This window comes from Monodelphis domestica, chromosome 8 (assembly GCF_027887165.1).
Source record: "Monodelphis domestica isolate mMonDom1 chromosome 8, mMonDom1.pri, whole genome shotgun sequence".
Taxonomy (NCBI): domain Eukaryota; kingdom Metazoa; phylum Chordata; class Mammalia; order Didelphimorphia; family Didelphidae; genus Monodelphis; species Monodelphis domestica.
Genome location: NC_077234.1, coordinates 99,534,068 through 99,606,156, shown reverse-complemented (window position 1 = coordinate 99,606,156; position 72,089 = coordinate 99,534,068). Strand labels below are relative to the sequence as shown.

At 37.5% G+C, this 72,089-nt stretch overlaps 1 protein-coding gene across 1 annotated transcript; it reads right to left on the bottom strand.

Moving 5' to 3' along the window:
• Positions 1-27,168: 27,168 nt before the first annotated feature.
• OLFM4 (olfactomedin 4) lies at positions 27,169-64,932 on the bottom strand. Its single transcript, XM_001368068.3, has 5 exons — positions 64,758-64,932; positions 55,281-55,433; positions 45,040-45,252; positions 42,256-42,409; positions 27,169-30,275 (listed from the first exon to the last, which is right to left on the bottom strand). The coding sequence occupies exons 1-5, from the start codon at positions 64,836-64,838 to the stop codon at positions 29,467-29,469; spliced, it is 1,410 nt and encodes a 469-aa protein (XP_001368105.2). The 5' UTR covers positions 64,839-64,932; the 3' UTR covers positions 27,169-29,466.
• Positions 64,933-72,089: the final 7,157 nt, after the last annotated feature.

The window sequence follows — 72,089 nt, the reverse complement described above, 5'->3', positions numbered from 1 at the left end:
ATTCCATGTCCCCATGCTGCCAGAACTTCTTCTCACTGCCATGGTTCCAACTTTCATCCATCAACTTCTGAGCTCCTACCAAGAAACAAGTGCTCTCTTCCACTATAAAAAGGGCAACATATTTCAGTAGGATAAATCACTCATCCATGTTCATAGCTCTCCCTTAAAACATGACCCAGTGTGATCTGTGAGTTACCAAAATATGTATGAAAGCCAACTGTCTTGCCTGAAACTTTCTTATTCCTATAAAAAGGGAATCATCATGGCAAAGTGAAAAATGTGATGACTGTGTACTCAGAGGACCTCAGATCAAATCCCACCTCTAATACTAGCTGCTTAACTTTTCTTGATTCTTTTCTCCTCATCTGTAAAATGGGGAAATTGGACTCTTTGGCCTCCAAGCTCTTTCCTATATTTATGACCTCTCCATTTAGCCCAAATCTAGATTGGATATAAAATAGCATCCATATTACAGAATCACCCATCAAGAAAAGACCTCCAGAGTTCAAGTAATCTATCTCATTGCCTTCCAAAAGAACTGCAAATGATTTATCCTGGTAGAATTGGCTTCAGAGAGGAGGACAATGGAAACATGTTCATTATGAGAAGGTTGGTCAAGAGAACAAGATCATAAAGGAGCTGCATCCCACAGAAGGCGAGTAATGCAACTAATTTTAGAAATAGCTGTTTGGTGGTGGAACAAAAGAGCAAATTTAATGTGAGCCTTGTGGAGTTCACAGTCCCCTTCCCTGGTGCCAGGATGTATATTAGTAGCACTCTAATAACAGGCCCCTTTTTTGGACTGCTGTAAAACAGCTGTTTTGTTACCCTGATTCTGAAGTCTGTTCATACTAAACCCATTGCCAAAGCAGATGCAGGTCTCAGAAACAAGTGGCAGGTCCAGGGTCACAGATGTGGGACCTGGCAAATGAACTGACAACTGAAATAATATCTTGCATCAGTGAGCCAAACCAGTTGGTATATTCCACTGTATAGGGGTTTTAGAAAAGCGGCTGCATTTCAGTTTCTGACAGGTCAGATTTTGCCTTTTTCCTCTTCAAAGGAACTGCCTGAATGTCGATCACCTTTTTTGTAGTGATGTCTTTCTCTGTTAAGCTATTGCTCTTGCCCGGAATCCCTCCAAGCCTCTTCTGGGAATGACTTAATGACTAGCGGATCATCCTCGTGCCCTTATATTTTCTTGTACCAAGATTTCTCTTCCAGCAGCACACATGAAAATCAAGAAGATAACCAAGAAAAGCACAATGTTTAAGGGCAGTAGGGAGAAAGAATCTGAGCAAATGGGCATATAGGTATGAAAGGGAAACAAAGACACAACCTAGAGACCAATCTTTGAGGGTCTGATGCCTTTAGAGCCCAAAACAGAGTACACGGAAAAATGTCCATTTTAGACAAATTTAGAGGATGGGATGTAATCTTCATTCCATCTTTCACTAGACCAGAAGAAAGGGAATCAGCCTCAATTTTGGCTGCAATAATATTGAAGTCAGAAAAAAAAAGGAACTGGAAGTAAGGACAAGAATTAAACATGAGGCTTGTGACAAACCCTTTGATCTCTTTTATACCCAAATTGTACCTGTTTCAAAGAACCACTGTTATCAGTTATTGATTTAAACCCTTGCCTTGGCTTGCCGTGTGTCAAAAAGCCAACCTATTACTTTCTCCAAACCTAAGGTTCCTCACTAACAAAAATGGGAAGATTCCAAAAGGATAAAGAAGGAAATAGTACAATTTATCCCCCATTCAAAAAAAGTCATTGGAGAAGATAACAGAAACTACTGATCTATATGCTTATTTTGCTGCCTCTATAAAACCTTTATGATAATAAAGGTCCTATCTACAAATCTGTCCTATATTCAAATTGAAGGTATCCTTGATGAAAATGTGAGAGGGGTGCATGTAGAATTTTAATGACAATTTTCCATCGTCAGGCTTCATAGATAAAAACCTGACTGAGATGTGGGGTTCAGGTCATCTGTCTTTATTAGCTGGTCTAGATCCTTAATGCTATGACCTACTAATGTCTAGGTCTCCCTCTTTCCTTTTTTTAGACCCTTACCTTCCATCTTAGATTCAATACTATGTATTGGTTCCAAAGCATAAGAGTGGTAAGGACTAGGCAATGGGGATTGTGGCTTTCCAAGGGCCATACATCTAGGAAGTTTCTAAGGTCAAATTTGAACCCAGAATCTCTCATCTCTGGGCCTGGTTCTCAATCCACTGAGCCATCTAGCTGTCCCTTCTCCTTCCATTTTCATAAATTTTCTTACCTTGTTTTATGGTCTTCTTCTTCCACTATAACCCTTGCTCTTGAGCATGATATCCCTTTAAACATGCTAAACTTTCAATTCATCAGTCTTTTTTGCTTTTGTGACTCATATCTTCACTCTAGTTCTAACATCCAGATGGAAAATCATACCTGGTATCTCAGCCTTACCCATTGCTGTGCCATCTCTGAAAATTTCCATCTGTAATTATTATAATTTACTGTTCTCTTTCTTTCTCTCTCCCTCCTCCCCCATCTTTATCTCTGTCTCTGTCTCTGTTTCTTTTTCTCTTTCTCTCTGTCTGTGTGTGTGTCTCTTTCTGTCTCTGTCCCTGTCTTTGTCTCTTTCTTATTTTCTCTTTCTCATCCTAATTCTATTCTTTCTTTCACTATATTCTCTGGTTACTCCATTCTTTCCTGTTCTTCCAATTCAACATTCAGTTCTGGCCTCACTTTCTTCCTTTCATAGTCTCAAACCTATTATTAGCAATTCATCCACCCATTATCCCACCATCTTGGACTTTCTTGATCACTTGTACTAAGAGCCTAGCTCTCAAATCTGAATCATTCCCATTCTCTTTCTTCTCTGCTCATACTTCCAAGTTGCTGTATATTATGATATAGGAAATCACACCACCATGACAACTGTGTCCACTAGAAATTCATGATATCAAATGTCCATTGGGCTCTTACTGCTTCATAGAAATTCTATTATTCCATGATTGAATCTCTATGCCATTTCCTGCAGTAGCTCTTCCAAATATTTTCTTCTCTTCTCAAGCCTCCAACACCATCCCTAATGCCTCTCTCTCAGGAGAATTCCTTTCCTCCTGCTTTACTCAGATTGATGTCACACATTCTAAGCTCACTTATCTTTCCTATTCCACATCTACCTGCCAACTCCTCTACCAACAACAAATATTCCCATTAAAAAAACTCCCACCCTTATTTAAAAATACATATATGCATATACATATATATATATACACACATACTACTCATTCCTGCCATCATTTCATTATCATCTCTTCTCTCTACTCTCTTTCATTGCCATAATCCTCAAAGGAATATTCTATACTTACTGCCACACTTCCTCCTCATCCTCAATACATGTCAATCCTAACTGCTCAAATAATCCCATTCTTCCAAGGTAGTGATTCAACTGATGACCTTTTAAGTACTGAATCCACCTGACCTTTTTCTCATTCATCATTTTCCTTTGCAGCTTTTGATATTGCCAATCCTTCAATCCTCCTAGACAATGTCTTCCTTCCTTGGCTTCTGTGACATTGTTGTCTTTTAGTGGTTTCCATTGCTGGATCATATTCCAGCCACCAACTCTTAACTATATGTATTATCTAGGATTCTATTCTGGAACTTATATATATATATATATATATATATATATATGTGTGTGTGTGTGTGTGTATATCTAGATATACATATATATGATAATCTCATCTGAAGTTACAGATTCAAGGATCATCTCTAAATGTATTACTCTCAAATCTATCTCTCATTATTACTCTCAAATTACTCTCATTACTCAAATTACTCAAATATCTCTTAAATTACTCTCAAATTTATCTAGTCTGAATCTTTCTTCCCAACTCCAGTCTCTATATCATTAATTGCCTGCTGGATATCTCCTGGATTCCCCACAGGTACTCAGTATGTGATCCCATTGGCATAGGGAAGATATTCCCTTTATAATGTAGGTTGGCACTGTTTTTGCAACCTATGATCTTAGAGAATTGCCTAGAATACTTAGAGATGCAATAACTTGCCTAGTCACACAGCCAGTAAATGTCAGAGGGAGAATCTGAAGCTAAGTCTTCTTAATTTCAAGATCCACCCTCTATCCACTAAGCCTCTCCCTCCCATAAGGGATTCAAATTCACCTTGTCTAAAAAGGCTGCTATTTCTGCCTCTATGTCTATCCTATTCCCAAACTTATATATATATATATATATATATATATATATATATATATATATATATATATAAGATATTGCCATCTCTATTTTTATTGGTTATTAAAAAAATGAAGGTTCTCTTTCTAAAAAATGTTTCCCAGCATATATTGACATTATAGAAGATTTATTAGAATCCTTGATCAAGGCAACTACTTATTTCTATTGAGGTCACCACCATTCTTTCAATCATTTAATTTCACCATCTTGGAGTCCATAAACTTGATGCTTTCCCTCTCTCTCACCATCCATATCCAAACTTGTCCCATCTCTATAACATCTCCAACACTGATCCCCTCATTGTGTCCCATTTGGGCATCTTAAGAGCATCTTAATCCACTTTCATATTTCCACTTTCTCTTCTCCCCAGGCCATCCTCCAAAAGCTACCAAAATAATCTCCCTAAACTATAACTCTGACCACAATGCCAAGACACTTCCCTGGTCAAACAGCTTCAGGACACCTTATCTTTTTTAAAATCCCCTTTTATCCCTCAAGGATAAAGTAGAAACTCCTTAGCCTGGCATTTACAAACCTCTAAAACGTGTTTCCAATTTATCTTTTCTAGCCTTATTTCATACTGCTCACCTTCACAAATTCAACATTCAAAAGAAACTGACCTACTGGCTATTCCCTAAATGTGACTGTATCTTTCCCAAAGCTCTAATACTCAGATATGCTGACCCTTATGCCTGGAATACACTGCCTCCTCATTTCTGCCTCTCATAACCCTTCTTTTTTCTTCAAAGCTTAGCTAAGGGGCTATTATTAAGCCTTTCTGTGATGCCCTCTCCACTCCACAATTGTTAGTGTTCTCTCCCTCTTCAATTTATTTCATATGATATTAATTCCATTATGGTGAGCTCCCTGCCAGAATGTAAACTTTTTCCTTTATATCCTCTGCTTTGCACAAAATAGGTGATTAGTAAATATGCATTGAATTGAATTTAATATAAGATATTGCTGTTTCTGTTTTTTTGCTGGTTATTAAAAAAGAAGCTTCTCTTTCTAAAAATTGTTTCTTGGCATATATTGACATTATAGAAGATTTACAAGAATCCTTGATCAAGGCAACTACAAAAATAACTTTGTTTAACAATCCTGTGATTATCTATTTAATTGCTGATATTTATGAATCATTTTAATGTTTACAAAATGATTTACATATATTATCTCATTTGATCAAGTATGTCTTAAAATAGGGATAAGTTTCTTATCCAAGGCTTTGCCTACTTCCATAGAATAATCTTTCCTATGCAGAGTCCAAATAGAATGGGGATTCCCTGCATATGATTAAAGCGCCACATTTTTATTTGCTGATGACCATGTGCTGGCTAGAGGGTCTACTCAGTAGCTTTCACTGTCCCTCAAAAGACATCATCCTAGAAATTTACACAAGTCAAGAAAATGAAGAATATAATGTTCCAGAGATGACAAACCACTGGAGGAGTAGCCCATTGAGTTATATTTGGGCACACACTTCAGATGGACAGTAAGTGATCTCATACTTGAATGAGAGGAGTGTTGGGGAGACTAGATTACATTTGGGAAATTGCCCCTAACTTTCAATTATTCCATGTAACTCACGGGCTGTTTCCTGATACCAAAAAAAAATCTATCTTCTCAAAACTAATATTCTCCCAGTGATGCCACAAAGCTGTAAATCATGGAACTCTTTGATAAAAATTGTAGATGATTCAAACTGCATCAAAGAATCAAGACTGCTACTTTAATAGCCTCTTTGAAAACAACAATAGCAGTAACTTCCATCTTAGAATCAATACTGTGAAGTGGTTCCAAAGCAGAAGAACAGTAAGTATTAGGAAATGGGGGTTAAGTGAATTGCTTAAGGTTACAAAGCTAGGAAGTGTCTGAGGCCAAATTTGAACCTAAAACCTCCCAAGCCTAGATCTTGCTCTCCATTCACTGATACACCTAGCTATCTCATTGAATAGCCTCTTAATTGAATTCAAAAGGCTCCCTGCCTTTCATCTCTTCATTCCATCCTTCATCACATTACCAGCAATAGTTTGTTCCCAGCAAGTTATGTAAAAAGTAGTAAGGATGTGTCTGACCAGAGAGATAGATGACTAGTCATACCAGAAGAGCTAGAAACAATACATAAACAGACTAAATAAATACCATAAAATATTAAAATGTTTAAAGAAAGATCTCTAGGTTGTCCTTGGGAGGTAGCTCTTCTAGGGAGCTAATTAATCAATTAAGCCATTCAAAAATGTATTTGCTAAGTAACTGTTGTGTTTTAAACATTCTACCAGTAACTATGGATATAACCACAAAAATGAAGTAATATCCGCCTTTGATGAGCTTATATCCTTGGCGGCAGGGAGAGAGAAAATGCACACAGAGGAATAAATAAAAATACATACAAAATAAATATAATTTCATGGATTATGAAACACTAGCAGGTACAAAAATTAGGAAAGACTTCCTTATGAGGTAGCTAAGCTTCAGCTGAGCTTTGGGATTCCAAAAGACAAGGGAAAGGATGGAGAGCATTTTAAGCCTGGGAACAGGTTGTAGAAAGACATAAAGATAAGGTGATGGACTGGCTGGTGAGAAAAAGCAAATAGAAGCTGCCTGGACCATAGAATATATGGCGAGGAGTATGGAGTCAGAAGACAATTTGGAGTAGGAAAAAGCAATGGTTCAGATATTCATTTACTACCTTCGGGGAAGAAACTTGAGGCATGGAGACTAATTAGAAAACTATTGCACAGTCCAGACAAGAGACAATTGAGGGACTAGAATAGACTGATGGTCTGTTGGAGAAAAGAGAATAGCTATAAGAGATGTTACAGAGAGAAAATAAACTGGGCTTGGTAAGTAATTAATTCCATAAGCTGTAGGAAAGTGGAAAGTAGAGGATAACTGAGTTTGAGAAATTGGATAACTGAAGTGATAATGAGGACTTCAGCAGAATTACAGAAGTTAGAAATAGGAGAAGCTTTGGGGAGAATGATTGTGTTTTGGACATGTTGAGTTAAAAAAAAAAAACTTTCGAAGGACTTCCGGTCAAGATGGCGGCATAGAAGCAGCGAAAGTTCAGACCTTGGAAACCCTTCCTTACCGATCACAGAGTGCTCCTAGGACACCGAAATTCAAGCTGAACAACAGGATAGACCTGGGGAACCCTCCTCCTGGACCTGGATCAAAAGGTACCGCACCCCAAAAGCCAGAACCCTAGATCACTCGGATCTAAAGCATAGGCAGAAGGAAGGTCCCAGGACCCATCCCCCCCAACCCAGAGTGCTGAGCCCGCAGCAGCAGTGGGAACCTCAGGGCTCTGAGGACTCACCTTGAAAGCAACCTGAGCCAGTCTCCGGAGCGCCCAACACAGACGGCAGGGAAACATAGAGAGGAGGGGGAAGCCTGTAGCCCCCTGGCTGGGTCCTTCCATCTAAGTCTCAAGGGAGGTCCCAGCTTTAGGGCACCAGCTGAACCCAATCCCATCAGGAGCCCTCAGAGCTACTTAAAGGACAGAAAACTCAGGGCTGGCAAAGGGGTTGCTCCAAAGAACTTACCTTGAAAGTAACCCAAGCCAGTCTCCGGGCATTCAACACAGACTGTGGAGGAGGAGGTTGTTTCTTTTTCTTCCTTTATTTTGGCTCGGGGATCATTCAGCGCACACCAGCTGAACCTAATCCCATCAGGAACCCTTAGAGCTTCTGAAAGAACAAAAACCTCAGGGCCAGTGAAGGGCTTACCTTGAAAGTAACCCGGGCCAGTCTCCAGGCATTCAACACAGATTGTGGAGGAGGAGGTTTTTTGCTTCAGGGCTCATTTGGCCCAAACCAGGTGAACCTAATCCCATCAGGAGCCCTCAGAGCCCAGGGAGGCCAGCACCTCCCCCCTTAGAGAGCAGAGTCTTATGAAAAAACAGAAACCTAGAGGCAAAGTCAAGATGGCAGCCTAGAAGGAGCATAGACCTGGCAGCCTGGCCAGAGCTTTGGAGAGCCTCCATATTTGCTCCAGCCATCCAGGAAGTTTAAAACTCAGAGTAAGCCTAGGCCAACCAAGCTGAACTCAATCCCATCAAAAGTCTCCAGAACACAGGGAAGCCCAGGCTCCCCACCCATCCTCATCAACTGCTGGACTTTAAGCCAATCAAAAGTCTCCAGAGGACAGAAAAGCTCAAACCCCCAACAACCCTCCCCCAGAGACTACACCAAGAGATCTTCTGTTAAAGCTCCAAGAGGGGAGACCGATAGAAGTCCCCAAAAACAAAAAACAAAAACAAAAAAGAGAGGAACAAGAGCACAGACAAATATGGGGAGTAAAGAAGGGATGAATTTGGACAAACAACAGAAACAGAAGAAAGAAACTACAATAGACAGCTACTACTCAGCAAGTGGAACAGAGGAGGAGAGATCAGCAAACGATAAACCAGAAATCCCAGCGAATTGGATAGAGGCTGTGGAAAAACTCAAAACACAACTAAGAGAGGCAGAAGACAATTGGGAAAAGAACTTAAAAATTAAGATCTGGAAACAGAGGCACTTGAACTAAAACAAGAAAATAGTGTCCTGAAAGCCAAAATCATCCAGCTGGAAAATGAGGCAAAGGAGATGATAGATGAGGCAAAGGAGATGAAAGACGAGGCAAAGAGGATGAAAGATGATCTTCAAAGAAAATCAGACCAGAAGGAAAAAGATGACCAAAAAGCCATGAAAAAGAGATGAAATCCAATCTTTAATAACCAGACTAAAACAACTAGAATCAAGTGACCTCACAAGGCAGCAGGACACTATAAAACAAAACAAAAAGAATGAAAAAATTGAGGAAAATGTGAAGCATCTCATTCACAAAAAAAGATGATTTAGAAAATCATTCAAGAAGAGACAATTTAAGAATAAATGGACTACCAGAAGACCACGATAAAAGAAAAAGCCTGGACATAATACTAGAGGAAATTATCCAGGAAAACTGTCCCAAGATCCTAGAAAAAGAGGGGAAAGTGGAGATTGAAAGAATCCACAGATCACCGCCTGTATTTAATCCCCAACTGACAACACCAAGAAATGTTATGGCCAAATTCAAAAACAATCAGATGAAAGAATAGATATAACAAGCTGCCAAGAAGAAGCCATTCAGATACCATGGAAATACAGTGAGGATAACACAGGATCTGACTGCATCCACACTGAAGGACTGAAAGGCATGGAATACGATATTCCAGAAAGTAAGGGAACTAGGTCTACAGCCAAGAATAAAATACCCATCAAAACTGACTATATTCTTACAGGGGAAAGTATGGTCATTTAACACAACAGAAGAGTTCCAAGCATTCATAACTAAAAGACCAGACCTGAACAGAAAAGTTGAAGTCCAACCACAGAACTCAAGAGAATCATCAAAAGGTAATTAAAAAAGAGGGGAAAAAACAACAACAACAACAACAAAAATTTTTAAGAGAATCAATAAGTTAAAATGATAGGTAACCCTATAAAAAAAGAGGTCATTGGCAACTCTTAAAAACTGTTGCTATCACCTGAGCAGCTAGAAGAACTACACTCAGAGGGAACAGTGACAAACTGTATAGGATGAAAGGACAAGACATAAATAGGTTTATAGATATATGCATGCATAAATACATATACATGTGTATGTATATATATGTATATATACATATATATATATATACATGACTAAAGCTAAAAAAGAAAAGAGGTTATGACTAAAAGAAATGGGAAAAGAAACAAATGGGGGTAAATTTATATGTCACAAAGAAGCTCATGGCGGGAGGGGGGAGAACATCGATACACGTGAAGGGTAAAGAGGTTGGAGATAGGAAATAATCAACTCTTACGTACTTTGAAACTGACCCAAAGGGGGAAGAACAATCCAATCCATTGGGGAAGAGAATAGATTTGCACCCTATAGGGGAGTACAAGGGTAAAAAACAGACTGGTGGGGAGGGAAGCAGTACAAGGGAGGGAGAGGGTGGGGGGAAATTTTAAAAAGATTACAGGGGAAAAGAAGGGAGGGGGTAGAAAGGGAAGTACAAGGGGGATTGAATTAAAGTAAATCACTGGACTAAAAGGTAGAGCTGAAGAAGAAAGGTTAGAATTAGGGAAGGATATCAAAATGCCAGGGAGTCTACAAGTGACAGTCATAACTTTGAACGTGAATGGGATGAACTCACCCATAAAACATAGACGAATAGCAGAATGGATTAAAATCCAAAACTCTACCATATGTTGTCTTCAAGAAACACACATGAGGCGGGTTGACACCCACAAGGTCAGAATTAAAGGATGGAGTAAGACCTTCTGGGCCTCAACTGACAGAAAGAAGGCAGGAGTGGTAATCATGATATCTGACAAAGCCAAAGCAAAAATAGACCTGATCAAAAGGGATAGGGAAGGGTTTGTTTGTTAAAAGAGACTTTAGATAATGAGGAAATATCACTAATCAACATGTATGCACCAAATAATATAGCACCCAAATTTCTAATGGAGAAACTAGGAGAATTGAAGGAAGAAATAGACAGTAAAACCATATTAGTGGGAGACTTGAACCAACCATTATCAAATTTAGATAAGTCAAATAAAAAAATAAATAAGAAAGAGGTAAAAGAAGTGAATGAAATCTTAGAAAAATTAGAATTATTAGACATATGGAGAAAAATAAATAGGGATAAAAAGGAATACACCTTCTTCTCAGCACCACATGGCACATTCACAAAGATTGACCATACATTAGGTCACAGAAACATGGCACACAAATGCAGAACAGCAGAAATAATAAAATGCAGCCTTCTCAGATCACAAGGCAATAAAAATAATGATCAGTAATGGTACATGGAAAACCAAATCAAAAACTAATTGGAAATTAAACAATATGATACTCCAAAATCGTTTAGTTAGAGAAGAAATCATAGAAACAATTAATAATTTCATCGAGGAAAATGACAATGGTGAGACATCCTTTCAAACCTTTTGGGATGCAGCCAAAGTGGTAATCAGAGGTAAATTCATATCCCTGAGTGCATATATTAACAAACTAGGGAGAGCAGAGATCAATCAATTGGAAATGCAAATAAAAAAAAAACTCGAAAGCAACCAAATTAAAACCCCCCAGCAGAAAACCAAACTAGAAATCCTAAAAATTAAGGGAGAAATTAATAAAATCAAAAGTGATAGAACTATTGATTTAATAAATAAGATAAGAAGCTGGTACTTTGAAAAAGACAAACAAAATAGACAAAGTACTGGTCAATCTAATTTAAAAAAGGAAGGAAGAAAAGCAAATTAACAGCATCAAAGATGAAAAGGGGGACATCACCTCTGATGAAGAGGAAATTAAGGCAATCATTAAAAATTACTTTGCCCAATTATATGGTAATAAATACACCAATTTAGGTGATATGGAGAATATATACAAAAATACAAACTGCCTAGACTAACAGAAGAAGAAATAGAATTCTTAAATAATCCCATATCAGAAAATGAAATTCAACAGGCCATCAAAGAACTTCCTAAGAAAAAATCCCCAGGGCCTGATGGATTCACCAGTGAATTCTATCAAACATTCAGAGAACAGTTAATCCCAATACTGTACAAACTATTTGACATAATAAGCAAAGAGGGAGTTCTACCAAACTCCTTTTATGACACAAACATGGTACTGATTCCAAAACCAGGCAGGTCAAAAACAGAAAGAAAACTATAGGCCAATCTCCCTAATGAATATAGATGCAAAAATCTTAAATAGGATACTAGCAAAAAGACTCCAGCAAGTGATCAGAAGGATCATCCACCATGATCAAGTAGGATTTATACCAGGGATGCAGGGCTGGTTCAACATTAGGAAAACCATCCACATAATTGACCACATCAACAAGCAAACCAGCAAGAACCACATGATTATCTCAATAGACGCAGAAAAAGCCTTTGATAAAATACAACACCCATTCCTATTAAAAATACTAGAAAGCATAGGAATAGAAGGGTCGTTCCTAAAAATAATAAACAGTATATATCTAAAACCATCAGCTAATATCATGCAATGGGGATAAACTACGTGCATTCCCAATAAGATCAGGAGTGAAACAAGGATGCCCATTATCACCTCTACTATTTGACATTGTACTAGAAACACTAGCAGTAGCAATTAGAGAAGAAAAAGAAATTGAAGGCATCAAAATAGGCAAGGAGGAGACCAAGTTATCACTCTTTGCAGATGACATGATGGTCTACTTAAAGAATCCTAGAGATTCAACCAAAAAGCTAATTGAAATAATCAACAACTTTAGCAAAGTTGCAGGATACAAAATAAACCCACATAAGTCATCAGCTTTTCTATATATATCCAACACAGCTCAGCAGCAAAAACTATAAAGAGAAATCCCATTCAAAATCACCTTAGACAAAATAAAATACCTAGGAATCTATCTCCCGAGACAAACACAGGAACTATATGAACACAACTACAAAACACTCGCCACACAACTAAAACTAGACTTGAACAAATGGAAAAATATTAACTGCTCATGGATAGGACGAGCCAATATAATAAAAATGACCATCCTACCCAAACTTATTTATCTATTTAGTGCCATGCCCATGGAACTCCCAAAAAATTTCTTTACTGATTTAGAAAAAACCATAACAAAGTTCATTTGGAATAATAAAAGATCAAGGATATCCAGGGAAATAATGAAAAAAAACACAAATGAGGGGGGCCTTGCAGTCCCAGACCTCAAACTATATTACAAAGCAGCAGTCATCAAAACAATTTGGTACTGGCTAAGAGACAGAAAGGAGGATCAGTGGAATAGACTGGGGGCAAGACACCGCAGCAAGACAGTATACGATAAACCCAAAGATCCCAGCTTTGGGGACAAAAATCCACTATTTGATAAAAACTGCTGGGAAAATTGGAAGACAGTGTGGGAGAGATTAGGAATTGATCAACACCTCATACCCTACACCAAGATAAATTCAAAGTGGGTGAATGACTTAAACATAAAGAAGGAAACCATAAGTAAATTGGGTAAATACAGAACAGTATACATGTCAGACCTTTGGGAGGGGAAAGGCTTTAAAACCAAGCAAGACATAGAAAGATTCACAAAATGTAAAATAAATAATGTAAAATAAATAAAAAAAATAAAAAAAAATACATCAAATTAAAAAGCTTTTGTATAAACAAAACCAATGTAACTAAAATCAGAAGGAAAACAACAAGTTGGGAAAAAATCTTCATAAAAACCTCTGACAAAGGTTTAATTACTCAAATTTATAAAGAGCTAAATCAATTGTACAAAAAATCAAGCCATTCTCCAATTGATAAATGGGCAAGGGACATGGATAGGCAGTTTTCAGATAAAGAAATCAAAACTATTAATAAGCACATGAAGAAGTGTTCTAAATCTCTTATATAATCAGAGAGATGCAAATCAAAACATCAAAACATCTCTGAGGTATCACCTCACACCTAGAAGATTGGCTAACATGATAGCAAAGGAAAGTAATGAATGCTGGAGGGGATATGGCAAAGTAGGCACATTAATGCATTGCTGGTGTATTTGTGAATTGATCCAACCATTCTGGAGGGCAATTTGGAACTATGCCCAAAGGGCGATAAAAGAATGTCTACCCTTTGATCCAGCCATAGCACTGCTGGGTCTGTACCCCAAAGAGATAATGGAGAAAAAGACTTGTACAAGAATATTCATAGCTGCACTCTTTGTGGTGGCAAAAAATTGGAAAACGAGGGGATGCGCTTCAATTGGGGAATGGCGGAACAAATTGTGGTATATGTTGGTGATGGAATACTATTGTGCTCAAAGGAATAATAAAGTGGAGGAATTCCATGGAGACTGGAATGACCTCCAGGAAGTGATGCAGAGCGAGAGGAGCAGAACCAGGAGAACATTGTACACAGAGACTAATACACTGTGGTATAATCGAACGTAATGGACTTCTCCATTAGTGGCGGTGTAATGTCCCTGAACAATCTGCAGGGATCTAGGAGAAAAAACACTATTCATAAGCAGAGGACAAACTGTGGGAGTAGAAACACCGAGGAAAAGCAACTGCCTGACTACAGTGGTTGAGGGGACATGACAGAGGAGAGACTCTAAACGAACACTCTAATGCAAATATTAACAACATGGCAATGGGTTTGAATCAAGAACATATGTGATACCCAGTGGAATCACGCTTCGGCTACGGGGGTTGAGGGGGAGGAAAAGAAAATGATCTTTGTCTTTAATGAATAATGCATGGAAATAATAAAATAAAATATTATAAAATTAAAAGAAAAGAAAGTCAATTAAGAGTTGTAGAGGAAAAATCAGGAAAAGAAATTAAAGTTTTGCAATGAAGTATTATCAATAAAAAAAACTTTTCAAATATATTCTAAATAAAGTATTCAGTATATAGGAATATCAATAACCATCACATAATATGAGAAGATATAGATATGCCAAAATCTGAGTGGGAGAAAGGGTGGGATACAGGCAAGAGAAGGGAAGGGAAGGCAAGAGAAGGGAAGGGAAGGGAAGGGAAGGGAAGGGAAGGGAAGGGAAGGGAAGGGAAGGGAAGGGAAGGGAAGGGAAGGGAAGGGAAGGGAAAGAGGCAGTATTCTCTTCTCTGGAGTACAGAGTCCATAACTAGACAAAACTTCTCCAGAGGCAAATTTTATAATTCAATTGATGGAGGAAAGAAAGGATATTGTTGGATTACAGAAGGCAAGGGGCTACTAGAACCAAGGGAACTAAAGATCTAATTTGTGCAGGGGAAGGAAGGGAGTCTTTACTCATCTCTAAAAGACTAGGAGGTAAGACAGGCTAGGGGGCTCAGGGTAACACACACACACACACACACACACACACACACACACAAACATGCTTGCATCCTGGAGCAGAATGCCTTTAGCCCCTTGTTTGTTATAGCTCTGTCAGAGTGAAAGATTGGAGTACATGTTACCTGGGGAACCACAGGTCTCACTCAGCAGAGGCAGAGGATCTCTAGAATAATTCAAACCTAATGGTTCCTTCTAAAATGATATTAAGCTAACCTTACACTCTTGCTTCCAAAAGTTCAACTGCAATGCAATAAAATAACATATGAGAGGCATCTAGAGGCAACATGGCAGATCTGGAATGCTGGACTTGGAATGAGGAAGACTTGAATTCAAATTACATCTCATATATTTACTAGTTGAGTAATCCTGGGCAAGTTACTTGAGCTCCCATGTCTTCATCTATAAAATGAACATGTAAAATGAGCTGCTGTCTCAGGAAGGATCAAATGAGGTAATCTATGCAAAAATATTTCACATGCCTTAAATTAGAATACTATCAACTATCATGACAATTATACAACTAGAGATGGAGATCTCTTGGTCAGCAAGCTTTATTTAAGTGCCTACTATATGGCAAACATGTTGCTAAGCATTAAGGATAAAAAGAAAGACAGAAAATAGTCTTTGCTCTCAAGGAGCTTGCAACATAATGGAGGAGAGAAAAGCAAACGGCCTTGTACATAGAAGAGGGAAGTTAAATGATACAATGGATAGTGTGCCAGGACTAGAATCAGGAAAAATAATCTTCCCGAGTTCAAAGCTGGCCTCAGACACAATGGCTGTGTGACTCCAGGCAATTCATCTAACCCTGTTTGCCTCAGTTTCTTCATCTGTAAAATGACCTGGAGAAAGACATAGAAAGCCACTCCAGTGTCTTTGCCAAGAAAACCCCATATGGGATCATGAAGGGTTGGACATGACTGAAAAACAACTGAATTACAACAAAGTGCACACAAAATATAGGCAGAATAGATTGAAGCGAGTCTGAGAGAGAAGATATTAGCATTAAAGTGGACCTTTCTGGCCAAGGAACTTCCTGCAAAAGCAGCAAGCTAGTGCTCTAAGCCCAACCTCTGAAAGACATGGCTACTGCTGCAGTTCCTATGCAAGGCTAATTTTGTGTAGATGTGTGGGTAAACATATGAGGGGGTAGAATTTATCATCACTCATTGTCACCATTTGCCTACTCTTCTTAGGTCAAATTGAATTCTAGGTGGGAAATTGTTTTAATTTCAGATTCAAACCAGCATCACTGTTTGTTTGTTTTTTTTACCTTCAGTATCATGAAATATGTCTTTATCTTATTCACATCTTGATGACCTTTGAATCCAGTCCTCCATGCATCTATTCTCATCACTGGAAAACTAGAGGCAAACTTCGCTTCCCATTATTAAATGCTCTGGTTAACGTTTGCCTCAAAGTCCTTGGCACAGATACAGAAGGAAGTTGAGATAAGAATATTGGGTCATTACTTTTTCAGCATTTCCCTCTAGCTTTTTCTTATCTCTCCAGCTATATGTCATCTGTTTCTTTTGTATATTATCTATTGTAAATTCGTGTCTTCCCTTCTTGCTTATGACCTCTTGGAATCCCTTGTCCTTACATCCTGCCTTCTGTTTAGGGAAAAGTCACCTGGCTTCTGACCCATGTTAATAGTTCTAATTGGAAGAAGATCAAAAGTCAAACAAATACAACAGAGGTTTGAAATAACTAATCTACTCATGCAAATGAGGACACATGGCCATATTCTAAAAGAATAAAAACAGCTCCATAAGATATTCAGCTGCAAGAAAATGAAAATATTACTGAAAAATTAAAATAAATATTTGATGATAAGCATTAAGTCATTGAAATTGCCTAATACTGAATACAAGTTCAATCAATTAATTAGCAAACTTTTATAGAGAGCCTACTCTACACAAGGCATTGTGCTAGGGGCTAGGAATACAAGAACCAAAATGAATGGCTCAGTTTCCCCATTTGTAAAAATGGGCATAATAATGGCACCCTCCTCCCAGGGTTGTCATGAGGACTAAATGAGACAAAGTTTACAAAAGTGCTAAAAAAAAAAAGGAATACAAAGACAAAAATGAAAGGTCTTGTGGATGAGTAAATTGAAGAAAACCTGCAAACAGAAGCAATGGGTGAAGATTTGCAGAAGCTGTCAATCAAGGAGCAGACAAGAAGAGAATGTGACCAGAAAGAGACTGTTAAAAAGGAAACACCCAAATTGTTGGAGGTCTCTCTTTCTCCTGAGACAGGAAGGAGTAAGGACTGAGAAGATCCTCTTCTTACTGATTTCTCTCTATTGTATCAGAAAGTGACTCAAAGATCGTCATCCCTGTTAGCCACATCCCTCATTTAAGACTCTACACTATTATTCTCAATATAGGACTATTTTAGATCAGGGAAACCCTATACCCTCTCTCCCCTCCAGTTTCCTCCCCCTTTCCTTAAATAAACTCCTTGTTCCAACCATTCAAAGAGTGAGTTATCTATTAGATATATCAGGAAACTTACTCAGAAATGACTTCCAGTTTGTCACCAACTGAAGAGACTAACTAAAGGAGGAGGGAGAAGGGAGGAGGGTGACAAAGGGAGGAGTGTGGCAGATCTGATTCCTCATTACCATAATCCTTAAAGATCAACAACCTGCCCTCAAAGAGATTACATTCTATTGGTAGAGACAGCATGTACATAAATAAATAGATAAATATATAAAATTTATGCAAAATAGGTAGATGGTGATTTGAGGAAAGAGTGGTACAGTGACCAGCATACCAGCCTGGAGTCAGGAAGATTCATCTTCCTTGGTTCAAACCTGGCCTCAGACACTTACATGCTAGGTGACCCTAGACAAGTCATTTAACCTTTTGCCTCAGTTTCCTCATATGTCAAATGATCTGGAGAAGGAAATGGCAAACGACTCTAATATCTTTGCAAGAAAACACCAAATAGAGTCAGAAGAATTAGACATGACTGAGAAATTTAACAACAATTGGGGGGAAGGTTTTATTCATTTAAAATATTTATCTTACCACATACAAAGGAGATGTAAAATTTAAAGATATTATTTCTGCCCTTAGGAAACTTCAGTTGAGTAGAGGAAAAATTTGGAGGGCAGCAGTTATATATGACATATAATATATATATATATATATATATTTGAACATTGCAAAATAAGATGCTAAGCAAAGCCCAAAAATCTTTGCAAAGGAATATGAAGGAAGAGACATTTGATTTAAGCATTAACATAATGTAATAATTTGATATAAAGTAATAATTTAATGATAAGAAAATTCTCAACAGGAAAAGAGAGAATAGAGAGGAATAGAGAAGAATCTGGGCAAAGACATAGAAGATTTTTTACATGCTTTGGAAATGAGGTAGGACAGTTTAGAATGCAGTAGAGGCCACATGGAGGATAGGTGATAGGGATAGAAACACAGGAGGAGGATGGGTTGCTACAGGCTTGATAATGCTAGGCAAGAGATTTTGAACTGCATTTGGAAAGCAAAAAGGTAGCCATAAAGATTTTTGAGCAGAATCATTGCATGAACATATCTATGTATAAGAAAGATGCTGGAAGGAGTTTGGAAAAGAAATTGGAGTAGGGAGTGAGAAGAAGTATCAAGATCTTTCAGAAGGCTATATTATAGTTTAGGGATTGATAATAAAGGACTGTTCTAGAGGACAGGTAATGCAAACAGAAAGGAAGGGACAGTTCATTCTAGACCTTCTTTCTCTCCACTCTTCTCTAGCTGATCTCATTAGCTCCTATGGATTAAATTACAATTTCTGTGCAAGAAGACTAACGAATCCAACCAGCTATATTCTTTCTCTCCAGCATTTAACACACTACCTGACACATAGTAGGCACTTAATAAATGTTTACTGACTTACTGGAAGTCCTATATTACCAATTGTTGATTAGAGATCTTCAATTGAATGGTCTGTAGACATCCCAAAACCACACATATAAAATGGAATTAATTCTCATCTTCTCCCAAATGAATCCTCCCAAACTGTCAGATACTCACTGAAAGAACTACCATCTTTCTAGTCTCAGGTTCATAAATATGCAATAATTCATGACTCTTCCTTTATTCCCTCATCTAGCTTCTCTATCCATGAGTTGCCAAGATTTGTCAATTCCATTACATATAAATATTTTACATCTATCCCTCTTTATGGTTTCTCATATGACTACATCCCTAGTTCAGGTCCTTACCATTTCACACCTAAATTAAATAGATTGTCTTTGAGATTACCTTTCATCTCTTAAATATCCACTACATGACAGGCACTGTACTAAGCATGCTATAAATATTATCTCATTTGGCCTCATGACAACCCTTGGAGGTAGGTGCTATTATTATCTAAATTTTACAGTTGAGTAAACTGAGACAGGCAGTAGTTAAGTGACTTTACTGGAATCAAAAAGCTAGCAAAACATCTAAAACTGTCCTTTTCAGGGCTTTCAAGTTGTTGCTGTGTTCTCACTCCTTAAAATACCTTGAATTTACACATGTAGGTTCATGTACTAACCTTCTAATAACATGTAAGCTCTTTGAGGGCAGGGAATGTTTTTTTTCCTATTTATTTTTTATTCCCAGTCCTCCTAAACAGAAAGCATTCAATAAATATTTGTTGGATCAAACATTGAAAAGCTGGACTCAACAGGACTTAGTAATTGATTATATCTGAGAAATAATTGGACAAGTAGTCAAAGGGTATAAAAGAGTAATTCTCAGAAGATGAAATGAAAACTCTTAAGAATCATATGAAAGATTGCTCCAAGACATTTAAAAAAGAGAAATTCAAATTAAAACAACTCTGAGGTTTTGCCTCACACCTAGAAAACTGAGGAGGGGGGGCAGTAAAAGGTAAAAAATAAAGAATTCATGTAGCATAGGCTACAAAAAGTCAGGTACACAAATATGGTACCAGTGGAACTGGGAATCTGTCAAATCATTCTGAAAAGCAATTTGAAATTCTGCATAGAATGGTGATTAAGATAGCTATACCCACTAATCTCCACTATATATACTCATGCAGGTCAAAAACAAAAAGAACTATCCCATATATACCAAAATATTCATTGCAGCACATTTCGTGGTAACAAAGAACTCTAAGCAAAGTGCTTGTTTAGTATTTAGGAAATGTGAAAACAAGCTGTGGTACATGAATATAATAGATTACTAAATTGCAAAAAAAGGTGGATATTGAGAAATCAGAGAAACATAGAAATATGTGTATAAGTATGTCTATATGTACATATATGTACATATAGTACATATATACATACAGTAAAATGACTATAACAATAAAATTAAAAAATTAAACTGAGTGCTACATAACTATAATGACCAAGATGGATCCCCCAAAAGAGAAAAAATGTGTTTTCTTCCCTTCATTGTAAAAGTGAAGACTATAATGTGGAACATCACATAAGATATTTTGTTGAACTGGTTTCTTTAAATTGTTCTTTTTTAATCTTTGAAATGAATCACTGGGTAGGATGGAGAGGTATATTCAGATAAAAAATGCAATGCACAAATGAAAGGCAACCATAAAAAATTTTTTAAACAAAGAGAGATAATTGGGTGCATGTCTATGCTACCATTATATTTTGCTAAGCAGAGACTCAATGCACCTAACAATAAGGCTGAATTATATACATCAAATTCTGGGTTGAAATTTTTCCATGGAAATTTAATGATAAAACTTAAGAAAACTGTGACAATATGATCCTGTTCAATTAGGGCTGGAAAAGAATTGAGTAAGAATAAATGATATAGTGCCACATGTCCCATTCAGTTTTGTTTGAATTCATTTTGTAAAGCATCTTGTCTGAGGGATCCAATCCAGAGGGAGAGCCTCAAGCATGAGCGTTATTAGTTACAGAAATGGTTGAAGTCAGTAACTAAGAATGAGAATAAATGTCTACTATATATTGGCTTTAGCTTTAGGTAAGCCAATAGGGGGCTGGGGTTTAGGACCAGAGTAGAAAATGAGTCCAGGCATAGCATAGGGGTGCAGGAAGTGAAGGGAACCTTAGTCTTAGAGTCCCCAGACCTACTATCTGATAATAGTTTAGTATCAGAGTTCTTAACCTTTTTGTGTGTTATGGACCTCTTTGGCAGTCTGTTGAAGCCCTTTTGAATGATATTTTTAAATGTATAAAAAGTGTAGAATTACAAAGGAAACCAAGTATATTGAAATACAGTAGTTTTCAAAATATTGAAATAGGAAAAGAAAGTTTATGAACCCTAAGTTATAAAATGGGGGAAATAATGACACTCAAGAGCAGAGGATAGAGATGGCATGGAATAAGGAAGATGTGCCATGTAATATATATTGCCTTTACAACTCTAGGTGATTCACCTAACTTCTCTGTGCCCCTAGACAACTTGCTAAGTCCATGTTGCCAGGGCAGGTGCCCATCTGCATTTACCTATAAAAATGAAAATCAGCAGTGTAGTACAAAAGGAAAATATTTATATTATTCACTTCAACTATTTTTGTGAGGTTCAAATGAGATGATGTATGTAAAGCACTTTGCAAACCTTAAGGCTAGACATAAAGGTTATCTTAGCATATCCAATGCATCGCCAACTCTTGTCATTTGTATCTTCATAGCATCTCTCCTGTATATTTTCTTCTTTTCATCTACAGCTTCTGCCCTGGTGTATATGCTAATCCCCTCACACCTGGATTCTTACAATAGCCTTCTGGTGGTGTCCTTACCCCAAGTCTCTGCTTAGCTTCCAAAATGATCTTCCTGAAGTTTACCTAAACATGTCACACCCTCCACTCAATATAATCTAGTAGTTCCCTATTATCTCCTCCATCAAATATTAAATTTTGTTTGGCAATGAAATATCTTTGCCACCTGGTTCTTTCCTACCTTTCCAGTCTTCTTATGCTTTCTTCTCCTCAACACAATCTATAATCCAAGGACACTAGCCTCCTTGCCATTCCTCCATCTTCTAATTTCATGCTTTTTTGCTGCCTATTTCTTGACTAGCATGCTCACCTTCTTCCTTCTCTTTCCTCCAAAACTCAGTTCATATCCTACTTTCTGTAAGATTTCCCCAGTTCTACCCCACCTCCATGCTAGTGCCTCCCCTCTGAAATTACTTGCCATTTATACTATCCATATCTTGTCCATTTACATTATCCATATTTTGTACGTACAATTTGGTTTTGTGTGGTGTCTACACCATTAGAAAGTAAGTCCCTTGAGGGCAACGAACAGTTTCCCCCCTTTCTTTGTATCCCTAGTACTAATAACAATGCTTGGCACATAATAAATGTTTGTAGGTTGACTGAATAATTATTAATTGAAAGATTGAAAACTAGAACTGAACTAACATCAAGAACGAGATATAGAGAAGAAAGTTAAAGAGAACCAAGAGAGAGTCCTAATTCTGTGAGGTTGGCATATTGAGTCATGGGTCACCTTCTAAGAATGTATAAATTATCAATCTTATACTTTTCAAAAGGAAAAGGGGAAGAAAGGAAGAGAGACTCAAAACTCTTCCTCTGAAGAGGAAGTATAACACCCAGTATAAAAAGGACATGAAAATATATTTTTTATATCGTTATCATTTATATATCATGGCTCTAGAGTAGAAAAAACCCAAATCTATTCCTATATATGTATAATTGGAAATCTGTTACCCTAAAAACTACTTTTCCCAGGAGACCACTAACTTCCTGTCATTATGTACTTCCTATAGACAGGGATTGCTGGTCCCCACCATTCTTGGCTTCCTATTGTCGACCATGGTGGTGGTAAGCAGGGCTTTTGAACAGGTTGATTAGCAATGGGCACTTAGTTTTTATTTTGTTACCCTCTTATTCCTTTACTTTTAATGATCATTAATAAGTCTCCTAAAAGATAATATTTTTATTATTGCACATTAATTTAAATTTTTACAAGATAATGACCAGAAGTTGGAGAAGGAATTCTCAATTTTTAAGATAGCCTAGATAAAATTTTTTGCCACATTTCTCCTGCCATGGCTCACCCCACCCCACCCCCAAACTCCAAGAGAACTTTCTTCGAAGCTGTTGCCCTGCTCCTGCTGGTTTTTATTACTTCTGCCATTTCCCCCCTACTTTTTGCTGGTCCCCTACCCTACCAGCCTGGCTACTCTGGTTTGAGGGACTTGGTGGAGAAGAGATAAGTTGCTTCTCTCCTCCATTTGCTTGAGCCAGCATTCCTCACTGCTGCCTCTAGCATTGCTGCTGTAAATCTCACTTGCTCCTGCTCCTGCTCCATTTCTGGTCCTGGCCCTATTCCCAGTTCTGGATGATGTTGCTGTTCCTTTTGGTGCTGCTGGTAGCTGCTGTCATGTCTTCAGAACTCACAAACTGGGACTCCTTGGAACTGCTCCCTGGGCAGCTGATACAATTGCTGTGTTTTCTGTAGGCAATAATTAGCCTTCAAACTTCCTGTCCACATGGCAGTGGAAGCAAACTGCTCCCTAGTGTTTTACCCCATGGGGAAGGGGTAAGGAAGTTTACTCTTTCAAACAGGAAGTAAAATTGTATGCATGGTGCACTCTATGAAAGAGCAGTGCATTACCTATCTCAAACAGCTCCCAGTTTTAGGATGCTTTTTCTTCCTACCATTCCTGGGTGCACTGGTCTTTTCAATTATCTTGCCTGAAATTCAGGGTAGAAATTCATCTCCCTACAACCCCTTGCCTAAAGGTCTGCCCAGTCTCTAAGTTTCATCTAATTTGGGAGACCTCCACACTATGTTCAGCAAGGAATTCTTCCCTCATTGTGACAAAAGGAATCTAAACTGATAGAGAAGTCTGGAGGTGAAATTTTTAAGACTTTTCTGACTCCATTGTTTTTATGAAAGTCTCAGTATGCTATCATATTTTGCTGACATTTTTAAAATGTCATACAGCAGACTCATGTGAATCCTAATGATAGTGAGTTTGCTTGCTTTTTTCATTAAATGGGCTATTATAACTTTCGGGATTTTGATATTTTTTGAATGTGCATTACTTGCTGCACTACTGTTCTTTATTAAAAAAAACTGTTACTTTGAAAAAAATCATTTGCACTCATACAACGGATCATGGCCAATTTTGAAAAGGAAATGGATTTCATTTTTGGTGAGGAATTTTTTAATTCTACCTTTTCTTGACTAATACAGTATGTCACTGATTGTAAGCTATATATTTTTATTTTAAATTTTTTTATTGTTTTTGCTTCCATGTGCAATATAGTATTTCAGTTTTATTTTTCTCTTCTTTTTGTATTTGAAGCACATGTCAACAGTATTGAAAATATTTTTCTTTAATTTTTTTGATCTTGCAGTAGTATAAGTTTAAAATATATTTTCTATTATATTAATGCATACCCAAAAAGCTTTAGACTATAAAAATGATGCCAATGATTGTTTAAAAATTATGGGACTTTGCTTAATGATTCTGTCTGATTACAGGAGAAAGGAATACAAAAAGAGCCCTTGCACAATGCCAAAAAAGCATAAAGATAAACTGAATATTGCCTATTGTGGAAGAGAGAAATTGAGAATGATTTTGCAGCAGCTGTCAGTCAAATGGAGATTCCATTTGGAATGTTACCAGGACAAACTGTTGAACTCAAAGCCAACTGGAAACTTTTCCTGGTTGCCTTGTATCAGGGAAGGAAGAAGCTGGTTTCTCTCTTGGACTTTGGAGAATCAAGCTGGAGATGGCCTGGTGACTTTGAAGGCAGAAAAAAGAAGGACAATAGTCCAGATATCTCTCTGACTTGCTCTGTTTATGATAGTGACTGAACTCTAGACCTATCAGACATTTCTCTCAACATCCTCCAACCTGTAGTATAGGGAATTCCTCAACCCTCTTACCTCCATTCTCTATCCTTTCCTGTCTTCCCCAAATAAACCCCTTACTTAAGATAAAGAAGAGAAAGACTATTTCATTTGAAACATCATAGCTTACCTTGAGTGGTTTAGAAAGAAGAAGAAAAGGAGGAGGAGAAACTGAAGAGATTGAAGAAGAGGGAGGCTGGGAGAAAGGGAGGAAATGGGAGTAAGGGAAGGTAGGTAAAAGAAAGAAGATAACTGCCCGATCTGTTACTTATCAATTAACAACCAAATATAGTCCATTATTATTATCTATTACACTATCAAGCACAAAGTCAAAGAGACCAATCCCAGTGGGAATGATGTAATTTTTTAACCAAGACAAGAGGACTTGAATTTGTTTGGGGTTGTAGGTTGCATCTGTTTTGACATATGTCAAAGACAGGACTTCCTTGTCCTACATTCTACCAAGTATCTCAATTTGACTTTTACCTGGCTCCCATAAATCTAGTCCCTTTTCTCTCTTTCATAGTGTGGCAAACTTTCTGTAGTCCTGGCTATTGATTGGGTAAGTGCATAATTACACAAATCACTTTAATTCGGCCCTGATTCAAGGCACCTATAGGTTTATTTTCCTTTACTTAGAATTTTTACACACAAGATTCTGATAGTTTATATTTCATCCACAAGTTAATTTTTCTCTTTTATTTGGATTTTTGATGTTTTTTATTTCTCTTGCTAATTGATTCATATACCTCATAACTCAGCCATGCATCCCTAAGTGATCCCTGTGTTTTTTCAATATCCTCCTGGGGGGCGGGGTGTATTATTATTATAAAATGCAAAATTTAAATTCTTTTGAGAGAAATTTCAGGGTAAGAAACATGCTACCTCTCCGAATCCAGAAAGTGAACTGTTTGGAGAAGGTGCCATGAAGATGCCTGCATAGACTACACACTGCACCAGAAGATCCAGAGTGAACTTTGGGATGTGGTGATTGGAATTGTGTGCGGTTCTTTTGTATATATACTCTTATGCCAAATGGGACTGCCCCCTAATTGGCCTTTTGTCAATATACCTAGCAATCATTGGTTTTGTTCTTTTCCCTTTTATCGCCAAATCATTGTAATTTAAAAGTTGATTATGTTTACAAGAGCCATTGAAGAAACCAGTTTTCTACTGGATCTCAGGGGGAATGTATAATTGGAAATCTGTTACCCTAAAAACTACATTTCCCAGGAGCCCACTGACTTCTGATTGTTAAGTTCTTCCTGTAGATAGGGGATATTAGACAATGGGATTGCTGGTCCAGGCCACTCCTGGCTTCCTGTCAGTGACCATGGTGGCGTTAAGCAGAGTTTTTACACAGGCTGATTAGCAATGGGCACGTGGTTTTTATTTTGTTACCCTCTTCTTTCTTTGATCTTTTTTGATTATTGATCTTTCTAATGATCATTAATAAATCTCCTAAAATATAACATTTTTATTATTTGAGATTAATTTTAAATTTTACATATATTAGAGAGAATTACTGTGCCCATGGTCTGGGTTAGAGATTCCATCCAGTGTATTGCTTTTCACATTTTCTTTGTCCTTAAGAATTCCAAAGAATGTCTTCCTTTATAAAAGAATTTGGTTAATAAATGAAAGAGAGATGAGGTAAGTGACAAATCACTTACCTGTTCATTTGTGGGGAAAGGAGAGGTGAATGGTTTGATAGACCACTTTTTAATTAACTATCCACCAATTAGAAATGACTTAAGATGTTCCAAGGAGGAGCTGAATAATGAGTTCATATTACTCTATTCAGCTGCCTAGTTGTTGATCATTCAAGAGGGCAATAGACCTATATGTCACTTTCTTGGTTATGATGCTGGCCTAGCTGATAAACACACACACACACACACTCAATTAACTGATCTTTCTTACTCAAAATCAGACTCTCAAGTTCATTTTCATCCTAACAAGGGGAAGTAATCAATGATAGGAAACCTGAAAGGGTTGCTAGTGAACTGCCATCACTTCTTCCTCTGGGAATTCCCTATACCAGTGTTATAGCACACATTACAGGTAGCAGGAAGGTGTGGGTGGCATCATCCCTCCTTATATACTGGTCCATGATGTTGAAACAAGAATTTTCAAAAATGTAATCTTAACCATTTATTAAAAGAAACCTGAGAATCTCTCCTCACATGCTTGTCATCAGAGATAAATGGACAGAGACAATAAAAAAATGACTATATAGTATATCTTTTAATCATTCCATTGATTGAAGAGGTATATTCTGCATCTTTCCCCCATAGTTTCCTTCACATTATAAAAATATAGACCATGAAAAATAATGAATTTTTAATTCCTACATTTCTAAAGGGGGAAGAAGAAAACATTTTTAAAGCATTTAACAAAATTAAACTAAAATGGTTCACATTCAGATTCTCAAATGTAGCTCAACTACATTATCACATAATCAAAAATCATAGGAACAAAGTAGATTAATATTATTATTACCCCTACACCACCTTATGCTAGTCACACCGTCATCCATGTGCCTATATACCTGGAATAAGTAAAAGTTTATGAGGAGCTGAATAGTAAAAAATTTAATTTTATTTGTTTTATGATCTGTGCCACAGATGGCAAAACATCATGGGCTGGTGACTCCTCGGTTCTTATATTTAAAGCTGCATTATATGCAAAGTTATGAGATAGGTGGTTCATGTCAGTCCCTTTTTATCCATGGAGAAACAGGTCATATAATAGTTAAGTGGTGTGTCTGTAGACAAGAAAGGACCAGGACTGAATCTGTGATTGCCTTTGTATAGGGAACTCCTAGGTGATGAAACCCCCTTTACCAATGCAGGTGAGTACCTTCTCTGTAATTTAAATTCTTAGAAGGTGTTCTAGAGGGATGAGAGGTCAAGTGACTTGGCCTGGGTCACACATAAAGGCAGAATATGGACCCAAATCTTCTTGGTTCCAACATCAGATCTCTATCCACTATACCCTGCCACTTCTCACATGCATCTAGCCAGGATGACTTTCCATCATTCTGTGTGATCTACAGAAGTGCCTTTACCCAAGAAGATCAAAATAGTTTATTGATACAGTGCAGGACATTGAATGACAAAATGATAGATATGGTCCTTCAAGGAACTGGCAGTCGCTGACTCCCTCAATACCTGTGAAAATTTTTAGGAGTTATAAATCAGGATCATACTGGAGAATCAGGGCATATAGTGCCTGCCTCAAGTGAGGGTTCCATAGCCCAGCACATCAAAAACAAAGCATCTGCCAAATACTCTTGAAGGGAGTCCACCATACTAGTATCTAGACCTTTCAATGCTAGAATTGTTACTTCTAGTATAGGAGTTGAATGGCTTCCTAGGTTACCCTGCAAATGAATGCTAGAGCAAGAGAATTGAGCCTATGTCCCACTCTGTATGACTGATCTCACAGCCTCCACGTCACCTATAACACCAGAGAGCTCTCAGAAGCATAGGTGCCATTCCAATATTGCATAGAAGAGTAAAAGCAGACCCATTGGGTTACACTACGACTCTCCAATTTATATTATTATTGTTTTTATTATCATATACATCCATAGATAAGTTTAGAATGTGCTAGAATCTCTGCAAAAGTCCCTAACATTATGACTGAAGCATCCCAGTAGGGAAGAAATAAGGTATGCACATTGAATGAAGATATAAGTGATTCTGAGTCCTTTTTTTCCTACTCAGTGTGAAGATGCAAAAAGGTCACTAACACTTGACTGGAATAAACTATTGCTAGGGAAAAAAGGTCGTATTGATACCATGCACTGTTGCTTTGCATGGGATATTCTGAGTACTTCATCTTTCTGAAACTCAATCTCTTGAATTAGTTAAAGCTATCACTAAGTTGGACCAAGGATTTATAGATCCATCTTTTCATATCTGTGCCAAGGAGATATAAGATGCCCTTGAATCAGATCGCTACAAAGTACAGGGCAAGTGGAACACTCTTCCTATATGAGACCTTTACAAAGTCTCCAATTATTGGTGTTCTCTATCTCTAGAAAATATTGCTGTTTGCCTTGTATAAATACTTTCTTTTTACTTATCTATGTATGAGACCTTTACAAATTCCCCAATTGTTGGTGTTCGCTATTTCTTGAAAATATTGCTGTTTATCTTGTGTAAATACTTTCTTTTTACTTATCTATGTATGTATCAAAATCTTCTCAATGGGACATAAGCTCCTTGCACAAGGACTACTGTTTTTTGACTTTTTTATCTCCAGCATCCAGTGCAGTAGTTTGATACCCAGTAGGTACTCAATAAATGTTTAACTGAATTAGGTAGAATAAGATTCATTGGAAATCTGCTGTTTCAAATGCCAACAATCTCTAAATATATAAAAAAGTGAACCAATTATTATTAAGCAAATTCAACCTGGACTATTCTAGAGACTTCTTAAGTGAACTGGTCACAGCGATATGGTAGAATCTAACTTTTTTAAAGAAAAGCTCCACTGATCTTTTTCCATCCTACCCATCAAGGATGCTCTGATTCTTTCTGATAGGTAAGATCATAAGTCAAGAGGTAAGCATCATTATAGACATAGAGTTTTTGATCAAGGGGATGGTAGTTGACGCTCTGTATTGTCTCCAGCATTTTCTCTATAATGATGCTTATTCTGCCCTCTTTCCTAGTGTTTGTGTCATAGTAGTAAAAAATCTCTTCCTTTCTGGTGTTCATTGGTCTAATGGCATATAGAACCCCACATACAATGAAGGTATTGGAGACAGATGGCTTATACTGCAACGTATGCCAAGTGTTTAGCACCTCAAGGGAAGTGTCATTGATTTTGCTAATCACAATGTTACCGGTGCTGGCTTCAGTCGAATAGACAACCCACAGTCCACTTTCATCCACAGCAAAGTCCATGTCTTGCCAATTGACACCAGCATAGGAAAAGCGGTTGTTAAAGGCAGCATCAGGAAGAGCCCGTCTCAAAGTAACAGTATTGCTGTTTAAGTCAAGTTTAGCCATATCACGTGTACCATAGTAGTTGAAATACATAAAGTTATTGTAAACGACCATGCCACTGCCATCTCCAAGTCGAACTCGATTTTCTTTGGCTAATCTGTAGAGCAGCAAGTCATCCAAAGTGTTGTAAAGTCGGTAATACTCTAGGTACCTCCCATCTGTGTTCAGGGGGGCTTCCCAGTACAGTGTTTTCGCTGGTTCCTGCGGAGTATAATCTCTTCCCCAGGCTCCATACTTATAACCGGACCCTCTCCAATTGAGGCGAACAACGATAGGTTTGCTGATATTCTCCACACCGCCATGACCACAGCTTCCTATACCAAAGGGGAAAATAAAATGCATATTTTTAGTCTAAAGAATCAGAAGATCCAGATGTTATAAAATTCATACAAACAAAAGAAGCCATGAGTGATTTCCTTGGAAGTTTAATGATAGTGGTCTGGACTCTAGAGGAGACAAAAACCTCAGTTCTATTTCAGCTTCTGATGCTGAGTTGCTGCAACCCTTAAACAGATTGCTTAATCTTTCTATGAATTAGTCTTCCACTAATTTAGAAAGAGAGTAGAGACTAAATCTATAGTTTATTGGAATAGGGAATCCCTGGTGAGAAAACTTCTACAAAATGCAGATCAGAATTTTCTCTACGGCACATAGCACTGAGAACTTACCCAAAGTCATAAATGGGATTTGAACCCAGGTCTTTCTAGTTTTGTTTAGCTATTATGCTGAGATGCCTCTACATCATTACATACATGGAAATCATTCTGCTTATTGCTTTAGAAATGGTCCTATAAAATGTCTTCTGGGATACTTATTTATGTTTGTGTATTTATTTGAAAATATAGGAACCAAGACAACGAAATATTCTAACATGATATAATGGGAAAGAATGCTATGCCTAGCATCAGAAAAGACCTGAATTCAAATCCCAGTTCTGGGATTTTGTAGCTTTGTGACTGTGAGCAAGTCATTTAAGATAAGTAGAACAAGCATTTATTGCACACTGATTATGTGCCAAATACTGTACTAAGTACTTTATAAATATTATTTCATTTGATTCTTACAACCCTAAGAAATGGGATGATGATGATGATGATGATTATCCCCATTTTATAATTGAGGAAACTGAGGCAAACAGAGATTAAATTATTTGCCCAAAGTCACATCTCTAGAAAGCATCTGAGATTGGATTTGAACTTGGGTGCTCCTCACTCTGGGATCAGTACTCTTTCCACTGCTTTGTCTCCATTTTCTTATTTGTAAAGTGAGAATAATACTTCATGAGGGTTATCATGAGGAAAAGACTTTGGAAATCTGAAAGCGCTATATAAATGTGACCTGTCCCCAAAGAAAAGTTCTGTCCCTGGTAGTTTCCAAATTCCTATCCTGTCCCAAATAAACTGTCAACCAGTTCTTATTAAGTTATTAGCTAATGACAATATAAGAGCTTCTAGGTGGTATGGTCGGTAGAGTGCCAGCCCTGGAGTTAGGAAGAGCAGAATTAAAATCAGATCTCAGACAAAACATTTACTAGCTGTGTGACCTTGGGCAAGTCATCTAACCCTGTTTGCCTCAGTTGCCTCATCTGTCAAATGAGCTAGAGAAGGAAATGATAAACCACTCCAGTATCTCTGCCAAGAAAATCCCAAATATGATCACAAAAAGTTAGGCATACCTGAAATAACTGAACAGTGGTGACAATTTATCATTCTTCCACTTTCGGGAAGAATTTGCATTCCAGTGAGGGATCTTAATGTCTGATGAAAATTAATCTAATTCTAGCTTTTCTGGTACCCTTAAACAGGCAATGAGAGAAGGAGATAATTGCAACTAACATTTATGTAGAGATTTACAGTCTACAAAACTATGTCTACATTATCTCATATTTGTGGTCCCCAACAACCCTATGAAGCAGATAGTACAGCTATTGTTGGTCTTATTTTACAGAGAAGGAAATTAAGGCTGTTCAGAACAGAAACAAGAAAATAATTTGGCTGACTCATAACAAATAAATGTCAGAGGCAGGATTTGAATTCAGATCTAACACCCCACTCTCATATTTCCTCTCGTATTTATGCCAGTGGCATATGCCTATCAGGTGTCCTTTAAGTAGTTCCCCTGGCATAACTGTCCACTCTACATATTTTGAAAGGCCATTTTTGCCAGAGGAGGACCATGATGCTCTGCCATGGTATACTAGAAACACATGGGACCTTTCTGATTTAAACCCTGAAATTGCCACAATGTATACATTAGGGTAGACCCCAGAATCAATCATGTAGCCATCCATAGGAAAACCCACTATCTATAACGTGTAGATAAATGATTCAGGATAGGCATCTGGTCCTCCTTGATGTACTCATTCTGTAATGACTGCCAGTCCAAATAGTTCATGAGCTATAAAGAGAGCCAGATTCTGCCAGTATTTCTGCAATAACAGTCCAAGTAGTTTACTACCCAGTTTCTGAAATCCATTTCAGACTTTCTCTTAGAAAGAAAGGAGGGAAAAAACACCTAGCAAGGTGGCTTATGGCATAACATAGCAAATCCAATTTCAAAAACATTTGAGGTCATTCGCCCTCTCTCTCTCCAAGCTGCTCAGAGCAGAGTAGGCGGGGGATAGAAGGGAGAAGAGCCAGTCACTCCCTGTACATTGGCTTAAGTGCAGGGGGGAGATCAGTGAAGCTTACCAAGCCCATAAGGAGAGTGGGAGCCAAGAGCAGAAATCTAGTGACTTGCCTAAGATTAGTATTGTATGGAGAAAAAAATCCAGCTTTTGTCTCTGAATTTCTGCTACTGACTGCAATAAAGGACATTCTTGGTTTCTCAAGGACTGCTCAAAGGTGAAACTATTACAAGAAATCTTTCCTTTATTTTTCAAATGTGGCTGCATTTTTGTTCCAGAATTAAGTACGTGTCCCTTAAATGTTCCCATAAATCTGCAACTGGGTGAGAAAACCTACCAACCATTATAGCAGGTAGAGAAATGAAACCACTCTGTACCCAACCTCAAATAATTTTGCATATCATTAAGCTGAACACAGTCGTGGGTTTATTTTAATAATGCATGTCCCGTTTCATAAATAAAAAAGTGTGTTCAGCCAAGAGACTGCTTTCCACCAAAGAAATAATAAATAAAATTATAAATTATTATTTCTTCCCCTAAAAGTGATCTCTCAGATGAATGCTTGTTTGCTTTTGTTTATGAAACAATGCATGAATTATTAAAATAAAGTTAGCAGTGTGTTGAGTTTAATGATAACAGAAACTGTGTTGAGGTTCCATGTGCTATAAACTGAGTTTCCTGTTTGAAATCTCTTCCCGGGTATTTATTTATTAAATTACACTATACTGAGGAGGAGTGAGCAAGGTTTATATTTGGTCTCTGTCTGATCAAAAGTATTCACAATTATTTACTCCCCACCAAGCCTTCCTGATGAACCTTGGGAAGGAAATGTCCCAAACAAGTAGGACCCTGGCCTTTTGGGAAAATTATGATAAGGTATTACTTATTCAGGCATTACCATGGAGCCTTAGGCTTTTAGGTCATTCAGATTTCACATGCCCAAATTCTAAACTGGGGCAGGTATAGTTCCCATTTAGTTGGAAAGCCAACAAATGGTTTTAGAATGATTCATCAGTTTAAAATGAAGACATTTCACAAATCTCATACATGTAATGATGCACATATGTGTGACATTCTCTAACTTATTCAAGAAACATTTATTAAATAACTGCTAAGTGCCTGGTGCTATGCTAGGCATAGTACAAAAACAAAAATAAGACCCCTCAAAGAACTTACATTCTACACGGGGCAGGGGGAGAAATAACACCTAAGTTTCCATGTTAACATTATACAAACAAATATAATACAAATTTATTTTTCCAGGAATATAAATTATATATATATGTATACATATATATGTATGTATATATATATATATATATATATATATATATATATATACCTATGTACCAAGTAGCTACAAGGAGATGGTGCCCCAGTCAACTGAGGCAACTCGATTTTATACTTACAACATTCCTATGAAATGGGCATAGTGGAAGCTAATACCTCTATGTAACTGATGAAGAAATTAAAATTAATATAAGAAGGGTACTTCCTCAAGGCTACACAGTCAACAGTTGTTATTGTTTGGTTGTGGTCAGTTATATCCAACTCTTTGCAACCCCATTTGGAATTTCCTTGGCAGAAATGCTGGAATGGTTTGCCATTTCTTTAGCTCATTTTATTAGGAATACAAGATTAAATGATTTATCCAAGGTCACATAGCTAGTAAGTGTCTACGGCCAGATTTGAACTCAGAAAGATGGATCTTTGTGACTCTAGGTCCAGCACTTTATCCACTGTGCAACCTGGCTGCCCCTACACAGTTATAGAGGCAGGACTAAAACCTAGTCCTTTCGTCCGATACCTTTTCCACCATACTGTGTTATTTTTCAACCGTCCATGTATTACTGTTTTCCCCTTCAACCTACTAATCCCTCTATTCCTTTCTTTTATCCCTCTTTCAATGGAAAATAACATGAAGAAGAAGAGATCATTATAGCTTTGATTATAGCCATAGTCTATAGCGAACAATAGAAGAGTGGTCTCATAATGCAGAAAGAGTTATGGTAATGATTCACAGGAGGGAAGGCTATGCCAGACTTTTCCTGACTTCTGGGGACTTCTCAGAAATATTAGGAAATATCAGCCATCAAGGTACACCACCACTCTTCTAACTCAACCTAATTTTCACTTCCATCTTCATCCACTACTCCGGGTTGCAAGAAGCATCTGTTACTTCATTGCTCTGAATTTTCTAACATGCCCCTGCCAGTTTCTTCTTTAATTCCAAGGTCTTAAAGACACCACTATTGCTCCCTCCTTCCTATTTTTACCCTTCCTGCTCAGAAAGCATCCTATTCCTCCCTCTTCTTCCATTCAAATATGATAGGGGGAAATAACCAGATTTGCATTTCTCTAATACAGCAGAATACTTGTCATCAGCAACAACAAGAGTATGCTCTATAAAGGTCAATACCTATAGATAACGTATCTAAGAAGTTGCCAGCCATTAGATCCGGATTAAGCTGTTGGGTGTGGAGTCAAGAATCTGGCCTCAGACATTTCTTAGCAGTATGACCCTGGGCAAGTCACCTAAACCTCTGCCTGCCTCGGTTTCCTCAAGTATAAAATGCAACTAATAATAGCACCTACTTCAACGAGATAATATTTGTGAAGCCATTTTCTCTTCTTAAAGTGCTATATAAATGCTAGCTATTGTTACTACTACTACTACTACTATTTTTATTATTATTTTATTATAATTGCCTTTTCACAGAAATCAGACCAGCCAAAGATCACATGGAAAATATTGATAGATGAAGACTGCTCTAAGTACTTTGAAATTCACTCCCTGCCTTCTATGGTATGGTGGAAAGAACCCTGACCATAGAGTGGGAGAACCTGGGTTTGAAGCCTGAATGGTACTCCTGAGGAGCAAATCACTTATTCTTAGTTGTTTTAGCAGTTAAATAGGGGGATTAAACCAGATAGTCTTTGAGATCCCTCCAGGTCTAAATCCTTATAAACCTAATGAACTCTGGGGAAACCTTAGGAGAAATTCTTATCTTCTGTACAAGCAAAGGAAAATCAGAAGTTTCTTCTCTATCCATTAGGAACAACTGATGAACCTAGTTCCACTCACCATGATATAGTATTGAATTTGGAATTAAAAGATTTGGATGTGAATATGTCTCATCTTCCCTGTGTGTCCTTGGGCAAGTTACTTAGCCTCAGTCTGTCTTAATATCCTCATTTAGATCCCTTCTGATATCTCAAACTATACTTTCTGATTCCTGATCCCATGAGCCTATGAATTTTTCAGAGGACCAGCCATTTACTACATGAGACCATAGTGGCATGGCTTCCTACCCAGGCTAAATCTTGGGTAGGAATGGGTTTGGTTGGGTTTTTTTTTTCCTCTCTGAATTTGCTGGCAGCTCCTCCATATTCTGTAAATGAACCTGGGAGGCCATAATTCAGAAATGATTTGTGAAAACTCCACTGTGACTATTTTAAAAGCACTGTGGTTAATGGCATTTTCTAAAATGCCATTTTCAGATATCTGCAGAGAAGCATGCTCTAATCTTGGATCTCCTATTAATGCTGTAAGCTATTAGTGCTATCCACCGTTAATACTAATACCATCCAGACCTCATAATAATGTCCCATGGGCAGGTCACTTAACCTTATCTGAGCAAAAGGAGAATACTATTGACTTATGATACTAACAAAATTTAAATAGTCATAGCTATCAAATTTTAAATAAAGGCTAAAGAAAATCAGGAGAGCTGGGTGCACAACTTCAAACTGAATCCTTCACTAGTTTCTTGGCTTCTAGGAAGCTGATTCTTTACCTTTCACAGATTGACTTTACCCAAGCATCAATCACTATTCATTAAGCACCTACTATGTGCTGGGCACTGTGCTAAGCATAGAATCATATAAAAATTGAGAGTTTAAAGGAATCTTTAAGGTCATCTTATTTACCCCACCCCTTACATATAAGCAAACTGAGAGGCAGGGAAGTGATATGATTTGTCTAAAGGCATACAGGTATTCAAACCCAAATCATCTGATACCAAATCCAGGGATTTTTCCAGAGGTCACACTGCCTCTCCATAACTGAAATCTCTCACTAGCATTTCCAGTCTATTCTTGCCTGAATGTAGTCACTTATATTCTGCACTAGGAAGATATAGTCAGTTGGTTTTTTGGGCAGGCAGAGAATTAATGGGGATAAGGCCAATTATTTTGGTTCAGAGGGTTCTGTGAAATGGAGCAGAAAAGAAGGATGCTGTTTGCAGAAAAAAATAAATGATAGTGTGCTTGGTTGGTATGATGCTGTAAATATATTGACTGAATCTGAGTTCTGGATGGACCGAGAGCCTGAAATTTGTAGCTGCAGGGGAGGAAAAATGGAGACCAGAATTCTTTTATAGCTGACACTTTCCAATAGGCTTCCTTACTCTGTGCAGCTCTGCAGTGAAAAGCCAGACAGGCCAGATTTTAGAGTCCCATAATCGGGAGTAACTTTAATTAAAGTCTCCACAGGCTCACAAGTTTGTGGTGCCTGGGGATTTTTCAAGCTCTCTCAATTCTGCATTATCAAGCAAACCAAACAGAAAGGGAGTGAGAGAAAGAAATTGATTTAAAAACATGACAAAAAGTCAGTTTAATATAAACATCATAAATATAATATGAACAAAACCTGGAGAGGAGCCAAGTGGCTTGGCAGGAATTCAGGTACATTCAAGGTTGTTGGGAAAGTGAAAGAAAATCTGGGATCAATTGCTCAAACAATCCAGATCAGGTTGGACTATTATACATAGCCTTTGTGTGGGGGACCCAGGAGAGAGCCCTGAAGGAACCTAATCAAGAAATTATTCCCTGCCTGGCTATTAAGGAATACTTCTTGATTCCCACATTGCTTGGGTCACTGACTTTCCATAGGTAAATGAGTGGCCAATGTGATGTACTGGAAGGGTTAGGAGACTGGCCTTTTGATCCCAGCCTTGACAGTAATTAGGTATGTGACCCTGGGCAAGTCATTCAGCTTTTCTGAATCTTGGTTTCCTAACCTATAAAATAAGAGAGTTAAACTAAATTGTGTCTGAGTTTCATTCCAGCTCCAAAAATATTATGAGTCTAAGATTTTCTTAGACATTTCAGACACGAGAATAATCTGCTCAACTAGGAAGATTTCCTGGTGTTAAGAGGAAGAAAAAAAAATCTTTGTATTTCCAGGGAGCAAAGATCAATTCTGTTCACAACTCAAATGTATCCCCATGGAAACCATACAGATATATCATGCATATGTTTATGCAATAACCACTGGTAGACAAATACGCGTATTTGGAGTCAAAGAATCTGGACCTGAATTCAAGCTCTGCTCTCTTTAATCAATCAATTAATCAACAAGCATCTATTACACGTCTTGTGTTCTGGGCACCAAATGTGGCAAGACACTTCATCTTTCCGGGTTCACAATTTCCTCTTCTCTACAATATTAAAGTGAGACTAGATGATATCAAGGTCCTTTCTAGTGCTGTAGGCTATCATCCTATAACCTTCATTAAAAGACAGGGGCAAAAATGTGTCCTCAGTTCTGTAAATGAAGGAAAAGACATTTTCCCAATTCTCCCAATTCTGTGTCACATCGTGGCCTTTAACCAGCTGTGAGAGGGGCTGGGAGGGATGCAAAATGTCTCTTCCACTTAGCACAAAACTGAAAGGATTATAACTATAACGCACTCCTTTAGGTGAGGCTCTACAGAAGACAGACACCTAGACATAGAGCACAAAGCAAGAGCTTTAAAGAAAACCGACTATAAGCAGAAGAAATCAATAAAAATGGAAAGCAGTGAGAAATCCAATGCAATGATCCTCACTACTGTCAGATACAGCCTCCCTCTGTCATTGATACAGCTACCAAGGATTGGTGACAGTGCTGCTAGCTCATACCATTTATTTGGCTTGTCTAGAGGCTGCTTTGACTGTATTGGAATCCAGCACTGCCTGATTCACAGAAGGCTTTTTCATTCCATTCACTAGCTCAACAATTATAGACATATTTCTTTAGGCTAGACCAGATCACATCCTTCCTCTGCACAAAAATTCCGTGCTTCCTTACCAAACAAAATCAGACCCCTTTGACTGGTGAATAACTATGCACAGACTGGTGCCAGTCCATCTTTTACTGTTCCACTGAATCAGAGGAAGTGTGGCATAGTAGAAAAGCCTGGAGTTTGAAATTCAGAGAAACTTAGTTCCATATTATACCTTTGTTACTTTGTAGAGAGTTTGTCCAGGAGTTCCTTGTATCAATACTATCTCTATCACTGCCTGGGAGGTTAAAATGAGATGATGAATGGGAAAGTACAGCATTCAAACATTCATCATGACATCTATGGCTGTTGACAATTCTTGCTTTTAGCCAGTGAACAACTGCTTTTCAGCTATTTTCTACCCCAGTCAGCTTCCATACTTTTGCTAATACTATGCCCTATGCTGGGGGCATCTTCTTTCCAAGGTGAATTTCCAATTTAAATACTCCATCTTCTGGGGAACCTCTCTTGATCCTCATGGTGGCCAACAACCTCTTCCTTTCCAGCCCTTTTTCCCCTTCTCTGGTTACATAGGCAGCATAGTCTCTTGTATGTGCAGTCACACTATGTTCCCTTACCATGTAAGCCCCATCAGATCAGAAATCATTCCATAACTCAGTTTGTCTCTCTTTCATCACAATACTCTGCATACACCATTGACAAAATTAACTCCTAAACACCTATTCTTTGCATAGTATTCTCTATCCAAGGCACTCTGAGGTTTACAAAAACCAAAATACAAGTTTCAATCCTCTAAGAATTCTTCTCTAACTTTTTTTAAAGGTAAGATTCCAAAATAGCAATCATTCAAGTCACCAAACAGTGTTTTATGAGTGGTACAAACAAGAAATGCTTGTAATTCAGAAAGGTCAGAGATCATTTCAAACTGGAGTGATCATGAGGGTGGTTGTGGATTTATATTGAGCTTTGAAGGATGAGTAGGATTTCAATGAGCAGAAACACAAGAGGAAGGTATTCCAAGTGAGGGATTTGGTTCAGTTCATACTAGTTGAATTTAAAACAGCCATTTAAAAAATCTAATAAAAAATGAAACCCAGAGGAACAAAAAATAGTGATTTCCTAAGATCTTGGTGGTGAATTTGAGGGTTGCTGAGTTCTGCTGATATCATGCCCATCAGGGCATAATTAACCCAGTTAGGAGATGATTGCAATAGTCTCAGGCATGAATCAGAGAATCCCATCTCTGTTAAAAGGAGAATCAGGGCATTTGCCCCAATCTGGATATAAACCATCATTGCCTTGGCAACATCCTGATAAGTGATCATTCTCGAAAGACCTCTAGTTAGGGTGATCTTACTGTTCATGAAGACAGTCCCTTTCATTTTTTTAAACAACTGTACTGGTTAAGATTTTTTTTCTTATAATATTAGAGCCAAGATCGGTCTCTCTGCAACTTCTTCCCATTATTCCTATTCCTGCCTTCTGGGGACAAGCAGACTGAATTTAATCTCTCTTCCAGGTGACAGTCTTTCAAATGTTTGTAGGCAATAATCACAGCCTCCCCACCCCCATGTTTTCTCTTCTCTAGGCTATATATGTCCAGCTGCCTCAACTGATCCTCATAGGGCATTGTCTCCAGTCCCCTCGTCATTCTGGTTATGCTCTTTTTGGACATGTTCCAAATGTCAATGGCATTCCTAAACAGTGGTTCCTGGAACTAAAAGCAATATTCCAAATATGTTCTGAGTAGGGCCAATCTCTCTTGGCTCATAGGCATTGGCAGTTATCTGTCATTCCATTCTACTTGTGATGTTTCTGAATTTTACAATTTACAATTTACAAAAGAATTTTACAATTCTTTTACTTTTTGAAGAAATTCTACTCAATGTATTCATGTGAGGTCTGGTATGTGGTGGTAGGGTGGTGACATCATGGAGGGAGTAGAGAAAGGTGCTAAAATTGAATGTTAATGTCAGTGGCAGAAAAAGGGCATAAGGGCATCAATAATCACATATGGTAAATCTCTGAATCCAAGGAGCCAGGCAGGTTCAGAGACTGGCAGTAGTGAGACTCAGAGTCATGAACTAGAACAGAGAGGTGATAAAGAGTTTATAATACAAAAAAGGAGGAAGTCTCAGACCAAGACTAAATGTGCCTTGACTCAGTTCTGAAAAGAAGCTGATGTCCTAAGAAGTTAATTCCATCCTCAAGGTTTACAGCCCAGGACATCATCCTTAATAAAGAATGCTTAGAAATAGCCCTCATTTTATGGTTAAAATTCTCACTTCCATAATGATCCTTTTTCCAATAGTGCTTTTCTACTAGTCTTTTTCTCTAGATAGTCTTCAATCTCCCAACACCATTGTTGACAGGGATTCATTTTTATTAAATGCAAAAGCCAAACATAACCAAATATGCTTCCTAATTGATGTATCTGCTTCAAATCTCTCATCTTTCCAATCCAACTTCCACTCAGCTGCCAAAAAACATCTCCCTAGAGCATGAATCTGAACATGCCATTTGCCTACTCAAAATCCTTCAGTGCTTCCCCATTGTCTTGTTTTACTAGGCCCCAGAGGGCAATAGGTGAAAGCTGAATTATGGTAAATAAATGTTTAGTGGAAGGGAAAAGTTCTTTTAAAAATAGAGACATCTATAAGTAGACTAGAAAATCTTGTGGGGTAGAGATTCCTCTTGCCTTGAGATTTTTAAGCAAAGGATAGATGACCGCTTGACAAGGGGGCTAACTGCTTTTTAGGTAATAGTTGGAATGGGTAGCCTGTGAGGTTCCTTCCAGCTCTGAAATTCTGTGGTTCTTGGATAAAATACAAACTCCTCAGTCTGGCATTTAAAACCCCTAAAAATCTGACTCCACCCTACCTTTCCAGCTTAATTCCACACTATTTCACATATACACACTCTGTCTTCAAGCCAAGCTGTATTATTGTGTGTTTCTCAAATTCAATATCCCATTTCCCATCTCCAGAAACCCATCCAAGCTATCTTCAGTGCCCAGAATATACTCCCTCTTCATCCTTTTCTGATTGTTTAGTTTCCTTCAAGGCTCAGTTCAGTTGTCATCTTCTTTTTGAAGATTTCCTAGTTATTAGTACTCCATCCCAATAATCTCTTATTTGTCTGTCTGTGTGTTGCATCTCCCCCACCTAACAGAATGTAAGCCCCCTGAGGACAGAAATTATTGTGTCATCTTTCTGATTTTAGCAAACAACACAATACCTTTCACACTGCAAAAGGTATTTAGTGAATGACTGTTGTATTGAACTGAAAAAAAATAATCCAGTGAGTTGGCACCTTTCACAGAAGAGCCCCTAGGTATGTATTATATAGAACTATGTGGAAAGGAGATTTAAAATAATGAGAATAATCCTCTGTAGGGAACACTGGAAAAAGGTGAAATCCAATCCTTCCTTGATGTTAGCAATTCACTTATTCCACTTTCCAAATCAAGAATGCAATCCGCCAAGGTGTTTTAGTACATTGGCAGAACTATAATTACAAATATGTATATATGTGTAATTGTGTATATAGATAGAGATAGAGATGTCATTTCATGGCTGTTAAATGTCAAAAACCTCCATATTTTCCCCCTTTTTCTCACCTCTCTGACCCGCACCAAGAGGTAAATCAAAGAAAGCTTACCAGGTGGGATAAAGGGATGTGTATTGTTTTGACCTCTAGATTCTTCACACTCCTTCAGTCTATTCTTCAGGGCCACAATTTCCCGACGGATTGCAAGGATATTGTTTTTGTCTAGTGACTCCAACTCCTCTACCAGGAGAGTCATATTCCTGATCTGAAGAAATAAAAATTCAGAGTGACTTTATATTATTGTGCAATTTCTTTCATAAACATTCGGGGGATGAATTTGTCATTTAGTGAAACATTGCCAGAGAATACACCAGAGGGCTTGTGAATGGTTTCATTTGGAAGAATACATTTTATGGGTTAGCGTGAATGCCTGTCAGATTTCAGGCAGATGTGTGTGACAAGAAGAAAATGGCAAAGATTTTAACAGCTTTAATAATAGACTGTGGCCTCCTTCAGAACATCTACACATGTCCATTAAAGTTCATTTCTAATAACATGCCCCTATAAACTCGTGTTTATTCATTCTATCTTGTAATTATGTTTTTAATGAATGTTAAGGCCCTCTGAACACTTCAAGTTCAAAAATGTATATTAAGAATTGTGAATTCTTTCCACTGGTGATGCTTTTATTAATGTGTTGGTTAATATCCATTATTAGACTACTATATAATAAGATAGTGTGAATTCAAAGACCAGAAATGGCTCCACCAAAATGAATTCTCCAGGTAATTATTTTGAGGGTGGTGACAAATAAGGGAGTGAAAACTTATGAAAAGATTCAAAGAACAAAGCCCCATTTAAAAAAAAAAAAACAGAACAAGACTTACTTATTTAGGATTTTACCTCTTTAGTAAATACCACCCAACAAACAACAGCATTCTGTTCCTAAGAAAGCATTTGAGTCCAAACTAGAGAAGGTCTCAGGTGTTTCATTTGACATGACTTTGAATGGTCTAAATATATTTGGACCACCCCCTTCTAAAGAAGATGCAAAACCAATTTTATTCTGAAACTCTTTTGTAACCATTATAATAACAATAATGATATTATCAATAATAAAAACAAGTTGCTAAGACCATAGTCTTTAAGGTATTTTCATGAATATTCTCTCCTTCAATCTCCACAACAAACAAACAAACAAAATTTAAGACAGGTCCTATTAGCCCCATTCTGCAGATGAGAAAACTGGGACTCAGAGAGGTTGAAGATATTTCTTAAATAGAATCATCTTTTCATTACCCTACCAATCAATGTTTGATTCATGTGATCAACCTCACATTCAACTCAAATAGACAAAAAACTTCCATAATGAGAATCCATGTAGACATAGGCATGTTTCTATTTAATAGGGATGAGAGTCTTTTTCAAAATTGTGTGAGACCTTGGGGGATCCTGTAGATTGACCAATGAACTCTGAATTGGATATAGCTTAGCCAGAAAGCTCTTGGGACCTAAACTGGTCCATAGCTCAGGGTAACAACCTTGGCAAAGGCATGAGATGCATTCAAGTAGTTGAATAAGAACAGAAAATAGAATTTGGCAAAAAAGCAAAAATAAGAGAATGAATGAGGAAATAGACATGCCATTCAAGAACATTCTAAAAGAATTATTCTGTACAGGTGGAAGTTCATCAATCAATTCATTCATTCATTCATTGAACAAATTTTGATAAAGGTGCTAGTAGGCACTAGGGAATTCTGTTGAATTTTTTAAAGTACCCAGCTAGATATAGTGGTCCATTGTCTTGACCATGTACTAAAAGACCATCAGTCTATCACTATGAAGGAGGGGATCAATCTCTAGCCATTGTACTTCAGTATATGGGAACAGATGGTTTTGAAGAGCTAAAGTTTAGAATGGCAAAGAATATCTCATGGACCACAAGACTAGCAAAGATCCAGCAGATATAAAGAGATATGGAAAGAGATGTGGTCCACAACAGAGTTGACATTATATTAAACAGAAAACAGAAATATATTAATTCACAAAAGATAATACCTGAGAACCAAACCTTTACAAGTTTGGAAATATTTGTCCCATCACATAAATGCGCCTTGACCCCAGACATTCCATCTTAAGTGCCCTACTTGAAGGTATCTTGACCATTCAAGCACTCTTTGGGTTCATGTCCTTCTTGATAACCATCCTTCACAAATGTATAAAATAAAAATATAAAAAATAAAATCTGTGGATTCCTGGTGGTGACCCTTCATGAATAATAACTGGTCATGCATACTCTCTTATATGTGCCTTATCTACTGGTGGTTCACTAATTTGTGTTGGAGTGTATATAATATATGCATGCATTGAGGGTTCTGTTTTTATTACTTTATTGACTATCCTATTTGAATAAATGTCTTTTTCTCGAATTTGAATATTTTATTTGTATTAACAAATAAAAAGTAAAATAAATTGATGGGGAGTACCTCAAATTTGGTGTGACTTTCAGGGAGGCCTTTGACAGAGGGTAGCCTAGGTTCTACACAGGGATTGACCCTGAACACTTTGTCTCATTAGCATCATATTCTAGCAGAGTTGATGAGAATCACACAGTTATCTGTTCCCCTTTGAGTGAAATAAAGTCCTGAGTCATATAGCACTCCCTACCACAGAACCCTAACCAGTGGGTCTTATAATTCTTTGTCTTTACCTAATCATGGTTTTCAAAGAGGATTCAATGCATAATTCAAGATAAGGCATTGGATCAGTTTCCTTTGTAAGATAGCAATGCAAATAAATACTAATTATGCAAATATGTAGCTGTGATACAAGAAAAAAATGCACTTCATTTTTCTTTCCAGTAAATAATTCAAAAGAGAATAGTGAACCACTTACCTCCAGCTCCAGTTGGTCAATAATGACACTGCTTCCATCAAAATTGGATTTCAATGCTGTGACCAGTTTTTGCATCTCACTCACTTCTAATTTAAGCAATTCAAAGTCCAGTTTATTGTAAGAAATGCTGGTCTCTTCCATGACTTGAACTTTGATGCTTAGGTTTAGGAGCTTCTGTTCAAATAACTGCATTGTTTTAGTATATTCCTTCACCTGAAGGGCAGGAAAGAGTACAGATCAATGACAATATGATTCAAAATACCCTAGTCTTCCTGGATGAAATTAGATTCCTATCAATCAATCAACAAATCCAGAGGTGATTTTCCTATAAAGAAGTTAAATAAAAGCATGTATTTGTGTCTTTCAACCAGTCCACTTACTGATCTGGTTGAAAACAGTGTGACCTTCCATTTCACGTTTGGTAAACATGTCATCATCTCCAGTGATGCATGAAGACATATAGCTCCCAAACAACAAATTAGAAAGCACCAGGAAAGCCAATGTTGGTACACACTGTCCACACACTCTCAGTTCTGATGGTGGGGAGAATGAAGTGCCTCTATTTTTATTTTTGATTGCTCTACACAGGTCAGTCTTGAGCACTTGGACTTTAAGAAAACATTGTTTGTTACGTTAAAAATACTCGGTTAATTCATTGGAGAAGGCATCATTTGATCCCCCAAAATATGTGCATGCATGTATGTGTGTGTGTTTATCTTACTTCTTCCTCTTTATTAATTATTTTTCTGGATTCAACAATGATTTAAAGCAGTCATCTGGGTCTTGGGTGCCCTTGGCTAAAGAGCTAGCCATGGGCTTCTCTGTACTTAATTAAGTTGGCACTTGGATAGTAGACGTGGTCTGTTAGAAGCATTTCTGCCTTATTACGACCTTCCAGAGCATACATCATTCTACCATAGACTTGGAAAATCCAACATCATTTCCATACCATGTTGGACTTCTGAAGATTTTAGAAAAATCATGGACAAGAATTGTGTGAAAGAATAAGGCACAAAGGGATTGACATCTGCAGAAGAAAGTACGACCATCCCAACCTAGCCCAGGCAGAACACAGATACAGATATTTCTATATTCCTGAGGTTAAAGGAAGCACCAACTTAACATGCACTATATGAGTGTGTCTACAAAAGCAAAACTGCACATTTCATTAAATGCACCTACATTTATTCCAAGAACTGATTATTGCAATCAGACCTTCAAATTACACATTTGTTGCATATATTTGAATGTCTGATCATTAACTTAAAATATTTCCCAAAATTCCCTCAGTGTATTTAGTATGTAATTGGAATATCCAAATGGATATTTCAATAAACACAGTTGGTGGTTCTTTCTGTGCATGATCTCTCAAGGAAATGTCAGGGTTTTTTAAGGGCTTGCTTATTAAAAGTTGCTGGCTTTACTTTTCCTCCCCTAGCTTTAGTGTTGCACTGAGGGCAGGCTGCATTAATATCATGGAACGAAAGCACAATGCCTAGATTAATTCAATGCCAGATGCTGGCCAAGTATAGAGTTTTGCACTTAGGTTCTCCCTCCACCTCCAAATCAATTGCATAAATATAGCTGCCTCGAGAGTAGTTCGTGTAAAATATCCACAAGTTTTAATGGACTGAAAGATTAATACAAACTACATGGATTTTTATTAATTTGTTGTTGTTCAGTCATTTCAGTCATGTCCAACTTTTCATGAACACATTTAGGATTTTGTTGGCAAAGATACTGGAGTGGTCTGCCATTTTTTTCTCCAGCTCATTTTTACAGATGAGGAACTGAAGTAAACAGGATAAATGACTTGTTCTAGGTCATTCAGCTAGAAAGTATTTGAGGCCAGATTTGAACTCAAGAAGGGTCTTCCTGACTTCAGGTCTGGTATGCTACCTACTCTACCACCTAGTTGCACCATTTTCCTAATTAAAATTAATATAATGATATGATAGAGTATGACAAGAAATCCCCCCCAAAAGATGCTGTAACTTTTTAGGGGCAGAGAGAGAGGCCTGTAAATTCATTGGCACTGAGAACTCCCAGTGAGGAAACTCCCTCTACCAATGCAGATGATCACCATCCCTAAAATTTATAATCTTAGGGAATTTTCTATACTGCTGAGATTAAATGATTTTCCCCTGGGTCACACAACTAGCGTGTGTGTGTGTGTGTGTGTGTGTGTGTGTGTGTGTGTGTGTGTGTGTGTGTGTGTGTGTGAGGCAAGATGCCAGAACCCAGGTTTCTCTAGCACTAAAACTGGATTTTTATCTATCCTACACTCCAACCCCTTACAATGCACAGCTAGGACTATTTGTCACTAGACCCTCTATGGGTAGAACTTTGAGATCTACCTGATATTTTCTTAGTTACTGAAACTTGAGAAGAGAGGACAAGAGGAAAGGGCGTTAGTAAGTTACAAAATAGCTAAGAGAAATAAATTCTTAGCATATCATTGAGGAAGGACACTGAAGGACTAGAGAGCATCAGAAAAAGCAGGGATGAGTAGGATGTTGAGATGACTGGAGACCCAGTCATCTAAAAATTGGCTGAAGGAACTAACTGTGCTTAGTTTGGAGAAGAGAAGACTTGAGAAGGAGGAACAGCCAGGCAGAGATAATATCATTCAGTGACTTAAAGGGCTTCCATGCAAAAGAAGAATTGGACTTCAAAGGGAAGAACCAAAGAGAAATATATGGAAATTACAGAGATTCAACAAGAATAAGCTCAACATAAGCAAACTTCCCTAATAACTAAAACTGAATAAAGATGAAATGGGATGCTTTGAGGGGTAGTGAGTTTACTATCTATCAGTGACAGTCTGTAAAGCAAAGGCTGAACATGCATTTATCAGGAAAGCCATAGAGCAAGGGTTCTTAACATGGCATCTGCGAAATTGTTTGTTTTTTTAATTCTTAGATAACCGTAGTCAGTAGAATTTGCACTGCAATCCTATTTATTTTATTGAATGTATTTAAAAATTGTATTCTGAGAAGGGATCTGTAGTCTTTACCAGACTGCCAGAAGGGTCCAAGATAAGAAAAAGGTTACGTTTCAGGTAGGAGTTAGACAAGAAACGTCGCTGTGGTCCCTTCTCAATCCAAGACTCTTCCATTCCTAGCCCAAAGGCAGTCTTGTGTCTCTGTCATTTCAGCCCTCCCACTTAAATCAGCCATGGAAATTTGACTAGACTCATAGACCACAGACTGGAAAGAACCTAGGCTACAGGCAAATTAGTCAGGAAATAAAAGTTGAAAATGCAGCCTCTAACACTGCTACTATATTTCTCCAGGCTACTGATGCTCACTGTCATCAGATATCTCATCAGTGAATTTGACAAACCTAAGCAACAACGGTGACATTTAGGTGGGTACATAATTTTTTTTAAATTGCCTAAAACCTCTTAAGATTCTATCAGAAGCACATACACATGTACAAGATGACTGAGAGTTTCTGTTTCCATGAAAACCGGGCACAGACTCCCATAATGTCAGGAATAGTGAGCCAAAGCTTTGCAGGAATTGCAAGTTTTGGAAACAAATCTGCTTGTTGGCTTTTGGTCTTGTCAGCTCTTGGAACAAATGAAACATTTCTCAGCTTTCCTCGAACATTTTGGTGGCTCAGTGCAGCTGTTGTTCTGCAAAAGAGGAAGCTAGCCACCATATCTTGCTCAATGGAAATGTAACTCTTGCAGAGCTCTCTGGAGAGTCCAGAAGTGTCCTTGGGACAAACCTTCCCACATCCCACAAGAAGGTGGGATGATTTTGCCTTCCTCTGCCACAAAACGAAGGGGCTCTGTAGTTTTGTTTTCATACGTGGATGAAATCTCTAGTGGAAAGAACTTCAAAGAAAAAATAGATCTTTGCCCTGGTCCCTGTAGGTGACATTAATTCAATGATGTTCTTGACCAGATAGAAAAGCTAAGACAACCAGAGTGCTGGGAGGAGAAGGTGATGTTCCTAGGCTGGGCAAAATGATTTTACTTGTGATCTTTCTCTATGATTTAAATGGACAATCAGCATCATCTCTCCTTTGAGCTATGGAAAGGAAAGGAGAGGGGGAAAATTCAGCAGCTAGGGCCATTTGGAGAGAACAGTCTCAAAGCATTGGTCAACTAGCCCAAGTTGTGTTGCCAGATTCAAATTAGTCACTAAAAATACCTTTTGTAAAACTATGCTGACATCCTACATACCTCCCACTCACTAAAATCCTGTCATTCTGGGTTTACATTAGTCAACTGTTTTGTGGGAGGCAGTGTGATGTTAAGGAGCATTGGATTGGGGATCAGGAAACCCAGATCTGATCCTGGCTCTCCTACAAAGACCTATATGTCATTAATTAATGGAGGGTCTCTTTCTTCATCTGAGAAATGAAGGAGTTGGATTTGACAGGCATCACAGTTTAGTAGAAAGAGTATTGAATTTAGGATTAGTATTTAGATTAAGAGGATCTCCGTTCAAATTTTGGTTCTCTGTGAATTTGGACAAGTCATTTATTGTCTCCAGGCTTCATTTTGTTTTTCTATAAAATGAGGGTCACTTGGACTTACAGACCTCTAACTTCCTTTCCAAATCTCAATCTGTGGATCCATAGATTTAGATCTAGAAGGGAAAGACCATTAGAGGTCATCCAATCCAAACTCCTAACAAGGAAATTATAGAAGGTCCAGAAAAATTACCCCAGATAATACAGATTGCAGGATTCAATAGGCTGGATTCAAACCCAGGTCTTTCTGATTACAACTCCAGCACTCAACCACTATTATATGCTGACTATCATCTCTTCTAGTTCTGTATTTCTGTGATTCTGTGTGGGATTCAGGCCAATAACATGCTCCTCAGGGCTTCCCTTTATGTATGTTATATCCTTCCTGCTCCATTAATGGACTCTAAAAGAATGGAAACTAATTTCTTATACTCCTTACTAGGTCTGTGACCTTGTTCTAGTTCTATAATTAGCATGCTGTTGTCTATTGAGCAAAAAAAACCAATCTTATTTGTGTTTCCATAGGCTCCTCCAAACCAAGGGCTATGGCAGTGCCATAGTAGATTCATTTTTTGTTATCTTAAATGGTACAATCAATTAGACCAACCAGGCTACAAGCTTATTTGATTAAGAACTACATAATCATAAAATCTACTGTTTATTTGGTTGTTTTTTAATTGAATGTTTTTATTTAATTAATTAATTTAGAATATTTTCCCATGGTTACATGCTTCATGCACTGTTTTTTTTAACCTATATCATTAATTGCCTACCATCAGTCTTAGTTGAAAACACATCTCAACTCCAACTTCAATATATCCAAAATGGAAATTTTCTTTTCCCCCCAAGCTACAATTCCTCCATACTTCCTCTTTCTATTGAGTCCACCATCTTCCTTACAGATTCTTAAGTTCATACCACTGGAGTTATTCTTCATTTTTCTCTCTCACACATTCAACAAATCTACCTAATAGCCAAATTTTATCACTTCTATCATTATAATATCTCTTAGATCTGTCCTCTTTGTCTCCACACACTCAGATACCACCCAAGTTCAGTGCCTCATCACTTCTTGTGGACTTCTTATGGCCTCTCTAGTGGTCTTTCCACTTTCAGTCTCTCCTCCTTCCAATCTATCTTCCACATAGCAGGCAAAATTATCCCACTACAAGTCTGACACTCCTCTTCTCCACATTCCTCTGCTCTCTATTGCTTCAGAGAGGGAATACAAACTCCTCAGCTGATTTATAGACCCTTTCAATCTGCCTCTTGCCTACTTTTCTAGATTTATTTCAGATTACTTCCCTCCCCCCCACCCATGCAATCTAGATTCCAACCAAACTGGTCTCTTTGCTATTCCCTGTAGAATGGAAATTTCTTGAGGGCAGGGGCTGCAGGTAATAATAGCACGGCACTTTGAATATAGTACCATTCAATGAATGTATGTGTCAAATCTTATTCTCAAAAAAAGATGAGAAAAAAATCTCTTTCCTTCTTTTACAAAGTCAGGGGACAATGAATGTTGAACCTTGCCTGTACTGTTAGACTTGGCTGATATATCAGTTGGTTCTTGCCAAATTACATTTTTTTTCTCTTTCTTTTTGCTCTTTTTTGTTGAGAGATAGCTTGCTAGTTAGGAGGTGGGATGGGCTATTCAGAATGGAAGTGGTTTAAAAACAAAAGACTTTAAAAAAATAAAAATTGAATAAAAAGAGAAAACCATATGTTAAACTATCAGAAAAAAATCAGTGTCTAATCTTTTCTTTATAACAACTAACATTTATATACACGTTAAAGTTTGCAAAGTACTTTACATGTAATTAAACAAACCTTGTATAATTTACCCATACAACCTTTATAAGGTAGGTACTTATTATTATCCTCTATTATAGAAGAGGAAACCGAGGCAGATGGGGAGGGAAGGAGGATGGGCAGACTTCAGACAAGTCTTCCAGGTCTTTCTTTCTTTCTGTCAACTATCTCAGTGGATAGAGAACCAGACTTGAGTCAGAAAGACCTGAGTTCAAGCCTAGGTTCTAACTAGGTTATGTCAAGCAAGTCATTTAACTCTCAGTGCTCTGGGCAATTTCTAAGATTCTTATTTACAAAACAGTTGCCAATCTACATTAGTAGAGGAAGTTTCCTTGATAGGAATTCCCTACAACAATTACATCACAGGTTGTTTGTTTGTTTTTTTTAAACCAGGTAGAGGTTTATGAAGGGGAATCTGGAAACAAGTCTAGAGGATGATATGTTGGGCTAAGAAATTTGCATTCTGTACGTTTAATGGCACCACTGATAAGCCATGTGTCTTCTTGGGACTATAAAAGTAAATTGTCACTAGCTTTTAATAAAGCAAAGGGATACAATAGAAATAACACTAGACTACAAGTTGAGAAAATTGGATTTTAGTTTTAACTGGGCCAATTAAGGCTGACATGTAACTTTGAGCAAGTCGTTTAATTTCTGAAACTTGGTTTACAAATCTGTAAAATGGGTATCGTAATACCTTTCTTGCCCTGTCTCATGAGATTATGGTAAGCATCAAATAAGAAAGTAGATCCAAATGAGCTTTGAAACTTAGAATGTAATAGAGGCAGATAGACGGTCCAGCAGAGAGCAATAGATTGGGAGTCAGGAAGCTAAGTTAAATCTAGTCTGTCTCCAATATTTACTAGTTGGGTGGCCCTGAGCAAGTCTCTTAACCTTTGCCTACCTAAATTTCCTCTTTAGTGGGAGTAATAATAGCATCTTCCTCCCAGAGTTGTTGTGAGGATCAAATGAGATAATAATTGTAAAATGCTTAGCACAGTGCCTGGCACATAGTAAATGCTATATAAAACATTAGCTATCACCATCATTTTTACAAAGCGTTGGGACCCTGGGCAAATCATTTAGTCTCTGTATGCCTCAGTTTTCTCATCTATAAAATGGAACAATAATATCTACCTCCTAGGGTTGTTGTGAGAATCAAAAAAGATAACATTTATAACATAGAGAGCTTATAGTAGGGGCTTAATAAAGGATTGTTTCTTTTCTTCTAGCACACAATAGAAAGTTATGATTATTATCACAACACAACAGAGTATCTCTTTCATACCTCTAGCTACCTATTTGCTTGTCCATCTATGGTTCCATCTGGACCCACTCAAGAATTTTCCCTGAATCCATAGCTGTTGTTCAGACCTGAGAGTTTTCCCACCTACTTTTCTTTCCTTCCCTGCCAATTATTAACAAGGCAGCTGCTGTCTGCCCCCACTTACAAACTGGGAATTAAATGTCCCATATTCATGGATCTGCCAAGTTACACATTCCCCCTAAAGCAGCATGCAGATTTCAAACTGTCCTTCACATTCCTACCGGCAAGTGAAGACATGTAAATCATTAGCTTCCCTTATTTCAAAGCAAATGATTTTAACTGAAAAGATCTCTACCTAGGATTCTCCTCCACTTGTTATGTTTTTATGCATAACTTCTTATCTACTCTTGATTATGCTAGAATAGGGTTATGAATATTAATGGCTAGAATTTATAATTTAGTGCTGTGCCTTTCCTGCTGATTAATTCAAGGACATTTTATTTCTTAAGAAGCTTGGCTCCTGGAGCAGTCAAACACATTTCTTGGACACCTCATTTAAACTTGGAATATTTATCTACCAATTCGGGTTGAAAGCAGGGTCTCATCCTCACAATAATTTTATTTTAAAGGATAACTATGTTTGAAATTGAAGCAGTTGAGCTTAAAATTGCCAGGAAAACTTATTTTGAATCTTGCAGTAAAATCGCAAGATGGTCATAAAATAATAGTTGGATAAAATGGTAATACAAAATGTAAATATCTTATTGCTGAGTCTTCACTGGTGATGTATATGGGAAGTTTGGGTATTTTTCTAATTGGCTTTTAAACTTGACCAAGAAAGCAGGAAATGCCAATATCAGTAATCTGTCCCTTTTCATCAGGCATCTTCAAATTGTCTTTTGCCTTATTCCCTTTTGGATTTCTTCCTTCTACCCTACCTTCATTTAGTTAGTCAGAGAAGAGTATATCATCCCTGAAGCACAGCACAGAGCAGTTACTGGGGCTAAAAAGGATCCATTGGTTAATGAGGCAAAGCTAGGGATCACGTTCACAGGACAGTTCTCTCTTGGTTCCTCTAAGTTTAGCTTATCAGATCTAATGTACCAATGCCTCACCAAAGAATTTAAGGCTAGAAACCAAAACCCAGAGAAAAAGGAGAGATATAAGAAAGGTAGTGAGGAGAAAAGAAAAGACGGAAAGGAAATGAGGAGGAAAAAAGAAAAGACAAAGAGAAATAATGGGGGGGGGGGAGCAAAAAGAAGGAAGCCAGAATTGAAAACAACAAGAGATATGAAGATGAAGTTGAGAAGATGGGGAAAGAGAGAAGAAATTAGAGGAAGGGAAGAAAAAGAAAGGCTGTAGAAAAGATAAAGAGAAGAAGGGATGTAGAAAACAAGGAGAAATAGAAAAAAGAGGAGGGTTTCAAGAGGGAAAGAATGAATAGAAAAGGATAAAGAACAAAATTGAGATGGTAAAGAAAAAATATAAAAAGAATAATGAAAGATGAAGAAAGAAAACAAAATCCTAAGAAAGAAGTATAAAGCCTCTTGAAATATATGAAGCAAATGATTTTACAAAGCAAATATTTGTACTTTACACAACTCAGGATCCTATATTCTTTGGGATTTTTTGTTGCAATTTTTTCCTATTTTCTTCATAGACTTACTGTTCATTAAACTCTTCTACCACTGCTTTATCATAGCACAGAGATAACCCTGTGTTCTTAAAGTCTTCCAACAAAACATAAGTTCTGCCAGGTCCTATCAAGCCAAATATATATATATATATATATATATATATATATATATATATATATATTCTAACATAGGACTAGATATCTGTAATCTGAGGCTTTGAGTCTCTGAACCCATTGTCAAGTGAAAAAATGATTAGAGTAACTGGAGATGTCTAGCCTCTTTAGAGAAGAAAAGACTTGGGGGGATAAGGGGGACATGATAGCTGTCCTTGAGTATTTGTGGAGCTGTCATTCAGATGAAAGATTAGACTAGTTCTGTTTAGCACCAGAAAACAGAGCCAGGAGCAATGGGTAGAAGTGGCAAAAAAAGCAAATTTAAGCTTAAGGTCAGGAAAAAACTTCCTAACAATTTAAGCTCTCCAAAAGTGAAATGGGTCACCTCCAAAAGTGGTGGGTTCCTCTTCCTTGAAAGTATTCTAAAAAAGACTAGATGACCACTTGTTTTGTAGTGAGAGTTTGTTTTTTTTCCATCTATGGATTGGAATAAATAGCCATCAAGGTCTCTTCCAGCTCTCACACTGTGTGATTCTCACCAGGTTAATGAAGCGTAGAAAGGCTCATCACCAGATCAAGAAATTTTCAGCCCCAACAACTCACAAAACTCTCTACCAAGTCAGGAAGGAGCTTTAAGTTTGAGTCAGTAAAGCCAATACCCACAATGAAATTACAAATCCTTCAAGTGTTGAAAGCTAGCTGTTGATCTGGATTTTTTCTTCTATAAAAGCAAAACTGAGAGCCCAGTGGACATGCTAAGCACCAATACTGCCACATGTCACAAATATGGCCCCATGTTATTACGTGAATATAATAAGAAAATGTTTCATTATGAAATATGTGTTATATCTCCCAGTAGAGGTTCATTCATGTTAGCGTAAGGGATGAATACTATTTTGGGAGGTGGGAAAGGGGGATGCTTACTTTAGTCAGTTCTTTCTCAAATCTCTGTGTGAGATCATGAGCTGTGATTTCCAAGCTTTCCACCTTCTGAACAGGAAAGGATGTGTCTGGCAGGACCACAGAGCATGTGCAGATTCCACGGTCATCCACAGAGCCATTGAAATTGGAATACAGCTGGAAAAACAAATTCAGCACATACAGTTCAGAAAATAAGCTGTCACTGTCAAACTGAATGACAGATTCTCATTTATGAATAGAGTACTCAAAGGGAAGCAGACAAGTGAAGTTAAAAACATAAATGAGTAGGATTAGAAAAGAATGTAATAGCTACTTCATTTTCACAGGTGAGAGTCATATATTGACATAAGCTACAAGTCAGATTTAGGGGCTGAAGAATTACTTTTTTAAGGGAAATCAATAGCCTTTACTAAAAGAGTGGCATAATATTTGTATAAAGAAATTAATTTGGAATCAAACTGTCTAAGAGACATGGAGTCAGAAATCTTGGGGGACCTTGAGATTGATGTCTGTCTCTGATTGACTCCCAATGTGCCCTCAGATGAGTCATGTCATTCCTCCTAAGTTTTCTCACTTTAAAAATTATGAATATTACTAAAATCTCTTATAATTCTAAATTCCATGGTCTTTATGATTCATGGTGAATAATAGAGAAAATTCTTATTATCTACCCCAAAGAAGGAAAATCAAGATCTTCGTCACCCTCCAGTAGTCACAACTGACCCTTATAAGTGGATTAGTTCAGGCATCATCATGGCATAGAGAAAAAAACAATGGGTTTGGGGTTGACTTCTAACTGCTATTTACCACTTGTGTGACTAGCTAAGTCATTTAAACTTTTCTGGAATTCCATATCCTCATCTATAAAATGAGGATGTTGGTCTAAATAACCTCAAAGAGCCCTTCCAACTTAAATTCTATGATTCTTGGCCAACGTTTACAATAAAGTTCCCCCATTCAGTTGACTCTGACATTCTTCCTCTCATAGTAAAATCAGTCCCCCACCAACCCATTGTTACTTGGGCAAATAACTCACAGTTGGACCCAATCCCATTAGCAACAAGTTCCCTGGAACTCCCATACTTCTCCTAATTATATATGCTTCTCAAAAAGAAAATGCATGCACACAGGGTAGCCACATGGTTACCTGACCCCCAAATCCCAAAGACAGCGAAGTGTGGGTGTCTTTGGCAAGATAGACAAGTAAATTGTAGAGTTACATAAGAGGTTATTTTTCAAGATCAATTTAAACTCCTCAGTATTTGAAAAGGGAGGGGATGGCATTTTTTCCGATTGTAGAACCAATTATAATTTGCACAGGTCTGAAAGTCAGGAGACATGGATTCTAAGATCAGCTCTAAAACCAGCTTGCTATATGACCTCAAACAAGTCACTCCAATCCCCTGAACCTCAGTTTCCTCATCTGTCAAAAAGGAACTCACACTAAATGATTGTTAATCTTCCTATTGGCCATGGTGTCAAAATCCCCAATGGTTTTATTTCTTTGTATGCTTTGGAAATATGAGTCTTATATTCCTTTCCTTATACTCCACCAGCTGTGCCCTTGCCCTCTCTGGCCTCCACACTCTGCAATGAAAGAGAGATGGAGAGAGCATAGAGTAAATTTTCCTCTCCTACTTTACTGGGAACATGCTTTCCTAGTCCCACCCCCCTAAAGGAATAGAGGAGAAATGAGCCAGGCATTTGTCTGTCAGAAATGGTAGAGGGTGTATGTGAGTTTGAGGGACATCTGATTGCAGAAAATTAATTGTAAAATACCTCTCATTACCTTAAGACATCTAGGTTCATACTTTAATACCACTGATTTTTTAAATAACATTCCATATAAAATTTTTAACATTTATTTTTTACATTTTGAATTTCAAATTCTCTCTCTCCCTCTGACCCTCCTTCTCCTCCCCACTGCCTGAGACAAAAAGCAATCTGATATGGCTTTTAGATGTATGATCATGTAAAACATTTTTTCCCTATCAGTCATTTTATGGGAGAGATCTTGAACAAAAAAAAAAAAGACAATGAAATACGGTATGTCACTGCATATTTTTCAGTGACAGCTAGCTCTTCCTTTTGCCCTCCTTCTGTCCTCTTTTGTGCTCCAATTAACATTTTCCCTGCTATCATCATCATGATTACCAAGTACATAAAGTCAGTCCTAGAAATCTTGTTTCTGCCCTAAGCACTCCTTGGACCTTTGCAATGATCTCACCTGCCTGAGTCAACAAGGGCTTCTGCTCAGAGCTCAGGCCATGAATGGTCTCTTTGTGAGTGTGAACAGCAGTGAGCTGCGAAGATGGAAGGGACGTGCTCCCCACAGCTCGAGTCTCAGGAGGTCATCTGGCTGCAGCTGTGATTACACGCTCTGTGTATTCTATTTCCACCAACCACTGAGACTCCTGAACAAACTAGAACTAGATGACCCTATACGCTAGACTTAGTCCATCAGTGGCCTCTGGACCAATTCAGCTTCTCAGAAATTGAAAAGGCTTTTTAAAATTCTACCCCTCTAGGATTCTGAAGCAAACACTACAGAAAATGGCATTTATACCAGGGTGCTCTAACTAAATATGTACCATTGGACTCCATGACTCCTCTGGTTGTGGGCATTGAAAGAAAAGCAGGTTTCTGCAAGGAGAAGGACCAAGGAAAATGGGCTGTAGGAGAGAATCGGTGCCCTCCCCTTCCCAGACAGAGGAAGACTCACTCTGCTCCATTTGACTCAATCCAGAGAGCCCTGAAAGAATAGGAACTTGACAGACAAGCCAAACCTCCTTGGAATAAGCATTGTAATATCTGTCTAAACTTGAAAGGAAGACTCAAGTTCAAAGACACTAATACTTTAGCAGTGGGGAGTAACATGGCAAGGGATTTTGAAGAAATGACATCATTATAATAATTCCCTAAAAAAGAAAAGGAATAGGGGGAAAAAAGGAAACTTCAGATGCATTTTGACCAGGGGAGGTTAATTAACTGAGCAATGAGGTGTTAGACTGTACTTCCCCTTCTCTGGGAAGTCCTTTCAACTCAAGAGACTATGGACATCAAGAAGGCTCAAGACAAACATCCAGTTACCACTGGCTAATGACTATACTCTCAAAGCAGACCTGAACAGCATGCAAATGGGACATTTACCTGGCACCTCCTGCCTCCTACAGCCAGCTTGCCAGCTCTGTCTTTTGGTCTTGTCATCAGTCCATCATGCTGTGCTGACCACAAAGTGGCCCATAAATTTGATCAGTGTCTCCCAGGAGATATATCTCTGCCCTTCAAGTTCAAAGCTGATGATGCTAATGGTAATCACTTGCTCTCTGTGACTAGTGCATAAAACCCACTTGAATGGAAAAGCTGAGCTAAAAGTTGAAAGAGTGCCCTCCTTCCCCCTCTGTGTTTGGAAAGGGCAGAAGGGAGAATTAAGATCCTTATATTGCAAACATTCCAAAATTCTTGCAGAAAGGGGTTACCTGTCACCCAGTTACACAAGATAGAGCAGGTAGTGTGGAACAGTGGAAAGAGCCCAGGTTCTGTGGATAGAAGACATGGGTTCACATCTTAATTCTTATGTTTACTACCCAACTTGTGTGATCTTGGGTAAGTCCCTACACCTCCCTTGGTCTCATTTTCTTCATCTATAAAATCAGGGAGTTAGGCTAGGCAGCCTCTAGGGAAATCTATGATCCTATATATTGAATACCTGCTGGCTAGTTCCACCTTACAGTAATGGTTGTGTTAAATAAAGCACTTACCCCCTCTCTAGCTGGTTCCCCATGTACAAAAAGAAGACAATAATAGCTGCCCTAATTTTCCAGGATGAGCTCCAGGGAATGTAGATTACCTTGAGCTCCCTGGGAGATGGTCCTAAAACAGATTTTTTTTTATTTCAGGTAGAAAACTATTCTGATTAAAAATAGGACCCAAACATCAGCAAAGATGAAGGTGTGTTGAATAACTGAATGAATGAGTGGCTGGATAGATGGAAGGATGGATGGAGATCCTGGACATCTTAAAGTTTAGAGAGTTCTCTGTTTGGCATCTGTCCAGTTATAATTTAAAGGCAAAAGGTTCACTTCTGTTTTCAAAGGACTCATCAGACTCAAAAGAACAAAGCAAATTATATGAACACAGTGTGATGGCTAGAAAAACTGGCTTTATAATAAGGGTCACATCTAGTCCCTAACAAAGAATAGTTGAGGAGGAGGTGCCCAAAGATAACATAGATTCAAAAGCTATTTTATCCAGCAGGAATACTTTTCAGTTAGATGACAGGATCATGTATCAGGAGTCTCTGATACTGATTTATCAGAGAGAGATAAGTAAACTAGAAAGAAAATTAAAAACTCTAAGCACAATGGAACTGCAATTTCTTATCTATGTTCAAATCATTATCTCCTTGACATCTCCTCAACAGCCAATCAGCATTTTGGATTCCTCTGCATCCTGACCCACTTCTATCTAGCTAAGGGAGCTGACTCAAGTCTGACCCAAAAGCTGCTGTCTGATTGGCTGGTGAGGAGGGCTGATGAATGATTCATGTTCACTTTTCCCTACAGGAGAAAAAACTGCAATGAATGCTAATCATATCCAAAAATATTTTAAGGACATGTATTAAAGAAGAGCTTGGATCTGAGTTTGGGCTACTAGCACTTATTGCCTTCTTTATTATGCTTGCACTTTTAACCTGGATACTCACTAAAGAAAATGGTCCTTTAAAAAATAACCACTATATTCTTTTATATACTCCCTAGAAAAATACTAAGATGTAGTAGGAGATCTTGGGTCCTTCCCAAACCATGGTTTATTAACAGGAATGTTTTAGTAATACTTAATATACAAAGAATTCCATTTATTCCTTCATTTCTATAAGGATATAATCTAATATGGTTTCTTAACCTTTTGTGTGTCCTGGACCCACTGTGGCAAATCTTTTGGACTCCTCAGAATATTTTATATGCATAAAATAAAACTAACTAGATTGAAAAATAGTTACCAGAACAATAAAAATAGTTCAAAGATACCAACATTTTCGTAAAGAATTCCATTTATCTTTCATTTTTAGGTTCTTAATATTTTGGGTGTCATGGAACCAGTATGGCAAATCTTTTGGAACCCTTCTCTGAATATTTTATATGCATAAAATAAAATAAAACCAACTATGTTGAAATATAGTTACCAGATATAGAAAGAATCACAAAATGTAAAATAAATAATTTTGACTACATCAAACTAAAAAGCTTTTGTACAAACAAAACCAATATAACTAAAATCAGAAGGGAAACAACAAATTGGGAAAAAATCTTCATAGAAACCTCTGACAAAGGTTTAATTACTCATATTTATAATGAGCTAAATCAATTGTACAAAAAATCAAGCCATTCTCCAATTGATAAATGGGCAAGGGAAATGGATAGGCAGTTCTCAGATAAAGAAATCAAAACTATTAACAAGCACATGAAGAAGTGTTCTACATCTCTTATAATCAGAGAGATGCAAATCAAAACAACTCTGAGGTATCACCTCACACCTAGCAGATTGGCTAACATAACAGCAAAGGAAAGTAATGAATGCTGGAGGGGATGTGGCAAAGTAGGGACATTAATTCATTGCTGGTGGAGTTGTGAACTGATCCAACCATTCTGGAGGGCAATTTGGAACTATGCCCAAAGGGTGACAAAAGAATGTCTACCCTTTGATCCAGCCATAGCACTGCTGGGTCTGTACCCCAAAGAGATAATGGACACAAAGACTTGTACAAAAATATTCATAGCTGCGCTCTTTGTGGTGGCCCAAAACTGGAAAACGAGGGGATGCCCATCAATTGGGGAATGGCTGAACAAACTGTGGTATATGTTGGTGATGGAATACTATTGTGCTCAAAGGAATAATAAAGTGGAGAAGTTCCATGGAGACTGGAACAACCTCCAGGAAGTGATGCAGAGCGAGAGGAGCAGAACCAGGAGAACATTGTACACAGAGACTAATACACTGTGGTATAATCGAACGTAATGGACTTCTCCATTAGTGGCGGTGTAATGTCCCTGAACAACTTGCAGGGATCCAGGAGAAAAAAACACCATTCATAAGCAAAGGATAAACTATGGGAGTGGAAACACCGAGGAAAAGCAACTGCCTGAATACAGAGGTTGAGGGGACATGACAGAGGATAGACTCTAAATGAACACTCTAATGCAAATACTATCAACAAAGCAATGGGTTCAAATCAAGAAAACATCTAATGCCCAGTGGACTTACGCGTCGGCTATGGGGGGTGGGGGTGGGGAGGAAAAGAAAATGATCTATGTCTTTAACGAATAATGCTTGGAAATGATCAAATAAAATATATTAAAAAAAAAAAGAAATATAGTTACCAGAACTTTAAAAAAACAAGTTCAGAGACCCCTAGTTAAGAACTATTTATCTAAATATACTCAGGATTTCTATATGGAATCATTCTCCCATTAACTCCCCCCAATGTCTAGCTTCAGCTAGAAGAAATATCCTGTTTCTTTTTTATTTTTAATTTACATTTTTTCATGTTCACATGATTCATTTTATTTCTCTCCCCTCTTGCCTCCCCTCCCAGAGTCAAAAAGCAATTCCACTAGGTTGTACAAATGTTGTAACTTGATACCTATTTCCATATTATTCATTTTTGCTATAGAGCATCTTGTTTCTAAGGTATAATTAATTGTTCCAGGACCATCCACCCTACAAGCAATCAAACTGGGCTCAGACCTTTTTTGTTAAGATCTGAAAAGGATAAAAAGGATTAAAGACTGGGCTGATCAGCCATGCTAAACTTTCACTCATTTGGAATTAGGGCAGACTAGCCAAGTGGCTGGAATTTGCTGGGGTAGCCTTGATTTAGGTAAAGACCTATTTCCCCAGAAATGAAGTAATGAGAGAGAAGTTGAGGACTCTATGTCCATCTCCTCCTTCAAAATATCCACCAACGGAACTGCCAGGGTAGGTGCAAGTGGACAAATTGTCAAGCCAATCAGAAAGTGGACACATCTCCCTTTAAAGGAGAAAGTCAAGGTTCAATCTTGGTCTTTCCAAAGAAGGAGACTAATAAAAGATCCATTCTTTGTTAATGCCTCCATTAATAAAGTCATTTTGGGGGAATAATAGGTAAATATACTCAGGAGACACCATGGCATTTTTTAAAACCCTTACATTCTGTCTTGGAATCAATACTAAATATTGGTTCCAAGGCAGAAGAGCTATAAGGGTTAGGTGATTGAGGTTAAGTGACTTGCCCATGGTCACATATCTAGGAAGTATCTGAGCCAAGAGTTGAACCTCAGACCCTCCATCTCTGAGTCTGCCTCTTAATCTACTCATTCACTGAGCTATATTGATGGCATTGTTTTAACATCATGGAATTTGGATGTCAGAACAAATGAATTCTAAATCCAAGGCTGGTATTTGCTACCTACTTCTCCTTAAATAAGTCACTTAATTCCTCTAAATCTCAGTTTCCATGTCTTTAAGATAAGAAGGCTGGGTTAGATTTCTAAGGAACCTTCTAATTCCAAGTCCCAAGATCTTGGGAATGAAAAGTCTGCTATTGCTCCACTGGATATTCACCACACACATACCTCCCCAGTGAGACCCCTGAGAGGTAGACATGAGTAAATGTATTTTTTACAATATTTGAAGAGGAAAATTGCTCCTATTACACTCATAGAGTAAATTTTTATAAGCTCTGACAGAAAAGAACCAAGGAATCAGTTGTAGGAGCAGTAAAATCATCTACTCTTTTCACCCATTGAATTCTCCCCATTAAGGAAAAAAAAACTTAGGGATATTAAAACTGTCTTAAAGAATATATGGAAAAGATATTACCCTTGTTGTGTTTGGCCCCTGGAGGCAGAACCAGGAGGAATGAGGAGGAAGTTGCAAAGAAGAATATTTAGACTTGAAATCAGGGGAAACCTCCAAAAATTAGAGCAGTCCTAAAGGGCTGCCCAGAGAGGGTTTGGGCTCCCTCTCGATGGGTGTCTTTAAGGAAAGGTTAGATAAGTGCTTATTATCTCTGTGTGAGAGTTAGGCTAGAGCCAGCTCTGAAATCTGTGATTGTATGCTTCCTCTCCAAGTTCAGTGGACAGCTAAAGAGATAAACCAACACAGAGCTTCTGCAGAAAGATCCAGGGCTAATGGGCAGTTCAAGTAGACAAGGGCTTCTTTCTCTTATCCATTATCCTTTCTTTCCTTCCATCTTACTACGTCTCTAAAAGAACACTAGGAAAGCAAGTTTACAAGGCTTTAAATGTAACTAGCCCAATGGAAATTTATATGGGACTGAATTTCAATCAAAATATGCTTTCAGAAAAACACCCTTTAGTTCATTACATGACCCTAGAATCAGCAGGCAGCCAGGTGGCACAGTGGATAGAGTACCAGCTAGAGTTAGGAAGACCTGAGTTCAAATCTGATCTCAAACACTTATTTGCTATGACTCTGGGCAAGTTACTTTTTGCCTCAGTTTTTTTTTTAATGTGTAAAATGACTTGGAGAAGGAAATGGCAAACTATTCCAGTATCTTTACCAAGAAAACCCCAAATGGGGTCATGAAGAGTCATATATGACTGAAACTATTAAAGAATAGCAATAATGAAGTTAGCAGGACATGTCATCTCTATGCCTCAGTTTCCTTCTCTGAACAAATGGAGATAATGATATTTCTAGTGCTTACCTCCACAGTTATTTTGATGTTCAAAAGCAATAATGATAATAGAGCACTTTGTAAACTTTGAAAGGGTTTACAATTTTCAAAGCACTACATAAATATTAGTTATTACTATTTCAGTAGTTTTTCAGTCATGTCTGATTCTTCATGAGCCCATTTGTGGTTTTCTTAATAAAGATACTGGAGTGGTTTGCCATTTCCTTCTCCAGCTCATTTTGTAGAGAGGAAACTAAGGCAAACAGAATTAAGGAACTTGCCCAGGTCATACATCTAGTAAGTGTCTGAAGCCATATTTGACCTCAGAAAATGAGTCTTCCTGACTCCAGGTCCAGCATTCTATCTACTACATCAGCTAGCTCCCCTTATTTTATCAATTAATGATAGTCTCAACAACAAGTAAACAAATGATAGTGTAGATAGGATGTGGCTATACGTGACAAGAGTGATATTTATTCTATTTAATTATTTGAAAGAATTTTAAAGAGATCTTTATATCTATTGGTGGTAGGGTCACATTTGAGCATCACCTAAAACCTGGAATAAATTCTGCCCCCAAATTGCTTATGCTCCAGCTAAGAAGCTGAGATAGTCAACTTTTTCTCTATTTGTTGATGAGCAGAAATTATGATTCACTCATGGGGGCTGTGCTATAAGCAAAAAAAGTCCAAATTATTTTGCAAACTCATAAGACAACTGTGAACAATTATTGAGAAGCTTAGAAAGCAGAAGGAAAGGTGTTCAAGTGGATAAGAAGTGGATTCAAGGATTCTTCTTACCTCAGGGTGCAGCTGCCCAGTGATGGAGGTGGTCTGCAGATGCAGGAAGGCTAGCAAGAGAGCTAAGCCTTTGGTCATCATCTTGCTTGCCCTCTTTGCTGGGTAGGCAATGCTTAGGGAGAGGATTTGGATGGCTTTTTATAGTATTCAATGGGAATTTCCCTGAGAGAGAAATTGCTCTGAACACGTGATTTATGGTCATTTCTCACAAAGTTTTACACACGCACACACAAAAAGATATGCATGACTCATGGTCCTACTTCATAAATTAGCAGCATTGTACACACAATGGCCAGGACCAGTTATCTCCTGCCAATATTAACTTTTGCAATCCTTGGAAAGTGCAATAACCAAATTCTTCCTTTTCCTTGTTACTTTCATTTTCATTTAATTTAAATTCTTACATTGTTTAAAAATAAAGATTCAATCAAAATAGTTCCTTTAGGTAAGACCTCACCTGAGGTCACATTAAGGAAAGATGGCTATTCATCTTTTCAGTTTTAGTGCTTTCTTCTCGTTGCTGGTCTTTTGTTACAAAGTGGGGCACAGATATCCAATAAGACTCCCCAGTGCACAGTCAGGGATGCCCTTGGCACTCTATAACTCCCATTTCCAGATGACTTAGCTCCCATGAATACCCAAATAATCCTTTCCCTGTTGGCATTGGTGAGGAGAGAGAACATTTAAGACATGGGAAATGCATAATGCAAAAGCCTAAAGATGATGGGCTATGAGGTGTATATAGATAGATGACAGAGTATATGGGGAGGAGTAATAATGTTAAAAGGTTGGAAGGTAAAATGAAATCAGATTGTGATTAAATGTTTAATAGAGGAGCTTATACACAATGACTTAGAGGAAATAGGGAGCCACTGGAGTTTATGGAGTAGTAGGAGGCTGCCATGATCAGACCTGAACTTTAGGTCATTTTGCAAACTGTAGAGAGAAAATCGATCCCAAAGCATTTTATATGCATCATCCCACTTGAGCTTTACAACCACACCATTGTAGTAAATACTATCATTAGCCCCATATATAGAAATATGAAATTCAGAAAACTGAAGCTAAACAACCAGGGCATATGCTTTGAGTTGCCCAGGCAGTACTAAAGACAAAATTGCCCATCCTGACAAATAGGACATCTCCAAAATTTGTCCTCTCTTTCCTGATTTCCTATCCTTCCCATCCTCAGTCTCATTGGCATGCTTCCCTCATTCCCTCTATATTCAGTACCCTCCCTTTATAATACCTTCCTTGAGCTCAATCCAATATTCCATTTATTTATAGAGGTAGGTAAAGTTTCCAAAGGGCTTAACTCATGACTCCCCTTTGCGGTAGGTAGTCCAAATATAGTTTCCCCCATTTATAGGTGAGGAAGTCAAGATGGGTGGGGGAAGGTGTTGGGAAGAATATTGAACTAGGAAATTGGAGTTGGTTTTGAGTTTCAGTTCTATCATTTACTGGACTAATGATCTTGGTAAAGTGCGTTCACCTGCCTCAACCTTAGTTGATTAATTTATATAAAAACAGAGATAACCTCTTAGACTTGCCTAAAAGCAGGAGGGTGAACCAGATGATATCTTAAACTTCCTTTCATCTCTAAGATTCAGGAACATAGGATTCTTTTTAGATTAAATAGAGGTAATCATTGTAGGTCTTCCCATATACTTCCTGCTATATGGGGAAGGGAGCCAAACATCCAGAGACAAATTATTACACCCTATATTTGTTTTTGTTTTTTTTTATTCAGGTTGGGAAGTAAATGCATCCTAAGTATAGATGGGAGCATCTGGTCTACTTCCCAATGAAATCCTCCTCTTTGTCTCTAATTCCTTCAACCAATCCTTATAAGATATGGATTCAAAGGTGTTCATTCTCCTTGTTGCCCTTCTCCAAACACTATCTTATCAATGCTCTTCTTAAAATGTGAAACCCAGAAGGGAGTGTAGTTTTCTAGACAGAGTTGGAGCAGATCAAAATATAAAGGGATAACCAGTTCCTTATTCTTAGATGCTATCACTCTCCTATTGCAGTCTAAAATTGTATTCGGTTGTTTGGTAATTTTTTTTTGCTCTATATCATTTTGGGGGGATGCTTTTAACTCATATTAAACTTATACTAAACTATATTTTTATGAGGTAAATTCCAGAATGGCTGTATTACTTCCATTGTATAAAGGTGAAGTTGATTTTTTAAATATGAGATGTTAGTTTTATCACTATTAAATTTCATATTTTTAGATTTGGGGCAGTTAGGTCCATGGTAGATAGGGAATTGGGTCTGGAGACAGGAAGACCTTACTCTAAATCCAATCTCAGACACTTACTAGTTGTATGAACCTTGGCCAAGACACTTAACCCTGTTTGTATCAGTTTCCTCATCTGTAAAATGAGCTAGAGAAGGAAATGGCAAGTCATTCCAATCTCTTTGCCAAGAAAATCCCAAATGGGACCATGAAGTCAGACATGACTGAAACCACTAAATAATCACAAGGTGCTCTATATCTTTTTGCTTCCTAAGGGTCTCAGTTTCTTCCTCAGTAAAATTGAGGTAATTCTTTAGGCCTTTAGCAAATGACCTCACAGGATGATTGTAATTTTTTTCTTAAATAATATTACATATCCTCCACAATTTCATGTAAAAGCAACTTTTTTATTTTATGCATGTATTATTGCACAGAATATATTTCTGTAGTGGCCATTGTTGTAAGAGAATACTCATCTAAAACCAAAAATCCCAAGATTAAACCTTAAATACACTATGAAAGATGGTATGCTTTGATCTACATCTGACTCCAACAGTTCTTTCAGGGGAGGTACTTAACGTTATTTGTCATAAGTCCTTCAAAATTGTCCCAGATTATTGTATTACTGAGAGTAGCTAAGCCTTTCACAATTGATCATCCCACAATATTGCTGTTACTGTGTGCAATATTCTCCATATTCTGCTTATTTCACTCTGCATTGGTTGATAAAAGTCTTTCCAGCTTTTTCTGGAATCATCTTGCTTGTCATTTCTTATAGCACAATAGTGTTACATTACAATCATATACCACAATTTGTTCATTCACCAATGGAGGGACATCACCTCAATTTCCAAAGTTTTGCCACCACCAAAAAAAAACCACACATTTTATTTTTGTACAAAGTCCTTTTCCCTTTTTTGAGGGGGTGGGGTGAATCTCTCTGGGATACAAACCTACTGGTGGTATTGCTGGATCAAAGAGTATTAAACCCTTTTGACATAATTCCAAATTGTTCTCCAGAATGGTTGGACCAGTTTATAACTCCACCAGCAGTGCATTATTGTCCCAATTTCCGCACATTCCTACCAACATTTGCCATTTTCCTTTTCTTTCATATTAACCAGTCTAAGTGTGAGGTGATAATTGAATTATTTTAATTTGTATTTCTCTAATCAGTAATGATTTAGAGCATTTTTCATATGTCTATATATAGCTTTGGTTTCTTCATTTGAAAACTGCCTTTTCATATCTTTTGAGCATTTATCAATTGGGGAATGACTTGCATTTTTTTTAAATTTGACTCATATATATTTGAGTCATATATATATTGACTCTATATATTTCAGAAAATAAACCTTTATCAGAAATATCTATGTAAATTTTTTTCTCAGCTTCTGCTTTCTTTCTAATTTTGGTTGCACTGGTTTTATTTGTGCAAAAAAATCTTTTAAATTTAATTTAATGTAGTCAAAATGATACATTTTATATCCTATAATGCTATCTCTTATTTTGTCATGAAATTTTCCCTTATTCATAATTCTGATGAGTAAACTATTCTATGTCCTCTGATTTGCTTTTGGTATCAAATGGTGGTAATTCTTAAATGGTAAATGTAAAACATTCTGTAGAGTATGAACAGCATATAAACATCAGTTATCATCACACAAAAAAGATGAATATAATGGCACCTACATTAACCACCTAAAAAGGTTGTTGTAAGGAAAGCACTTTATTAAAATTGAAAGCACTAAGATTTTGTTTTTGTTTTTATATTATTTTATTCATTCATTCATTCATTTATTAAAAACAAGATATTGTTTTTGTGAATAGTGGAGCATTCTTCCTATCTTTCTTCTCTCCACATACTAATATACTAAACACACACACACACACACAAGATACTCTGAACCTGGGAACTATCCTTTCATTAAGTTAGTGGTAGTCCTCTTTCTTCTGTTTTCCTCTTCAATCTTCAGAATAATACTCTAATTTATTCAGTAGCCACAGAAGCATAAGAGCACTGGAGATGCCTGGATAATGAGATTATTAATAATAATGGTTTGATCAGTCCCTCTGCAAATACCTTTGTTCTGGAGAAACAACAGATCTGCTTAGTTATTACCTGACTCAGAAATGGAAGAAAGTTCTCAGGGACAGACATCATATCTTGTATGATTTATAAACCATATTCAAGAACTGTATGTTCTCTCCAGTGTTAAGGATGCAGATTCACATGAGTAATGGGACATTCCATGGTTGTATCTTACAGGAAGGTTCTTATTTTCATACCTTTTTTTTAAATAGGAACTTCCCAAAACTGCATTTCACAAACCATTGCAACATATGGGGGAAACAGTGTTTGCCTCATATCAAGCATGTTCCTGGAATCTTGACAAAATCAAAAGGAAATACATCCTTGTACTTTTGAAAGAGATTCTCCATCAGATGCGTATGTGTGTGTTTTTGTATGTAGGTTTTGGGTTTGGTTTCATCTTTTCATCAATTTAATTCTGCCCCTTAAAACTTCCACTCTGTGTATCATCAAGATAGATGTTTTATTGTTCAGTCGTTTTAGTCACATCCAACTCTTCATGACCCCTTTCGAGATTTTCTTGGCAAAGATACTGGAATGGTTTGCCATTTCCTTCTCCACCTATTTTTACAGATGAGGAATTGAAGTAAACAGGATTAAATGACTTGCCCACAGCTAGCAAGTGTCTGAGGCAAGATTTGATCTCGCAAAGATGAGTCTTCCTGACTTCAGACCTCATCACCCTATCTGCTTCACCACCTAGTCACCCCGATCAAGTTAGGTAAAAACATATATAAAATACGATTCAATTCAATGAACATTTATTAAGTTCTCACTTGGTATAGGGCTTTGCTGGGGACATAAGAATGGAAAACGATGCTACCTTTGCATCCTTGAAGCTTACAACCTAATTGAGGAAAAGGAGACTCTTACACATATTTGAATAAATGTTATACAAGATAGAGTATAAAGAGGTATGGATACTCCCACGAGTATCTGATTTTAAATCTGTTGCTAGGTGTCCTTTTCAGAAGCATCTTAATATGTATATGACTATTATAGCATCCCATGATTTAGAGTCAGAACTTAGAGCCATGAGGGCAAAAGGAAAAGGAAAGTGATAAGCATGTGTTAGTTGCCTCCTTTTGGCAAAGCTGTGCTAAGGGCTTTATCAATATTATCACATCGATCCTCACAACAATCCTTGGAGATAGGTGCTGCTATTATCTCCATTTTACATTTGAGGAAACCAAGGCAGGCAGGGGTTAAGTGACTTGCCCTAGATCACTCAATATATCTAATATTTGAGCTAGAAACTCAGGTCTTTTCTGACTTGTGGTCCTGTGCTACATCACCTAGTTGCCTAAGAAAGTTTTTTTTTTTTATTCTGAGCCTTGGGCAAATTCCTTAACTTTTTTAAGCTTCAGTTTACTCACATACAAGATGAGAATGCATCTGATAAAATGGGGATATTAATTCATGAGATCATGAACATTGCAATTATATAATTAAAACTAGATAGGCCTGGATATCAGCATAGACATTTGCCGTATTATTATTTTCCCCCTTCAGAATATAGCAGACTCACATTTAAAATTCTGTTGTTTTCAAGTAAATATGTTTTCCTTCTATAGCAAAACTACCAGCACTGACCTACTCCCTGAGGTTATTGAGAGGAACATCTAATAGAGATGACTGGAAGGGATTGTCCAAAAAAATTGTTAAGCCATAGAAAGTACTTCTTTTAAAGAAATAGAAAATTTATTCCTCAGTGTGGAACTATTGCTCAGTGGTTTGAACCAATGACCCAAGCCTATAGAAGTGCCTGTTGGCATTTTCTGTGGATTGAGAGATCTCGTTGGCCCTTCCTAGAGAATGAAATAGCTCAGCTTCAACTCAAGTATTCCCTTGTGGTGAAAATATTCAGTACCATAGACAACAAGGTCCTACTTCCCAGTAGCCAATGGCCAGTGCTCCAAATATAATCTATGTGGTAAGGTGGGGCAGTTGATAGTGAAGTGGAGAGAGTGCCAGTCCTAAAGTCAGGAAGACTCAACTTCATGAGTTCAAATCCGGCCTCAGATATTCACTAGCTATGTAACCCTGGGCAAATCATTGAATCCTGTTTGCCTCAGTTTCCTTATCTGTCAAATGAGCTGGAGAAGGAAGTGGTAAACTACTCCAATGTCACTACCCAAAAAATACCCAAATGGGATCACAGAAAGTCAGACTCAACTGAAAAAGAATGGAACAACAACCACAGGAGAGAGCAAAAGAATTTATAGGGAGCCTATTTTTCAGTGAACAAGTAAATTAATTCTTCTAGTTAACCATTGTATTTTGCTTAGTTTCAGTGGCTGCCAGACTAACTGCATACTATCAGGCAACTTAACCTAGAGATTCCCTCTCTGTATTGATTGAATAATAGGACCACTGAAGAACTTTCCAACCCTCAAACTCAATAATTCAGTCTTGGTTTGGGGTGCGCTGGAACTAGTGCTGGCTCTTGTTGGATGAGAAAATGAAAGCATCTATCTCATGTTCCACCTGATCCCAAATGCAATACGATCTCCAAATCTTTAGATAATCAGCCATTCAAAAAGTTCTGCAGATAATGGACACTGTGACCGTCAGATTCCCTATCCACAAAGGTTTCTCAATAAGTCCAGAAAAAAAATGGAGAGGAGGGGTTATTTACAATGGCCTTTGAGTAAAGGAATCTTATGGTTGGGCAATAAAACATAAGAGATTATTTATTGTTCCTTATTGCAGAGCTACAATGTCAAACTAATCTCAGGTCGATGGCTTTCATTATGCTATCAGTATATTACTAAACAAGGAATTTCCAATTAAAAAATATTTCCTCATTCATTGACTTTTGAACTAAACAAATATTGATGCTATCTTAAGATTTTATAACCCTACTAGTGTAGTCTTAAAACAAAAGATTACTTTGTCCATCAAAAGTCCAATCTGTTTACTCTTATTTTGTGTGGGGTACTAGAGCAATGAATTTGTGATAAGAAAACCTGAGCCTGAAATGTGCTATTCATAT

What these genes read in the sequence shown, in the direction of transcription:
- OLFM4 (XM_001368068.3), bottom strand. Translation starts at nt 64,838, where the DNA reads ATGATGACCAAAGGCTTAGCTCTCTTGCTAGCCTTCCTGCATCTGCAG. An exon ending in CTGGGCAGCTGCACCCTGAG is followed by an intron (nt 55,434 to 64,757) that starts GTAAGAAGAATC and finishes TTGTTTTTCCAG; the next exon opens with CTGTATTCCAATTTCAATGG. An exon ending in TTGACCAACTGGAGCTGGAG is followed by an intron (nt 42,410 to 45,039) that starts GTAAGTGGTTCA and finishes TTATTTCTTCAG; the next exon opens with ATCAGGAATATGACTCTCCT.